General features: G+C 45.5%; 2 protein-coding genes across 2 annotated transcripts; both read right to left on the bottom strand.

Annotated features, from left to right (window-relative positions):
* Nucleotides 1-2,911: 2,911 nt before the first annotated feature.
* On the bottom strand, nucleotides 2,912-33,372 carry DAGLB (diacylglycerol lipase beta). Its single transcript, XM_049904328.1, has 15 exons — nucleotides 33,196-33,372; nucleotides 30,138-30,289; nucleotides 20,987-21,158; nucleotides 19,760-20,018; nucleotides 18,014-18,136; nucleotides 17,063-17,190; nucleotides 14,970-15,096; nucleotides 12,815-12,898; nucleotides 10,998-11,075; nucleotides 8,683-8,763; nucleotides 8,458-8,585; nucleotides 5,650-5,718; nucleotides 5,479-5,551; nucleotides 4,027-4,277; nucleotides 2,912-3,887 (listed from the first exon to the last, which is right to left on the bottom strand). The coding sequence occupies exons 1-15, from the start codon at nucleotides 33,288-33,290 to the stop codon at nucleotides 3,689-3,691; spliced, it is 2,019 nt and encodes a 672-aa protein (XP_049760285.1). The 5' UTR covers nucleotides 33,291-33,372; the 3' UTR covers nucleotides 2,912-3,688.
* Nucleotides 33,373-39,499: 6,127 nt separating this feature from the next.
* On the bottom strand, nucleotides 39,500-57,275 carry KDELR2 (KDEL endoplasmic reticulum protein retention receptor 2). The gene is made up of 5 exons (XM_049904347.1): nucleotides 57,054-57,275; nucleotides 47,143-47,243; nucleotides 43,655-43,813; nucleotides 42,220-42,472; nucleotides 39,500-39,863 (listed from the first exon to the last, which is right to left on the bottom strand). The coding sequence occupies exons 1-5, from the start codon at nucleotides 57,142-57,144 to the stop codon at nucleotides 39,829-39,831; spliced, it is 639 nt and encodes a 212-aa protein (XP_049760304.1). The 5' UTR covers nucleotides 57,145-57,275; the 3' UTR covers nucleotides 39,500-39,828.
* Nucleotides 57,276-62,014: the final 4,739 nt, after the last annotated feature.

The raw sequence follows: 62,014 nt of genomic DNA, 5'->3' as shown, positions 1-62,014 counted from the left end.
CCTGAGGGAGCAGGAGAACAGTGGGATGCAGACCTCAAATTCTCGTAAAAAGACCAGACTTAATGGTCTGAGACTAGAAGGACCCCGGAGGTCATAGTCCCCAGACCTTCTATTAGTCCAAGACAGGAACCATTCCCAAAACCAACTCCTCAGACAGGGATTGGACTGGACAATGGGATAGAAAATGATATTGCTGAGGAGTGAGCTTCTTGGATCAAGTAGACACATGTGACTGTGTGGGTGGCTGCTGTCTGGAGGGGAGATGAAAGGGCAGAGGGAGTCAGAGCTGGCTGAATGGACATGAAAATAGAGGGTGGAGAGAAGGAGTGTGCTGTCCCATTAAGGGGAGAGCAACTAGGAATATATCGTAAGGTGCATATAAATTTTTTTATGAGACTGACTTGATTGTAAACTTTCACTTAAAGCACGATAAAAATTAAAGAATTCAGCTGCTAACCAAAAGGTCAGCAGTTTGAATCCTCCAGGTGCTCTTTGGAAACCCTATGGGGCAGTTCTCCTCTGTCCTGTAGGGTCGTTGATGAGTCGAACCGACTCGATGGCAATGAGTTTGTTTGGTTTTTAATGTCCTCCAGATTTAATACTTGAATTTTTGAGAACTTGGTGAAAACTTCCTGGTGTGTCATTTGCCTCACTTTAAAGCCCTGGGTCCCTGGAGAAATTCCTTTTCACAGGGAGATAGGTGCATCAATGGTTAAACAATGTAAGTGTGGTGGTGGGGGTGTTGGAGGGTGTGGACCTGTGATGGTGAGATGCTCACATGGAGACAGCCAGCAGTTGGGGCGTACGTGTGTGTGCGTGCATGTGAGTGCACATCCCGGGCCAGAGGTCTGGGCTGGTCCTGCAGATGTACAAGGCATCAGGGCATAGCTCGACAGGGTGGTAACTGAACTATGTGACCCTAAGATCCTTTTTAGAGCCTAGAATTGTATTATAAAAAGTTCACAGTGTTAGTCAATTTTCTAAATATTCCTTATTGCTTTGAAGATTTATATTTTTTAGTTTTTTAACATCAAAAATACGTAGTTTAAAGGTCAAATAGTGGTACAAGGTTTGTTACAAAAACAGCAGTCCCCCCTTTACGCCCTTCCCAGAGGCAACTACTTTCAGTTCTTCTAGTTTTTGGTATTTATCTCCACGTGTCTAAATTACAGTTGAATTTTTCAGCGTTAGCCATCACTACTGACCTTCCATTGTGGAAAACACAAGGGCTTTCTCTTCCCACTTACACAGTCCTCTCAGCACACCCCCCCCCCCTTTCCATCCCTCAGTGTAACAATCTTGCTTGGCTCTCATTTGATGTCTACATTAGTACTATGTAAGGTGTTCACTACTGAGTTGTACAGACCTTTTCCTCCACAACTTTTGGCTTCCTCTGAGATCATGCTTTATTTGCTTAGTTTTGTCTGCTATGTAAATCTCAAGATGTTCAGCTACATTACATATTTTATCAGTTTCCATTTTCCTAGTCTCTCAGTCATCTGGCCTTCATCTCTCATGTGTGTCGATCTTTTATTTCTTACACCATTTCCTGTTCATTTACTTTTTCATCTTGATTAGCTTCTCCCAGAGCTTCTTGAGAAACTGTGTGTGGAAAAGTGTACTTTTTAGCCTTTGCATCTTTGAAAATGAATTTATTCTACCCTGATACATTTGCCTGGGTTTAAAAATGTAGGTCATACATAAACTTTTCTTCAGGTTTTTGAAGGAAGTTTTTCCATTGTCTTCCATAGCCATTTCCCTCGCACTGAGGTGTACTTTTCCCTATTTATCAATCTTGAAGAATTTCCCCTTTCTCCCGTATCCTAGAGTTTATCTATATCCACAGCACTCTACTTGGTGGGCTCTTTCCATCTGGAAACTCATGTCTTAGTGTTTTCTGTTTCTTCTAAAACTACTATTCAGTGTTGGATCTCCTGGAATGGTCTCTGACCCTCTCCCATTCCCCAGTTTGTCTCTTCCTTTTTATCTATCGTGCTTTTATTTCCAGTGCTCTTTTTACTCTCTAAAATCTTTTTTAGCCTCCTGGGTCTCCATGTAACTAACTGCATGTTATGCAGCAAACTAGGATAGCTGGAAGCTTCTCCCTGTGTCTGCTTTGTTTCCTCAAGTGTCTACCAACCCTTGGCTCCTGCTTAAGGGTTTAGAACCTGAAAAGCAGACTGGAAGTGGCACATGAGTAGGTTACGTTAGTGCAGCACTACCCAGGGTGCCAGATTAGCTGCCTCTGGAATTCTGTGTAGAAAAGAAACGACTGGACATTGCCATGCTCTTTCGGTTGTGTATTACAAAAGTATCTGAAACTCGCAGCCCTGTGCAGGTTTTCAGCAGCACAGATGTGAGGTGATCTGGCTGGGACAGCTGAGGCGAGAGGCCCTGAGGAAGATGTCTCTAGAGGTCAGATTTTCTGGGACAATCTTCTCCCTGAAAAGTGAGTTTAGGAGTCCAGGAAAGTCATTCTGTTGCCCTCAACTGTGCTGGTTCCCAGTCTCCCCCCTAAGCAAACAAGGGGCCAGAGTTCGTCCCACTTTCAAGTAAGCCACCTCACCCCTATTTCAGAGGGTTAGTTCCTGGCGTTCTTTACCTGCTTATGATTCTGTTTATATCTGGCCATCTGATTTCCAGCCTCCAAAAATTTAATTGTTCTTGTCTCCTTTTCTCCATCCTTGTGGGTTTATGCTTTTAAAAGAAATCCCATTACTGTCATTTTATTGGGGCTCTAGGGGGGATTGAAATGTGGTGCTTGTACAATCTGCAGTCTTTGGCTAGAACTCCAGGACAACTTAAGACTTTGTTTACAGAACACAGAAACATCTCAAACAGGACTGCTGTGAAACAACCCAGTAAACAGACCTGCCTAAAGACAGAGGAGAGCACATCGCTGCACAGTGGGCACAGGTGTCACCAGTAAGTGCTTTATTTCTTTAACTCCCTCTGAACACACTGGCCAGCCACAAAGAACCGGAACGTTACATGAGAATGAAGCCACATCCACTCCTCACTGCAACGAGGTGTGTTTAACAAGGACCAGTGCTGAAGGCCGCAAGGGTGCCAGCATAGGGAGCGTGGCCACTGGTTTCCTGACCTGGTCTTTGTCTTGAGGCTGCGAGATGATCCCCACTCGGAGCTCAGGGCTGACCCTTGGGGCCACCCAGAAGAAAACTCAGCTCTCTGAAGGGCATCTCACTTGCTTCTCTATCCTCACAACTCAGAGTAGTTGTTTGTGTCGCCAGGAAAACGGCAAACCTGTAAGCCAATGTCAGACTCCTCAACGGTCTCAGGATGAGCCCCGTTGGTGAAAGGGGTTACCTTAGGTGTGGAATCCCATAAGCCCAGTCAGGGCCTTAAAAGTGGGTGCTGGCTTCCCACCCTCCTCAGGGCCAGGACTGGCAGGCCAATGGGAACAGCTTCTGAGGCTTTCTGCATGTTCGTTCTCATGCTCCGGGGTCCCATCACCTCGACGCTCTCCCTTAGCTCCAGATTCCACTACGATCGGAATGATTTCCTGGAAGTTACCCAGTCATTTAGGAGACCACTGAATGTAGTAACCCTCCGATTCCCGCTGATGAAAATCCAACTTACTGGCATGATAGGAATCACTCAGATACTAAATCAGTGTAAGAACAAAAGCAAGGGCCTGTGTTCCTGCAGTGGCTTCCAGAAGCTGGGGCTACACCATGTGCACACGGGAGGCTTCCGGTGCTGAGCAGGAAACACCGGCTGCTCTGTCTGAGACCACGTGGTCCAGGGCTCGCATCAGGATGTCAGGCATGTGGTCTGTCAGCATCTTGGGGCCTATGAGGATCCTTCTGAATTCTGATTCCTGTGACCACCTGGCACTATACTGAGCAGTGGAGCAGCAGCAAAGCCTGGAAGGTAACGGTGAAACATCAGTGAACAAAGCCTCACTCCCTCCTGTGTTTTCTTTCAAGGCTTGGGTTTTGGGCTGGTGTGGAGTAGATGGAGCCAAGTCAGCCCCCGAGTCTGTCAGGGGGCATCGGCACTCACCTGCCTGAAGGGCCCTCTTCCTCCAGGTGGATGATCCTGCCGGGGGGGTAGAGAGGAGGATACTTGGATGGGGAGTGCAGTGGGGAGTCATCGGAGCAGCTGTAGGCTGGGGACCAGTGCATCAGCAGACTTTGCTCCCCGAGGAGAGGTTGCGTCAGGTCCTCCTGGTTGCCCCCATCCAGCTCTGTTGGGAAGTTATCAGGGTCCCCTCCAAACAGCTCATACCAGCACCCGTGCAGCAAGATCTTGTACTGTGGGCAAAACCCAAAGAGGCAGAAGGCTTGTTACTCTCTGAATGGCTCTCAGTATCACCACCACCAAGCCCTGAGGGGGGCTGCTCCCTGTCACACCCAGGGAGCCACCAACATCTTGAATGCCTGGGCATACTTTAAACCATGGGCTTGGTGAGGGTAAGGCTGAAGGGGTCCAAACTTTGGTGTCTCCTGGACAATGAAGCCATCACACTTGTAACCAGTAGTCAGTGGCCGCTGAGTCAGTTCCGACTTGTGGCGACCCACGTGTGTCAGGGTAGAACAGCTCCATAGAGTTTTCAGTGGCTGATTTTTTGGAAGTAGATTGGGCACCTCTGGGTGGATTGGAACCTCCAACCTTTTGGTTAATTAGCAGCCAAGCGTGTGAACCACTTGCATCACCCAGGGACTCTATCCCACTTGTAGCAATATTTAAAAACCATATCATGCATTTTTTTGAGGAGGAGGTACCCTTCTTTTCAGGCAATGCTGCAAAGCAGTTTGACTCTTCCCATAAAGACATTAGATATTAAGTTAAAATGTTTTTCTAATTATTAAGGAGAAATTTTACTTGAATTTTTTGTGTGATTAGCAACAAACCCACAAAATTTCAGGAAACAAAGGGGTTAAAGAACTGAAAATCATCTCTAATTCCATTAGCCAATAAGACCACATTTTGTGTACATTTCTCCAAATTTTCATCAAAACCCATATACATCCCGTGTTTCCTTCCCCCGCCTTGGATCGTATCTCTAATAATCATTAAGTTTGTTTTTATTATTTTTTAACTTTTCAGTACATCATGGAATACAAATATATGTCACCATTTTTAGTGACTGCGTAATCCTCAGTATAGAATAGCAGAACCTCTTAAACCTACATTTGGCAGCCCTGTTTGCTTTGCTTTGGGCCAGTATCACCAAGGGCATGAGAATACTGTACGACACAAGACAGGACTAAGAAATCGGACAGGAAGCAAATCTGATTGGGGTATTTCACATGCTTGTTTTAGCCACATCCCTTTCTTAGGCATCACCTATAGAACATTAGACAATGGTGCGGAGGGTGGAAGGAGAAATGAACCAACAGCATCAACTGCCCTGGCTCTGAGGCTATGAATGAAGAAAATTCTCTTCCACTCCACACAGTCTCACGGAGGCCACAGCTCCTGCAGGCCCTCGTCAAAGGACACCCGAGTTACCTTAGGCTTGTTACAGTGAGCAATCACTCGCAAGATTCTCTTCTTTAAATCTTCCAAATTGGTTACACTTAACCTGTTCAGAAAAAGTCAGGTGAGACTGAGGCTCAGTACTTTCAGTGGACCCAGTGTTTTCAAATTCCCACCACACAGACCACCACCCTGCAGACATACCTGGGGATCACGTCCTTCCCAAGGACAAGTGACACAATGAAGCTCTTGGAGTATTCATAAAGGGATTTGCTGAAATTTCAGAAAAAGGAAAGAAAAGTTAGTTTTATCATTATGTTGCCCACAGAGAGCTTCAAAGGAATTAAAGACCTTCTGCCAGGTGATTGAGAGGCTAGTTCTCCTACAAGTCCACTCTCTTCTCTGTCCTCCACAGGTGAAGAGAAATAAAGATGAAAGGCTTCTGTAGAGCAATTCACAGCCATGTTCTACCAGAGCCACGAGATACATTCAGCTGAGATGGGCCAGAGCCAGTCTCAAACCAGTCAAGACGGCAGACCGAACCAGGCACTTGTCCTTGGCCCAGCAATTCAGCTTCCAGGAATCTCCCCCTCAAAGACGCACAAAAAAGCCATGCAGAAGGCTGTTCACTGCAGCACTGTCTGCAGTTACTGCAAAATACCCCAAATGTTCACCCTCAGGGAAATGCAGTGAAGTCATAAGCCGGGGCTCAGCCCGTAGCGAGGGGTCCTTTGCAGATGTAAAAAGAAGGAAGATGATCTCTACCGCCGTGGGCTCGTGTCCAGGAAGTACCGTTAAAGTCACCAGATGCAGAGCAGCATATACCCTAGGCTACCTTTTATCTAAGAAAGGGAGAAAAATACAAATACACATACATACGTGCACATATGTAGTATGGGAAAATAATAAAAAGTAAAAAATACAGAGACATAGAAATGGCTACTCCTGGAGAGAGAAAGGACATTACTGAGGGAAGAGGAATGGAAACTAGATCTCTCTCAGTGTACCTTTCAAACTGTCTTTGGAACTATGTTAAAGGTTTGCAGAATTATAAAACAAAGTTAAACCAAACAACAACAGAAGCATTCCCTAAAATCAAAAGCCATATGAAACTCAGTGAATTGACTAAACAAAGAATTATCTTAAATGACTTTAAAATAACAGTAATTAAGACTGTATTTTTATCCCTAGTAGGAATATACCTAAGAGCAAAACAAACTGCAAAGGAATCTCCAACTGTTACGTGCTCCACTACTAGTTAACACGTCGGCAGTTCAAATCCACCCAAAGGCACCTCAGAAAACAGGTCTGGCGATCTGCTTCTGAGAGGTCACAGCCTTGAAAACTCTATGGAGCAATTCCATTCAGCACACATGGGGTCACCATGAGTCAGAATCGACAGGATGGCAACTAATAACCAATGTTAGATTTAATACTGGTATTGCCCTTCTGAAACTATGGTTGATTGATAGACAAATGCAAATAAGTAATTAGATTAATGTTGACAGGCACCAAGATTTCTAGCATCAGAGAAAAAAAAACAATTTCAGTAAACACAAGAATACAATTAAATACTTTAAGTAAAAATCCTGATCTTTAGTTTAAATTTGAAGTAACAATATGAACTAAAGATATATTTTCCCTTTGGAATTAAAAGTATTTCCTGGTGCTTTCCGTAACTAGCCCTCTGGCAGTGAGCACCCCTACTAGTGCCCAACAGTCTCTACATGCCCTATGGCAGTGAGCACCCCTACTAGTGCCCAACAGTCTCTACATACTCTTTCCCAGTAAAAGTGACCAATGCTTCTTGGAGAAATGGCTGACTCCAGATATGCAACAGGACATAAAACTCGGGCCTAGAACATTGTGTTGTACCAGAAAGCAAGAAAACTCTCAGACAGCTGTGGCTGTGGCTGAAGAATGGAGAGGCCTACTTGGATGGGACTTGCACTGGCCAAAGACGGGGCAATCTGAAATCAAAAGGATAACTGCAATGGACTGGAAGGCAGTACGGGTACAACATCCACTTCTGGAAACTGCTAGAATACCAATTCATTTTTCTGAACATTGTTAAATAAAGGGAGTGAGTCAAACACTCGGCCATTTTATCCTGCTCCTCCTGTATGAGCTATATCTCAGGGTAACCAATAAATGATCAAGAGAAATTCTTTTTAAAAAGTGCTTCAGTTGGTAAGCGCAGAAGCAATGGGAGAAAGAGAATATCACCTTTTTGCAACTCCTAATAAAACAACATATCTAAATAATCATCAGTAGCTGCCAACATCTCAAAGAAGGAGGCAACATGTGCCCCTGAGGAGATGCAGGAGAAATTACACACCCTGACCCACGGCGGGCCAAAAAGCCAACCTGAATCTGATCGAATCGCACACAAAACTGCCATTTTCCAGGAAATACAAACGACCAAGGGCATGGACACAGGAACACATTAAATGATACTATGAGTATATAATAAGCAAAGTCCAGAATGTGACATGTTCTCCAGAACAAATGACCTGGCCTCTTCAAAAAAGATGGAAAAATAAAGGAGGAGAGGGAAAATCTATACATTAAAACAGAGCTAAGAGAAACCCACCAAATTCAACCTGAGGACCTGTTTGGGTCTCTCCACTTGTCTATTATTTCCCAAATTGTCTATGATACGTACAAATTACTTCTGGAATCAGGGCAAAAGTTTATAGAGAACAGTCCAGGATTAAGTATGCTGAATCCGAAAAGAAAAATGTACTTGTGAACTCCAAAAAAAATAAATCTTAAACCATAAATAAAAAAAAATTTTTTTTTTTTTTAAGACCATATCATCTAGGAAATCACAGCTATGGTCAGAGAGATCTAAGAAACGTCAGTCATTCTTTCTTCTACAACTAAACAGTGGGTCAACACACCAGCTGCTCCTGAGGAAGAGGAAATGATAACCAAGTAACAAACAAAACATGAGTCTTGACCATATGGCTTATAAATGGCACCTTGTTCCATGCATGAAAACAGAGTTACCTCAGCAGCCCGCGGGGAGGGGAAAAGGCGTAGCATCTGACGTGTGGGTACGCGCTCTTCAGCATTAGGGCCAGCAGGGCTGCAGCACCAGCCCCCAGGCTGTGCCCCACAAGGACAAGCCGGTACTCCTACAGGACACGGCAGAAGGGAGAGGTTGAAAATAAGAAAGAGCTGGTGACAGAGAAAACGAAACAAACTAAAATGAAAGTAAATATAAAGTCTCACGGGAGCAATGCTGAATGCTTGGCTCAAAATGCCATCGTTGATGAGTCGTCGGTAAACGTATCTGGCAGCTTGTGAAATTCCCTAAACACACGGACAGAGAAGGTGGCTGTTAGATCCCACACAAGGTAGGTTCAGCCCTGACTCAGAAGACAGGGCTATGTGTATATACACTTATTTGTGACTTTCGAATATCAGCGTCATGGGATTGGCTGCCATGTGGAGTCAGGTCAATGCTGTGTCCCTGGCACCTTGGACAGAACGTGGCATGAAGCAGGTGCTCGGTAAATATTTGGAAAGATGATATCAAGAACAGTTATATTATGGGGCCTTTTTCTGCAGCTGCATGTATGTTGCTGTGTGTTTACACTTCACCTCAGCCGAGTCCTCATGGCTGATCAGAGTTGGATAATAAATGCCTGGTCCTTTTAAGCGACTTTAAAACAAAGTTTTAAATCAACGACACTGACAAAGCATCTCCTGCTTCTGCAAAGGCAAAACTACCACCCTGAGACATCAGTTCTGGGGAGGTCAGATTTTGGCTTAACTTCAAAAAATCCAGGGCCCTGCAAGATAGACCTGGTCCTCATCCTTTTGCAGGGTCCATTCTAACAGGAAGGGGCAGAAGAGACTTTGTCAGATGAGGGGCAGTTCTGGATAACCTCTAAAGCCACTGCAAATCCCTAGGATTCAGTAAGTCTATCCTTCTGCAAATGGAATGCTGAACCTGGCATCGTACAAGAGAAGCCAAAAGGAAAGCTTCAGTGTTCTGGGTACACTCTGACGCCATTTCCTGACAAGCCATAACTTCCTTTCTACTTTCCTCCAATTAGGCACCTCCGATGTGGCATGCCTGGGCACTCCGAGCCAAACAGAACACAGGCTACAGCTGCTGCCAGCGAGCCTCCTGGCACAGGTGTTAAACACTAAACGCCAAGACGATTTTCAGCCGCACAGCTTCAGACTCCAATTCTGTGGGCAGCATCAGCGTCAAACCCTGGCCTGAGAGCAGAGCACAGATCATGTGTGGCCTTTACCTCAGGCAGCCGCCTTCCAGGCACAGGTCAGAGCAGTCCCTGCAACTGTGAACATCCAGTGCATAAGGGAGACCCAGCGAATGCTCTGTGACTGACCACAGAGCCAGGCCTGAAGCCCTCAGCTTGTGGCTCCATAAAATGAAGCCTTTACCTACGGCAACACCTGCAAGACCAGAACTGCAGCAGTGGCCACACACATTAGACACTGAGGACCGCTGTGGCCGGCTGGGTGCTGTGCCCCTGTGATAACTTCAGCAAGTGTCCACTGACACCAACATGAGCACAGTTTAATTACCTCCTTTGTTTTTCTTCACATATGTCTACCCAATGTTAGTTAAATCGGAGTCTTTTGTGAATTGAGGCACAAAGAGACAGCTACAGGTTAAAGAAAAAAGGGGCTATCACGCTTCTAGCTGGTGGCAGAAAAAATTCCTAAATTTTAACTAGTTCTTGAAAAGCATCAAAGCAGGACACGGGCTCCATCACTTGGAGCTACCCTCTTTCCAGAACACTTTTTTTTTTTTAATTAAGCATTTTATTTATAAGGTAATTACTACAGAATTATACCTGTTTTAGTTTTAAAAAACACAAGCGTATAAAGAAAAAGTCCTGGCCCCCACCCCTTACTTCCTGAAGCTTCTCCTCAGAAGTGACCCCTGCGAATCTTTGGGAGTGACTCATGCCAGACTCTGCCCCAAATGTTGCACACACCGCCCTGGGCAGGCAGCGGTCTGTTCCTCTGGAAGTGCTTACAGGTCCTGCCCACAGACCCCCGCCCAGCACGGTAAGAGTGAAACCGAGCCTCTGGGTGCTGCTACATCTACTCAGAGAACCTGCGGTGCAAATGCAGGAACCGCTCACGGCGGCTGCCTCTCAGGAGGGCCAGGAGGTGGGGGCGGCACACACAGACTTCTTAATCCCTCTGTACCACTTTCTGTTGTACTAATTTTTTTTTTTCCCATGAGAACGTATTACTTGAATTAAGAGGAAGGAAAAGCGTGTGCTCTGAGCCACAGATCTGAGCTCAAATGTCCAGTCTAACATTTATTTCCCATGTGGACTCAAGGAAGTTAATCTCTCTGAAGCTCAGTTTTTCTCTTGAAAACCCAACAAACAACAAGAGACCCCGTGGGGGTGCTGTGGGAATTAGCACTGGAAGAATAAAAGCCGGCATTCGGCCAGCAGCTGACACTAACGGGAGAGATTCAGAGTTGGAAACTCCTGGCTCCTCTGAGTTTCCCCTTCATGGAACATTCCAGACCACAACCCTGGGGCCTCTACCTTGTGTGCCACGCAGTCCTGCACCTCGCAGCCTAAGTCGATGGTCTCACTCTCGGCAGACAGATCAGTGAGGATGTCCTACAACAGAACACATTGAGGGGAAAGGCTGTCACTCAGGAGTTCCGGGTCAGGGGTGGTTGTCACCATCTGAGCTGAAACTGGGGATGCCTGCCCCCACAACACCCCCTCTTGGGATCAGCAGCAGGTGAGTCTCCCAGGTCAGAGAGCTGAGTGACGGAACCTGTGATGCCTGACTTGGGAGAGAAGCCAGCAGCCAAACACCCTGAGGCACCGCATGCCTGGCCAGCTCTGGGCCAGGCTTAAACTGTGGGGAAGAGTCTGGACGTCCACAATGCACTTGCTGCCTCCCTTGCTGCACACAGTTTCTAAGTGTCTGAGAAGCCCAAAACCCAGGTGCCAGGGCTCTGAGCAAAGTGTGTTCCTGCCCTCAAGGGGCCCTGGGTCAATGGCTAATGGAAATCTACGACAGAGACGAGGTGCTGTTAGATGGGGAGGGTGAGCACCAGTGGCAAAGCGGGAGCCGGGTGGCTGGTGGGGCCAGGCCACACAGCACCAACAGAGCTGTGACATGGAGCCTGAACTTCAGACTAAAGGTGGTGGGAAGTTGCCGGTGGTTTCTGAGGAGTGATGTGATCTGACCCATGTTTTAACAATAGCGCTCTAGACAGTTTAAAGGACAGACTGGGGTAATGAGATTAGAAAAGGAGCTCAGGTAGGTCCAGGAAAGGACAGGGCTGAGCTGAGGCCCTGGCAGCAGGAGTGAGGAGGAGATGGCCAAAAGGCCAGGGCAGAACTGCAGACACGATGGATGGGGCAATGAGAGAGGAGAAACTAAGACAACTTCAATGGGCAACTGAGGGACACTGGTGGAATTATAAATGGGAGGCCGAGGGAGAGCAGTCCTGGCAGAAGGTGAAGCTTGGTTTCTGTGGGGCCTCTGGGAAACCCAGACACGCCAGGAGACTCAGCCCACAGCCAGAAGCAGAGCCACAACCCTGAGTACAGGCAAGGCTGCCTCACAGAACTGGCTGAACAGCAGACAGGGTTGAAGGCACCAGTGATGGAGTCTCCTTGCATTTCTGGGTCAGGAGAGAAATAAGAACCAGAAAATGAGACTGAGGAATGACCAAGAAGAAACCAAAATGCACAACACGGAAATGAAGAGGAGTCTGGTATGAGGAAGGCAGAGGCATCGCTGGGTCTGGGGATCAATAATGGCGGATCTCACTGGATCTTGAGGGGAGCAGTACACAGGGACCTGAAGGGTCAATAAGGGAGGTCCCCCAAAAGGCACACGGGGCTTGCTGGAGACCAGGGCAGGAACCATGTGGAGCAGATAAGACAGTTGTGTGACTAGCCAGCAGCACTGGACTTCTGTCCCATCTGACTGTGGGGCTTTGGGTAGGGTAGGGTCACCCTGTAGGGGCTGGCCAGGCACACCAAAGGAAGTCAGGTGGGAAGGCAGGCAAGCAGGTGTCCCTCTAAGACTCCTCCGCTGGGTGCCAGACCTGATGCTGTCCGCATTTCTGACATTTCCCCATTAAAAGGTCAACTTCGTCCATTTTTTTCTACAAAGGGACTATTTCACAACGTTGGCTTCACTCCCGTTTCATATCCCCAGTATGTCCCTTGTCTTCCTTGTGTCTAATGCTGCTACTTAAGAATGGTTTTTCTCAGTTCTGGCACAGGGCCCCTTGGCATTGGCAGCTTGCCGGTTTTACTACCACGCATGCTCCTGGTCTCCCCTAGCGCCCACCCCCCACCTCCAGGTGTAACACCGCAGGCAAGCCCGTTACCTGGAGAGACATGGTTCCTCTCACAGCAACCACAACAGATTCTTTCCTGTGATCCAGAGCCACCAGAAAGGGAAGCTCATACACCTGAGGGACAGAGAGACAGGCATGAGGCCTAAATACGAGAGCATGCACCTAACGATACGAACGAGCCCAGTCCAGGTCCTCTAATGATACAGCAGCTTATCGCTGCCACGAAACCCCAAGACCCATAACAGAAAGAAGGGGACACGTGAACTTCTCTCCCCTCAGCCTCATTATAGAGTATGACGACTTGAATACTGCATAAATGAAAACACGCCATCATCTAGGAAAGCACCTCTTGTTCTCTCTCTTAGCTTCTCTCCGACCTCTACTGTGCTGTTGTAGAGCGAACAAGATCTGACGTCACCAGGGCGTCAACAGATACATGGAGTTCTGTGGTCATCAACTACAAGTCATCCCTCCAGGCAAGGACTAGCAAGTGCTATTCACCAGAGACCCTCTTCAGGTCACCACCAGCCTGCTACCTCCTGGGGCAGGGACCAGTCTCATCACGCGCATGGTCTCACCAGTCAGAGCCCTTCCATTGTTACTTACTCTATACAAGTCTAGTGGGGAGTATAGACCCTAGGGGCTACAAGCAGTTAATGCACTCAACTACTTATCGAAAGGCTGGAGGTTCAAGTCCACCCAGAGACACCTTGGAAGAGAGGCCTGGCAAACTACTTCCAAAATGTCAGCCACTGAAAACCCTAAGGAGCACAGTTCTACTCTGACACACATGGGGTCACCAGGAATGGAAATCGACTCAATAGCAACTGGCAGTAAGCTGGGGTACAAAGGTTTTGGTCTTGTGTAAGTATCCTCTATCGTTTAGGAGCAGCCAGCTACGGTATGTCACTCCAGGCTCATGGCTTCAGAGTCCTGAGAGCGCACTACAAGGATGCTGGAGTTGGACTGACCCGTCTGGAAACTCAGCTCTGTCTCTCCCTGCTGCGTGACCTCAAGCACATGTGCCCGTATCATCTTTGAAGAGGTTACGAGATGACTAACTCTGAAGGCTGCGTGATGACTGAGAGGGGAAAACGTCTGCCTTGTGGTGGGCAATCATGAGGGTGACGGCCCCTCGTTTATGGAGAAAATTACTTATCTATAGCAAGCAGAAAAGACTGCTAATTTCATTTTCTCTGTTCCCACGAGAAATTCTCACACAGTTAATTTGCATGTAGACTCCCTGAAGGCATTCACAGAACAGACAAAAACCTTCTGTGAAAAATTTCCTTCAAACATATCAGCTCTTTCTTCCATCACCACTCAGTAAAAGGCAACACAGAGCCTGCTGACGGCCCCTAAACTGAGGACACTGAGAGAATCCTGAGCCAGCACTCTTGGCCCAGATAATCTGACTTCACTGGTCTGGCGTGGCCTGGGCACCAGGATTACTGAAAGCTCCCCAGGTGATTCTAAATGCAGCTGTTCAGCAGCCACTGGGCTAGAGAGCAGTGCATCAGGGTTCCCCACTGTCTGCATCCTGGAATCGCCCGGGAGCTTAAAATTCTAGGCCTGGGTCCCATCTCCAGAGATTCTGACTGAGTTGACTGGAGCTGTGGCCCGGGCTTCCAGAGTTCTGGAAGCACCGCCATGTTATTCTATCAGGCAACAAAGGTTGAGAACGGGTGTACATCAATGGTGCGCAAATTCCGGTGCAGATGAGAAACACCTGGGGTGCTAAGACACCCCACTGAGGCTGGAGCCTGGCTCCTGTAGTTTTACCAAGTTCCCCAGGTGACAGTGACACCTACCAAGTGTGCAAACTACTGCACCCCCATGATTGAGCTCAGACCCAGAAACAAGATGACTGAACCCCAGAAATCTGTGTGGAATTTAATATCAAATTCTACTTATTGTTCTGCCGTAAAAGACAGGCTTGTGTGAAAAACACAGATTTGCTCTATCTATGTTAAACCTGGGCCAACGGACATGGGTGGGCTTCAAAGGGATCTGAGAACTCCCAATATGTGCAATACTTGGGGTGTATGTGTGTCTATGCACACTTTTCTGGGGAAACAATTCACGACTTCCACCAGAATCTCCAAGGACTCAAGGATCCAGAAGAAGCAGCACTGTCTGACCCTAAACACAATGGGAAAAGTACTGAGCACTGCCCCTGGGGTACCTGGTCATGGAAGCTTATGTGGATGAAGTCTCTGTACTGCAGGCCCGTCGTATGCAGGATGGAGCCAAAATGGCAGTGGAGCTGATCACCTCCAACCAACTCGTATTCGCTTGTTCTGCTTCTGCAACTACAAAAAGGGGGCAGAAATGTTACCGTACCGACCCGAGCGCTCCATGAAGGAGCATCACCCTCAGCGTCCGTTTCCCCAGCCAACAGGAGGGTTAGAGTTTACAATGCTCAGGACTCAGCCTGGCTAACACATAATGGCCTTTAAAAGATACAAGATTTTTCTATGTGTACCTTGTACCAGAGTTTTGCTTCTAGGGTCACGTTAACGTTTTACACGTTCAAAAAATAAATTCTATCAACAAGGATGGGTGAGACCTTAGAACGGAATGCCAACGGACACAAATGAACCAAACCACTTCAAATTAATATTAAAACCACACTGAAGAAGAAACAAACAAAAAAAAGAACTGCACCCAGTACTCTATGTCTGAAGACAGAAACAATCTCAGACACTATGAAATCCATGTGTCTTTGGTAGCAGTATGGGGTAAAGCAGCTCTGAAACGATTCTCTGAGTTCTGAGGGCCGTTGTGGGGTGCCAGGGTTCTCTCTGCGGGAGGAAGTAGAGACTGACACAGTATGGGAAAAATCAAGGAAGACTCTATGGCACGGGACTGGAATTGAAAGACATCAACATAAACTCATGACTTTTACAATAAATGTATACTGGGCTGAACCACAGAAATTGCTACTTTTCTCCAACCCTGTCCACTATAAAGGCCCAGAAGCATGGGCACACCACCTACCGCTCAGATTTTGGTTTCTAAGGACCGTTCTCCACACTAAAAGAAGAGTGTGCCTTGGAGAAATTATTCCAGGGAAAGTACAAGACAAGCCTGTAGCACCTCATTATGCTGAAAAATAAGTAAGTGCTTAAAAAATGATGGGACATACCAAAAGGACACAGCAGCCACCCTGGGGGGCCTTAAATGAACAGGAATGAATTATAACCCACTGAGTGAAATAAGAAGCTTTGAATCCACACTGAGAATAAACTGTAGGACAGAAAAAGCTCTTCTTTACAGTAGAATGCTAACTAATGTAGAGGAAACGATGGATTTAGAACAATCTCCACTTTGCAACCACCCTGGTAATCATTAATTCAGACTAGAATCATCAACAGATGCTAAAACTACTGGATAGAAGTCTGAAGAGGAACAGAATCCTACAATGGTCTCAAAGTATCTCCCCAGAGATGACTTATTTACAAAGGGAAGAGAGAGAAGTCTTATGTGGAAAAACCTGGCAGACACCCGAGCCCAGTGATCAGTTTTAACATCACCGGCAACAGAACAAACTGCCATCCTGTATCTCCTGCTGTGGCTACTAAGGAGGACACAACATGCCTTACGTAGCATTCCTGCCAAAAATGCCTCACTTGAATCTAATCATGAGAAAACCATCAGACAAGTGCAAATTGTGGGACACTGCACCAAATATCTGGGCTGTATTCTTCAGTATTCTTCGAAATGTCAGTATCATGGAAGAGAAAGACAGCTGAGGAACTGTTCCAAACTGAGGAGGACTAAGACATGACAGTTAAATGCAGGGTGTAATCCTGGATGGAAGGAAAAGCTGCTATAAAGAACACTACTGGGACAATTACAAGAATCTGAATAGAAGCTGTAAATTAGCTAATGATCAATGGTAACTTTCCTGAATTTTATAATTGCACTCTGGTTAGGAAAGAGAATGTCCTGGCCTTTAGGGAATACATGCTAAAGAAGTTACAGATAAAGGGGGATAACGTCTGCAACAAAATCTCAAATGGTTCAGGGGAAACAGTGTATATACACAGGGTGATATGGCACGAGTGACAAAAATAAGTCATAACTGGTGACTCTGGAGAAAGAATATGTGGGAGTCCCTTGTACTATTCTTGCAAGTCTTTGAAATATTTCAAAATAGAAAGTTTTTTTTTTTTTTTTAATAGAGAAATATACATTTTTTAGAAGATACGGCACAGTCACCCTTGCGAGCCACATCTAGAAGGCAGACGGGTACCTCCGACCGTCCCCACCTACCAGTCCCCCCCGATCCGGCAGAGTCCTGTGAACGGGTTCCTGTAGATGTAGAGGGGCCAACCGTAGGCAGCTGCTGCAAACTGCATGTAATGATGGCAGTTTTCTAACTCTGCGTCCAGATCAGCATCCTGGAAGAGAAGGAAAAGAGCTTTGTGTTTAGTGGATCCTATCATGGAGAGGAAGGACACACTAAAACCCTAAACCTGACCTTGAATTTCTGATGCTTCCCTCTCTCTTCTCAGGGACTAGACCTCTCAGAGGACTTCCACAGGGAAAAGTGGGCCTTAAATACACACTGAAACGGCCTCCTCGTTTTATGGGAATGCAGCAACGCAGTGGGGATTAAGAGCAGGAGAGACTAAAGAGACTTTCTGACTCCTGGTGAAACAAGCTCATGACTTCCTGCTTGGATCCATGTACATGCCAGCAGGTTTCCATGCCAAGAACTGGGGGGTCTTAATAAGGGGCAGAAAAATACATGCAGTCTATGTGCAATGCGCCCTTTCAACAGCATTAAAAGTCTGTGGCATGAAAACGACCATCAACAAAGCTGAACTGTTCCGGCTCCCCAGACCCAGGGAAGAAAGCCGACATATGCTGGGAGACTCAGGTGCCCGCAGGAGGGATTCTTCTGACGTGTAGCATCCAATGGCCAATTTCCTAAAACAGAATGCTGTGAAAACACCCTGGGTGGTGAACGGGGCAGGAATGTGTTCCACTATGTGAACCCCAGGTGGAGAATGGGGTAGGAACAGGTTCCACTAACTGAACCGCAAGCAAGGAGGAGATGCCTCACCCGACAGGTGACCAGCTACAACCAAGAGAAGCCACAAATCAGATTCCAACCCACGTGGCTACTGAAATCGCTATTTGTCAGTCATATGTTTCTCTAAATCTATAAACAGGTATAGATACCAAAAACTCTATAATCCAATAGAAACATGGGCTTACCTGTGAGGGCTCTGGGGAATGGCTGATCACCTCATCAGGCTCCTGCTCATTCCTGATATTGTCCTGTTGCTGATGGAGAAGGGTGAGGCCCGCTGCGATGTCGCTGGGTACCAGGTCGGTGTCCTGGATGGGAAACCACAAGGGCTCATCAAAAAACCAAGGAACTGCCAACGAGTTCCTGAAAATTCAGTTTTATAGAGTTCTATAGAGCTCTGACACACATACACGCACAAACGTATATATGAATAAAGACATTCTAAAAAATATTGTTCCTTGCAGGACTTCTTCCAAACATGAGTTCCGCATCTTTTTTTTTTTTTTTACTACCCCTCCCTCACACCAATCCACTGGAGAAGGTAAAATTGTTGCTGATCTAAAATGGAGCCTTGATGGTGCAGTAGTTAAGGGCTCGGCTGCTAACCAAAAGGTCGGCAGTTGGAATCCACCAGTTGCTCCTTGGAAACCTTATGGGGCAGTTCTACTCTGTCCTATAGGATTGCTATGAGTTGGAACTCACTCGATGGCAACAGGTTTGGATTTCGTTTGTCTTAAAATTTTACTCCAAGTGACTTCAGCTATTTTAACCTACTTCATATGTTTTGTAAAGTCAGGGAATAAATGAATGGACAAATTCTCCATCTTTGTAGTAATGGCCAATTTTAGCGCAAATTTATATTCTCATTTCTCAAAACTCTGGAAAATTTTGTTGAAATAGAGTCCGTGGCAGAGATTTATGACACTGAACTTCCACTCACAGGGTACAGCAAGCCTCCCAAAGAACCCAGAACAAGTAAAGCAACAGAGTTAATTGTCCTGAGCCTGCCCTTGCCTTTCTTACTTCAGGGCAGATACGGAGGAGTCAGGAGCTCTCGGCCAACCCCACGCATCTCTAACCCATTAGAAAGGAAAGTGTACCAGCCTTCTCCTCCTCCTGAATATCTTAAGAAGAAGTCGGAGCACTCCCTTAAAGTTATTTATGATCCCTGCACAGGACTGTGGCTATGACCTAGCATTGGGCTACAGGGCCAGCCTTGAACGGTGCGAGGCCAGACCATACCAGAGATAGAGACAAAGACACGGGCAGGTGCGCAGGATGGCAGAGAGCTCCTCCACCCGCCATTACTTGGTCTTCACACTGAACCCAAGAGCAGTTGATCAGAGAACAAGATGAGAAAAGATCAAATCGCACATCGGGTGTAAAAGGAAAAAGTATTCCCAAACCATTGGTGCCATCGCTCTAGAACAATGCTATTCTTCTGCATTGCAATAATCTATCCAAACTTTCCTTCAGAAACAGAATATTCTGTCATTTCAAACAAGAAATAAAGCCGTAAGAGGCCAAGGTCTGCTACAACCCTGGGTGCATAGTGACACTGCCCACTCCAGGATCTGCTGAGCACCAACCAGCTGGACAGAGGACACAGGAAAAGACAACTGGCTCCCAAAATGTACAGGTTCCATTATTTCATTCCTTAAAAACAAATTCAAAATCTTGACAGTGTGATAAACAGGTGTCAATTCAAGATGCAACTGACCAGGAAAGTGAGGTCTAAAAACACTCAGCTGCTCCCAGAGTGCCCATGCCCGGCAGAACACCTCCCGCTGCCCCAACGCTCCAAGACACCAAGTGCTCACCAGATGTTTTATGTGAACAGGGGGACTGGCTCAAAGGGTAGCGTGCTCATCTTAACAGAAGAGGCATTGACTTAAACAAGAAAGGGACCAAACCAGACCCCTTCAGCTTACTGAAAAGTAGGTTGAGAAAAGCTCTGCCGTACTCGAAAAAGCAACTCGAGTATGGTCGTCTTCCCCAATGCAACAGCACAAGAACTTGATTCTGGTTTCCCACAGGCTGGTAGCTGCTGTCTTGAGGCCATTAAATAACTGGCTTGAGTCATGACTATCCAGGCGACTGGGACCAGCAGAGGAATATGGAGCCATTTTCCCCCCCAGTGGGTCAAAGACAATGATAATGGTAACCACAGTGGAGGCGATGATAATCCAACTGCAAAACAGAGAGAGGAAAAGGCTTGGTGACAGTGGGCTTGACGTGCAGGGGCCAGAGCCACAGCCACCCTCCTTTGGCTTCAGTTTTTACATGGACACAACTGAGGCTCCAGTTACTGAGGAGAGTGTGGATGTCCTAGAACTTGGCTGCAGCAAGCAACTCATTTCTTCTAGAAAGTTCCTCATAAGCCCACAACTAACCCAGGCCCCACAAGAGCAGAGCCCTAAAAGTAAAGAACTACAAAAGAAAAAAGGAGCTGTCTGGACACTGGCGCAGCTGCGTCTTGTTCTCCATAGCTCCCTAACACAGTGCATGCATCAGGCCCTTATTTCTTGGTAAAACCAAGAGAATCTTCCCAAATCACAGGGTACTCCGATAGGTCTTTTGTCCATGTGTTTAACTATTTACTGACTGCCCACGATGTGGACACAACAAGGGCTCATGAATGCATGTGCTACTGAGGAGATGAACCTCCAGGAAGTGACTGCAACTGACTGGCCATGGGACCCTGGGAAGGCAGGAACAGCGCCAAGTCTCCTTATTATAACACAGGGGATGTAACTAGATTGTCTCTAAGAGTTCCAACCTGGAAAATGCTAAAACCTTATCATTCTGGAGTACGGTTCCTTCACAATTCCTGACACTGCATTTGTTCCCACCCAACCCTTAGTTTCCGCCCTTGTTTTGGTCTTCAGTTTTCTCGCTTCTAACGAGAGAAGGAAGGACATGCAGAAGAGTGAGAAGCAGAAAGGGGGAAAATCACATCAACACGTGCATAAGGGAAGATGGATCCTTAGGTCTAAAGAAGCATCTCTCTAAAACCCTCCTGATTGACTCAAAATGTCCAATTTCTAAGTGTTTGAAAGCTACACAGGGTTGTGTTGAGCTACTCAGGAAGGTTTGTTTACCGACATCTCAAATCCATTTGTGGCAAGATGAAACTAAGAGAAGATGGAAGGCCTCACCTGACAACGACAGTTGCAATTATGCCATTCACAACAGTCTTGTCACACTTAACTCCATCTGCTATCCAGGCAGCCCCCAGAGATGCCCAGACTACCTCTGGCAGAAAGAGCGCTAGACGGATGTACAGCAGCTTAGACATAGATTTTCGTGGTCCAGGGTTACAGATGGTTCCTGAAATACAGAAAACATTCAGACTGGGCACTTGCCTCCTCAGAGGTGAGACATTTCCTTTCTATGAAAGTTCAGAAATCAGAGCACACGTTTGTATGGTAAGCACACTCACCCTCGACTTTTCCTATCTGTAACTGGCAATGAACAGTGAGAAAGTGAAAGATGGGAAGCATGGCAAAGTGCCTCAGGTTCATTTTTTAGACCTCCTAGGGATTAAGGCACACTTCTGGGTTCTAACAAGGTAACCAAAGAATCTGTCCAAATTGGGATACTTTCGAAAGTCTAAGGAGACATTATTAATAATTATTCTGGGACAACAGGCATAAAACAGTATAGTCCCAGGAAAACAAGATATATGGTCTCCCAAGTTCTAACAGCTAGGAAAATAAGCTCCACCATCTATTCAAGGCCTCTGTTGTTCTAGGCACATCCCAAACGCTTTTTAAACATTATTCCTTAATCTTCACAAGACTGCGATACAATTATTATTTCCACTTTGCAAACAAGGAAACTGGGGCTCAAAGAGCTTGACAGCTACTTGCTAAGACATAACCCAGGTCCACATGGCATGGCCCTGGCCTTGCCAATGCCGGATGGGTCTCATCTTTGAGAGGCAAACAATTCCAATGTACGGGGCCATGTGAAGACGCCTAACACTTAGACATGACAGTTTACTGTATTTGTAAAACAAATCCAAGTATCGGCAGGGGACCGTATGCTTTAGTTCTTGATATAAAAAACACTGACTCTCTTCCCTTGGAAAAAAGTTTGATAAACACTAAAACCAAAACCAAACCCAGTGCCGTCGAGTCGATTCCGACTCATAGCGACCCTATAGGACAGAGTAGAACTGCCCCATAGAGTTTCCAAGGAGCACCTGGCAGATTTGAACTGCCAACCCTTTGGCTAGCTAGCAGCCATAGCACTTAACCACTACGCCACGAGGGTTTTCCAATAAACACTAAGTAACCTTTTTTTTTTTACCATAAAAACATCACATGATTAAAACAAAAGTAGTGACTGGAAAAAAAAATCCAAGGTCTAAAGAACGATTTAGTAAGAAAATGCCTTTTAAATGCCAAAAATGAGCTTCTTTTAGAATTACTTAGAGGCACATGTTAATTGTGCTTGAATTGTGTTCCCAAAAAGATACGCTGACGCCCTAACCCCTGGTACTTGTGAATGTGACCTCATTTGGAAATAACAGAGTCTCTCCAGATGTAATTAGCTAACAGGAGGTCATACCGGAGAAGGGTGGACTCTAATCCAGTAGGACTGGTGGTGTCGTCATAAAAAGAGAAGAGATACAGGCAGATGCAGAGGGCAGACAGCCACATGGAGACAGAGGCAGAGGCTGGAGTGATGCAGCCACAAGTCTAGGAAGGCCTGGGCTACCAGAAGCCAGGAGAGACAGGGAAGGATCTCCCCCTAGAGCCTTCAGAGAGCGCGCGGCTCTGCCAACACACTGAATTCAGACTCCCAGCCTCCAGAACCGGGAGACAATCAATTTCTGTTGCTTTAAGCCACACAGTTTGTGGTACTTTGTTACGGTAGCTGGAGGAAAACTAATACAGTCGTCCCTCAGTATCCGTGGACTGGTATCGCAGGACTGCTCCCAGGACCCCTGCGGTACCAGCATCTGCAGATGCTCGAGTTCCTGATATAAAATGGTGCAGTATTTACATATAACCTACACGCATCCTCCCATATACTTTCAATCATCTCTAGATGACTTACAATATCTAACAGAATGTAAACACTATGCAAATAGCTGTTATACAGTACTGTATTATTTAGGGAATAATGATGACGAAAAAAAGTCTGTATTTTTTCTCCAAATCATTTTTTCCCAAATATATATATATATATGTAAAAATTTTTTTCAAATATTTTTGATCTGTGGTTGGTTGAATCTGTGGCTATGAAACGTGCAGATACGGAGATCCAGCATGGGGTTTGGTTTGGTTTTGGGGATTATGTAACAAAAGCCAGTCAGCCCAGCAGAAACAGGAGGCAACACGGGCATACACACAGCTTCCTGAAGGGCGGGGACTCCTAATACGGAAATGCTGCAATGCTGTCAGTAGCATCTGGGCTCGAAACTCCAACAGTCAGGATAACTATCAATAAGGCACTCTGTTGCCACCGAGTCAATTCCGACTCATAGCGACCCTACAGGACAGAGTGAAACTGCCTCCGAGGGTTTCCAAGGCTGTGCTCTTTTTTTTTTTTTAATTTTTATTGTGCTTTAAGTGAAAGTTTACAAATCAAGTCAGTCTCTCACACAAAAACTTACATACACCTTGCTACACGCTACCAACTGCTCTCCCCCTAATGAGACAACCCGCTCCTTCCCTCCACTCTCTCTTTTCGTGTCCATTTCGCCAACTTCTAACCCCCTCCACCCTCTGATCTCCCCGCCAGGCAAGAGATGCCAACATAGTCTCAAGTGTCCACCTGATCCAAGAAGCTCACTCCTCACCAGCATCCCTCTCCAACCCATTGTCCAGTCCAATCCCTGTCTGAAGAGTAGGCTTTGGGAATGGTTCCTGTCCTGGGCCAACAGAAGATTTGGGGGCCATGACCACCGGGGTCCTTCTAGTTTCAGACCATTAAGTCTGATCTTTTTACGAGAACTTCACTGCTCTCCTGTTCCCTCAGGCGTTGTCTATTGTGTTCCCTCTCAGGGCAGTCATCAGTTGTAGCCGGGTACCATCTAGCTCTTCTGGTCTCAGGCTGATATAGTCTCTGGTTTATGTGGCCCTTTCTGTCTCTTGGGCTCATAATTACCTTGTGTCCTTGGTGTTCTTCATTCTCCTTTGATCCAGGTAGGTTGAGACCAACTAATGCATCTTAGATGGCCACTTGCTAGCATTTAAGACCCCAGACACCTCTCTTCAAGGTGGGATGCAGAGTGTTTTAATAGATTTTATTATGCCAATTGACTTAGATGTCCCCTGAAATCATGGTCCCTAACCCCTGCCCCTGCTACACTGGCCTTCGAAGCATTCAGGTTATTCTTTGCTTTTGGTTTAGTCCAGTTGTGTCGACCTCGCCTGTATTGTGTGTTATCTTTCCCGTCACCTAAAGTAGTTCTTATCTACTATCTAATTAGTGAATACTCCTCTCCCACCCTCCCTCCCTCCCTCTTCTCGTAACCATCAAAGAATATTTTCTTCTGTTTCAAGTATTTCCTGAGTTCTTGTAATAGTGGTCTTATACAGTATTTGTCCTTTTGCAACTGACTGATTTCACTCAGCATAATGCCTTCCAGATTCCTCCATGTTATGAAATGTTTCACAGATTCCTCACTGTTCTTTATTGATGCGTAGTATTCCATTGTGTGAATATACCACAACTTATGTATCCATTTATCCACTGATGGGCACCTTGGTTGCTTCCATCTTTTTGCTATTGTAAACAGTGCTGCAATAAACCTGGGTGTGCATATATCTGTTCGTGTAAAGGCTCTTATTTCTCTAGGATATATTCCAAGGATCGTATGGTGGTCCTATTTCTAGCTTTTTAAGGACCAAGGCTGTAATCTTTATGGAAGCAGACTGCCACATCTTTCTCCTGTGGAGAGGCTGGTGAGTTCGAACCACTGACCTATGCGTTAGCAGCTGAGCACTCGACCACTGCACCACCAGGCTCCCTTATAATGGGCTAGTGAAGTAAATACATAAAGAAGGGAGCAAGGGAAGTATTCTGATTATGGTTCCAGAAAAGAAACAAGATGATAAAGAAAATCAGTGTGTGTGTGTCTGTGTTTGTGTTGCAGTGTGGACTAGCTGTGGCAGTAGATGTGTGTGTGTGTCTGTGTGTGTCTGTGTGTGTGCCGCAGTATGGACTAGCTGTGGCAGTAGGTGTCATCATGCCAATGGCCCTGTAATTAAGGAGCACACACAGCTACATTCCTGAGTGGAATGTCCTCAACACAGCCTCCCTTAAGTAACCCGATCATCCTCCAGTTAAGGCCAGGCAACGAAAAAGATCTTTCTGTTCAACCCCTGGAGTTGCTGCAGGAACCCTCAGTAGCAGCAGAGGAGCAATGAGCTCTTGAGACACAAACGCAGGTGAGATGCAAAGTGATGGCCTACCATCGGGCCCAAACACAACAGAGGCAGAACAGCAGCCCCTGGATGACAAGGGTGCTCTTAACGTAAATCAAAGACTGACATCACCAGGGCAGACCTCCCCCAATTAAACCTCCCACAAGGCAGGAACAACGGGACGTCCTCTGGGAAGTTCTCAAATAAAAAACAGAAGCTACTGCAGCAGCATCGATAGATTTTTCTGTATTTCTGACCAAGCAAAGGAGGGCAGGTAACTACACAAACATCAGACTTTGGGATAAAGGGTCTGACAGCCATGCTGTTTCTTCTGGAGACGTATGCCAGCGAAAAGCTACATAAACGCTGCCTTGTAGCGAAGACAGCAGATGAATTATCCAGATGACTTATGAAACAGAAGGGGCAAGGTAAACTATCCATGAATCGTGGAAGATCTGCAAATTGTGCCAAGAGTTACTTAAAAATACACTTAAACTTAACAATTGATAAACCAAGAAACAAACAAAATCACTGATTTTGGGGAGATAACGTGTAAATGGTACAATGTTCAAACAGTTGAAGTAGGTACAAAGGAAATATTAAGCCTCCCCCGACCCCAACTCGTTCCTGTTACGGAACAGGAAGAAAACTGGTAAACTAGAAGTAACCTAGTCATCTGTGTCTCCTCCCAGGGATAGTCTGTGCATAACAAAACACCTACAGCCTTAAGAAAAATGTAGCAAACTATATACAATGTCCCCCACCTCAGCACACTGGAAATCATTCCTTACGGGTTCACTGAGCATCTGCTCCTTTGTAACACACCCACAGTAGACCATCACACCTAGCCTGCAGCCTACTGACACGCACTTGAAACCAAACCTGTTGCCATCGAGTCACCTGCGACTCTTAGCGACCCTACAGGACAGAGTTGAACTGCGCCATAGGGTTTACAAGGAGCGGCTGGTGGATCCAAACTGCCTACCTTTTGGTTAGCAGCCGAATGATAAATAACTGAGCCACCAGGGCTCCAACAGCCACTTAAGTGTCTCCAATCTTTTGTTCTCACAAACAACACTACAATGAATATCTACTATAAGTACTTCTTTGTACATGTGCAAATATATAGAAAAAGCTAGTATGCATGTGTGCACACGCACGTCTGTCATTTGTAGTCATTTGCAGTTTCTCTGAATTGTCTGTTCATGTTCTTTGCCCATTTTTCTATTGACTATTGGTTTTTTTCTTGTTTGTTGTTGTTAGTAGCCATTGAGTCAATTCTGGTTCATGGTGACCCCGTGTGTACAGAGAACTGCTTCATAGTATTTTCAAGGCTGTGACCGTTCAGAAGCAAATTGCCAGGCCTGTCTTCCAAGGTGCCTCTGGGTGGGTAAAAACAGCCAACCTTTTGGCTATTTCTTGTTGTTAGGTGCTCTCGAGTTGATTTTCTATTTACGGCGACCCAAGGTGACAGAGCAGAACTGCCCCGTAGGTTTTCTTGGCTGTAATCTTTATGGGGGCAGATCGCCAGGTCTTTCTCTAATGCTTTACCTTTGCACCACCCAAGGACTCCTGTTTATGTGTAGAAGCCCTTATGTAGTAAGGGCTCCTATATATATTTGTAGAAGCCTTTACATATTAGGGTGATTGGGTTTTTGTCTCATTTTTCCCATTTGCCTTTTTTTTTTTAACTTTCTTTATAGTATTCACAAAATGTTTTTAAAAAGGCGTTTGCTATTAATTATTTGGAACAAATGGGCAATTAAGCCAATTTTGTTATATTACTTTCAGTTTAGTTGGGATATCTCTAGCCATGACTAATAGAAAATCCAACTCAAACTGATTTAGAAACAGTAAGTACATGTACTGGCTGGAAGAACAGGAAGTCCAGAGGCAGCCTAGGCATGAGGCTGCCCTGCCCAGTGGCCCCGGCTCCACCTCCCTGACATTCTTGCAGCTCTGCCCGCCCTACACTGAGCTTGGGCTCTGAGTGGAGATACAGCAGCACTCCTGCAACTCATCCATGCACAGCATCATCCAGAGGGTCAACAACATGCTGCTTCTGGATCCTTCTTAGAGGAGCAAGGACTTTCCCAGAACCCCCCAAAAAACTGTCTCCGAATTTCACTGGCCCCAGTCGGCCCACGTCCACTTCTAAACATTGGAATCACTCCAGGAGCTGGCACAGGACTTCTCTGACACATACTTGGTATATGAGGGGTGGAGAGGACTCCTGAACAAAACCAAGTTCTATTTGGAGGTGGTGGCTGGGGAGGCAACCCACAACACCCCTGTGATCTGCAAATGTTTTCTGAGCTCTGTGCAATGAGTGTATGGCAGTGCAGGTGCTATGCAACTATCTAGGAGGAGCTAAGTGAACATGGGCACCCACCACGGGCTCTGACTATACCTGAAACCACCAAAAATATCTGAAAAAAAACAAATATTTAAGGGAAAAAGAAGTTTACACTTACTTCTTCCAGTCTGAATCTGTCATTACAGTGGTCTAACCAGGAGGTAAGGTAAACAAAAAGTACAAATAAACTAGGTAATGCTTGATCTGAAATGACACCATACTAAGTTCTTTACCTTTTAGAAATCCTGCTTTCTCTGAAAAGCTCCAGCGTGCCAGGGCTCCACGTGCACATCAGCTTTCTCCCTCTTGAGCATCCGGCACCAACTATAATCCAGGCTTAGGGGACTGACTGGGTCTTCTTTAACCCAGACCCGTATTTTTATGCAAATAACGCATCTTCTATGTTTGTTTGCCCCCCCGCCGTGAGGTATTTTCATAAATGCCGCTGTGCCATTTTTTTTTACATGTTGCTGTTTAAAAAAAAAAAATTAGCATAGTACACTTGTGAAAATACCTTGCTGGGGGAGGAACCGGTTGGCAAACATAGAAAATGTGCGTTATTTGTGTAAAAATATGGCATTCATGTTTAGAATCGATACTAAACCACAGAAGAGCCCTATTTCCTATATATTACTAGAGTAAGCGGGCACATTCACGCCTCTTGGTCACCCCAAAACCTGAAGCTCTTTTTCTCATGAAAACACTTTGTCACAGACATCTCACCCCTCGACATTTCTCCTTACGAACCATCACCTTATAAATTTCAGCCCATCATTCCAGAGGGTCAAATCTTGATTCCATTACCCTATCTATCTGCCACCTCCTCCCAGTTTTATCACCATCATCATCTATAATCTGATAGGCATGCCTCCTACACTCCCATTCAGGCAGTGATAAAACACTAAAATTAAAATGCAACACTTGAGTGGTGCTGAGAGGCCTGAGGGCAGGGCCCTGTGGCATGCCATCTGGCCCTGCCTTCGATGAAGACCTATTTACTAACGCATTTCTTCATCAGTCACCAGAGTGCACAGTTCCTCCTATGAACCACAGCGATCAAGCAGGGAAGATTTCCAGTATCTTCAGAGACTTTCTCAGATAAGTGATTATATGCAGAAAATCGTAACACACACAAAAAAATTATCATTAGCAATAGCTGTAACCAGGGCTTCGAACAGGTTTGAACCACTTCAGTCATGGCCAAGCAAAACCAGAACAGATCCAAATTTTTAAACTTTAGGTGATCCAGAACCTAACTAGAACAGGAAAAATTACTGGTCAAAGCCCTGGAATAAGAGACTCAGAAGAGGCAGAGTGAGACCTTTCAGGGGCCTGATGCATGAGATTGGATTATTGGCAGGACTGAGGAGAGCGACACACATTCAAAATGGCACTGTAAGCAGCCACCTTTGAGTGAGCCACCGCTGTTTCCGACTCTGAGCAAAATCCAATGGGCAAAAGATTTGGTTGCTATGCAACACATGTGCTGCCCTTGTTTTCTAAGAGGGAGATTATGTTTCTAGCAGTGCTTCAACCTGTAATTTCTCTTGTTCTGATTTACCCAAATTTTAAAAATTTGAATCTGTTCCTGTGTCGCTTCCTCAGCCATGAATGAACTGGGAAGAAATGATTCAAAGCCCTGGTTGTAACCCTTACAACTCAGTAACAATAAAGCAAATAACCCAATTTAAAATTGGTTAAGGATCTGAATAGACATTCCTCCAAAGAAGATACACAAATGGCCAATAAACACATGAAAAGGTGCTCCCTATGATTAACCATCAGGGAACTGGAAACCAAAACCACAATGAAATAACCAACTCACACCCAAGAGAATGGTTATAATCAAAAAGCCAGAAAACAAGTGTTTGCAAGGAAATGGAGAAACTACAACCCTTATACACTACTGGTGGGAATATAAAATGGTGTAACTGCTCTGAAAGCAGTCTGGCAGTTTCTCAAAATATTAAACATAAAAGTACCCTATGACCCAGAAATTCTACTCCTAGGTATATAGCCAAGAGAAATGAAAACCTGTCCACCTAAAAGCTTGTATGTAAATGCTTGTAGCAGTAATATTCATAATAACAAAAACTGGAAACAAGCCAAATGTCCATCAACTGATGAATGCATAAACAAATTGTGGTCTATCCATAGAAAGGAATTACTATTCAGCCAAAACAAGGAATGAAGAACTAATACATGCTACGACCTGGATGAACCTTGAAAACATTATGCCAAGTTTAAGAAGCCAGACTAAAAGCCCCCATAGCATATGATTTCATTTATATGATGTCCAGAATAGGCAGAGAGAAATTAGATTAGTAGTTGCCTAGAGCTGGGAAAATTAGGGGGAAATGGAGAGTGACTGCTAATGGGTATGGAATTTCTCTTTGGGGTGCTGAAAATGTTCTAAAATTGACTGTTGCAATGGTTCCACAACTCTGTGACTACACTAAAAACCACTGGATTATACACTTTAAGTGGGTCGATTGTATAGTATGCAAATTATATCTAAATTAAGCTGTTAAAATGAAGAATAGGTGTAAAATAGAAAAAGCTTCTTTTTACCTTTCATGCTGACATACACAATGGCGGACACAGCACATATAATAACCGCCAGGAGAACAATGAGAACAATCAAGTAACTGCTGAGCAGGGCTCCACCAGCACAGTCGAGCTTCTCTCTGTGCATGAGATACAAAGCCAGAATGCCAACCCACCTGTCGAGAAAAAAGAGAGTCAGAAAAGGAATCCAGAGATTCACGTCTGCGTTCTAAGACATAATACAAAGAAATAAAAAGAGCCAATATGAAGGACCCCGGACGTCATGGTCCCCAGACCTTCTGTTAGCCCAAGACAGGAACCATCCCAAAGCCAACTCTTCAGACAGGGATTGGACTGGACAATGGGATAGAAAATGATACTGGTGAAGAATGAGCTTCTTGGATCAAGTAGACACATGAGACTATGCCGGCATCTCCTGTCTGGAGGGGAGATGAGAGGGCAGAGGGGGTCAGACGCCGGCCAAATGGACAGGGAAGGAGTGTGGGGTCTCATAAGGGGGAGAGCAATTAGGAGTATATACCAATGTGTATATAAATTTTTGTATGAGAGACTGACTTGATTTGTAAACTTTTACTTAAAGCACAATAAAAACTAAAAAAAAAAAAAAGGAGCCAGTATTTTCCAAAACAAGGTAAAGTTTGCTTTGGAATATAGTTTTCATTAAGAACAGATCAACCACGCTGACAGAATGGGAAAAAAATGTGGACAGAATTCATATTCTTAGAAAGTCCTAACTTACTGGACCAGTTGAGATGCCCCAAGACTACGCCCTGAGATACTCTTTAAACCTTGAACCAAAACTATCCCGAGGTCACTTTTTAGAGAAATAACAGGTTGGCACACAAAATAAAGGATATTACCCATGAGTATAGAGCTGCATTAAAAAACCATCTCTATGAGACCAAAAGATCAACAATTACTCTAAAGTAAAGATGAGAAGATAAGGGGGCAGGGATGGAAACAGACCAACCAGAACAGAAATAAATAAAATGTTGACACACTACAAAAAATGTAATTAATATCACTAAACAATTTGTGTAGAAATTGTCAAATGGGAACCTAATTTGCTATATAAACTTTCACCAAACACAAAAAAAAAAAATTAAAAAAAAAAAAGATTTGCTAAGCCAACTAAAGAGTGTGCCTTTTTTTTGTAATGAGTTACAATTCCATGCTTATATAATACAGCTCTCATGCCTGCTCTAATACACGAGAGGCATTTAAAACCAAAAGCAAGCAAATATGACATGAGCTGCTGGAAAAGAGCCCCATCACGACTCAGAAATACACAACTAGTAAACCACCAAACAATATGCTTGCTGAATTATTAATGAGAAAATTTTTACGCCTGTGGACCAACAAAAAACACTCATGATCTTGTGAGTGTCACATAAACCTGAGAGGACAGCAAGCAAGTCATACAAAGATGTTCCATGGGGAACACGGATCAACTTGAAAGGACGAAAATACTGTGGACTCAAATATTAGCACCAAGCAATGGAACTAACAAGTGACCCATCCATCACTAGAGGTGTTTAAGCAGAGGACAGAGCTCCACTTGGCAAGAACTCAAGAAAGAATTCAAGCTCAGAAGTGAAACTGGACTAAATAACCTCATGTTTTTGTCAGTCTTGTGATAATATTATGACTCTGTGTCTAAAAATAATAATGAGGAAATAATCTCAGGTGGGCCTGGCCCTGAGAATTATAAAGCTACTGAGAAGCAGCTCATAACATTTCATGTTTTTATATTTCTGTCCCCTCATGAATCTACTTTTATTGTTGAGAACTTACACAGCAGAACATACACCAATTAACAATTTCTGCATATACAATTCAGTGACACTGATTACATTCTCCAAGTTGTGCGATCATTCTTGCCCTCCTTTTCCAAATTTTCCCTCCCCGATTAACAAAAACTCACTACCCGTAAACTTCCTATCTAGCTTTTCCAGTTGCTGTAGTTAATTTGTTCCCATAAAGACAGTTCTTTAAATCAGCAAAGCAGACATTCTCTACTAATTAAGCTAAACTACTGTTTAAAGAAGACATCAGAGGGTATTTTTGGTTTAAAGTGCCCAGGTTCATCCAGCCTCCATGGCTCCAGGAAGTCTGGAGTCCATGAACGTTTGAAATTCTGTTCTGCATTTTCCCCCTTCTGATCAGGATTCTTCTATAGAACCATCGATCAAAATGTTCAGTAATGATATAGTCTCAACCACCACCACAAAACAAGTAAAAAAAAAAAAAAATGTTCAGTAATGGTAGCCAGGCACCGTCCAGAAGAATCTACCTTTTAAAAAAATAACAATTACATCATTCTTTAGCCAGACCCTGTGAGAACAGACTTTATGCTCCAAATGCCACTTCCCACTGATTCCAAAAGGAGCTAGTTTGAAAGGAAATTCACAATTTCAAAAGCAAAGTATACTTCAAGTCTGTCTGCTTCTCCTGGAATTCAGCCCCACTCAATGGGTAGTGGCACCCTGGCAGAGCAATGATGTAGGGCTTGGCTGCTAACCAACAGATGGCAGATTTCCACCAGGGCTCCTTGGAAACCCTATGGTGCAGAGTTCAACTCGGTCCTATAGGGTCGCTAATAAGTCGGAATCGACTTCACCGCAACGGGGTTTTTTGTTTTGTTTTGTTTTCAATAGGTAGTATTTCCCAGTTTCCACTTCATTGATTCAAGACGCTGTGCTTTCCCAAGCAGAGTGATCACACGAGTGGCTGCCCCTGGTTCTAAACAGACACTCTCGGCTCGGACTCGGAAAGAGCTCCCGAGGCCACCCCACTGCCTGGCGATGATGTCCTCGCGGCTCCCGGGGCCACGTCTCGGCGCCGCACACAGAGGAGGGACCGTGCCCTGCAGCGCGGAAGCCCGGACAAGGCCTACCCTCTCGGGGCTCCGGTCTCCTATCTGTGCCACGGGGGCCACGCACGGCCAGCGCCGGGCACCGCGCTGGGCACACGGTCGGCGCTCGGCAGGCTGGCGCCCCTGTCACTCGCGGCCGCTCGCGCCCCGCGCTCTCCTCGGCCCGGACCAGCCGCCCGCCCTTACCACAGCACTCGCAGGCACAGCTCGAAGAACCCTGGGAAGACCAGGTCGTCACTGGCAATGGCCCAGCGCCGGCCAAAGAGCACCAAGCCGGGCATGGCGATGGCTCCGCCGCCCGACCTCGGGCCGACCCGCCGCGCACCTCAAGCCCCGGAGCCCCGCGCCCTTCCGACTCCGCCTCCAACCTGGCGCGCGCATACCCGAAGGCGGGCCCGGCGCATGCTCACTTTGAGGCAGGGGCCAGGGCCCGCTCACGCCTAAGCGGAGGCGGGCGCACGCGCACTGCGCCCCGCTGCCCCTGGCGCACTCTGAGCCTGCGCGTAGTCGCTTACCCGGAGCGACCGACCGGCTTTATGGCAGTTCTGCGTGTTCCAGCAGCCCGTTCTGTTAATACTTTCATTTTATAGAAGAGGACCCTCCGGGCCCGGATGTGGTATTCAGGTCTGTGAGACTCCGGAGCCTGTGACGAAGTTGCCGCCCTCTCCGCCCCCCCCCACTGTACCAGGAACACCCCCTGAGCACCCTTGCTCTAGCTCAGAACCTGAAACTCCAGCGGGCAGCTTGGAAGGGGGAAAGGACTGGGGAATGGCCCGATCGACCCTCGGTCCTCCCTAGCAGGTCGTCTTCAGTGCCGGTGAAGCTGCCTCCTAAATACTGCTCAGGTCTGAGCCTCCTTCCTCTCGTGCCTGGAGGGTCTGCCTCCTTTTGCCCTTCTCCTCCGCCCCCCCCCCCCCCCCCCACTGCATGCCCCACACAGCAGCCGGGGTGACCTGGTTGAACTGTCGACCAACCCATTCTGTTTAGGATCGTGCAGGCTGCTGTTTGTATATAAAATAGGATCCGACCCCTCCCAGGGGCCTCCCTGGAAACCACACACCAAAGGTTTGGGAATGTCACTCCCCGGCCGCCTGGGCTACTTACTCTTTCCCTCCATCACCCACTGCGTGATGCCTCTTTCACCCTGAAACACATCAAGCTTGTTCTCCTCCGAAGGCTTTTACATTCCTGTTCTCTCTGCCGGGAATCCACCTCCGACAGGTATTGCCTTGTCATTCTGCCTTCGTGCCGCCCTCAGCTCAAGTGCCATTGACTCAGGGACCTTCCCTGACCACCTTACCAGTGGGGTCCCTAGGGAGGTGTGAGGTAACACCAAAATGACTGTCTATAAATTTTTTTGTGTAGTGTTTCACCAAAATTTATTTTTTACAAAAATATTCTGTAGTTATTAACAAATATTTTTTGTAAACCTAGCTTACATGTATCAATATACATGTAAACTCTATGCTAATGTACTTTTTGAACTTTCTAATGTGCTCCAGTCAGAACTGGCATTATAACCCAATTCAAGTGAATTCCTCTTCACCGGCTACAAGCACACGCTGTTGTTTTCTTGCTGCTGGTGTTTTTATAGTCGCTGATTTTGTCAAATTTTCTAGTGTTTTAGCTTCAATATTGAGGTAATTAGTATTTGTGAACCTGTATCAGTAACTTTTTTGAGAATAAGGTAGTAATTAAAGGAAAAGGAGTGATATACAGAATTACGATTTACGAGTAGCATTAGTACAAAAAACATTACTAAGGATTCTGTATGGGCTGGTACCGGAGGAGGTCCATGGAAGTGGTGTCACCAACTCTGGTGGTGCCACAGCACCTTCCCTAAAATAGTCTGATTTTAACACTCTGACATCTTACCCTCTTGAAGACCCCTGAAGGAACTTCAGACTTGGATAATCTTGACACTTGTTTAATGAGTTTATTCAATAAATACTCAATATTCAGCAACTATTCAGGATGCTCTGTTATGTGCATACCAGTACCAGTTGCTGTCCAGTCGATTCTGACTCATGGTGACCCCACGTGTGCAGAGAGCTACTCCATAGGGTTTTCAAAACTGTGACTTTTCGGAAGCAGATCACCAGACCTATCTTCCAAAGCACCTCTGGATGTGTTTGAACTGCCAACCTTTCAGTTAGTAGCCCGACACTTAAGTCCTTGCGCCACCCAGGGACTTCTGGTATGCGCATGTTGTTGCTGGGTGCCATCTGGTAGATTCCAACTCATGGTGACTCCATGTGACAGCACAGAACTGCCCTATAGTTTTTAAGGCTGTGATCTTTATGGGAGCACACTGTCAGGTCTTTCTCCCATGGAGCAGCTGGGTGGGTTTGAACCGCCAACCTTTCACTTAGTAGCTGAGCACTTAGCCATTGCCCTACCAGGGCTCCTTACTATGTGCATAGCAGGGAACAAGATGGACAAGGATCCCACGCTCATGAAACTTACACTGTAAGGGGGGGAGGGGGAGAACAGGTAATCACCAAACGTAGATGATGCCAGGGAGTGACTAAGTACTATGAAGAAAGCTAAAGCAGGGTAAGAGAATAAAGACGGATGGGTGTGTCATTCATTGTTTTGGTGACAGTGAAGTGAGGTGTTTGCCAAAAGACGCTCAGGTTTAAAGCACCCAAGTGGAAACTAAAACAAAGATGAGTATTACATTTTAGTATTATAAAAAGTATCCTGTCTCCGTTCAAAAGGGTTAGTGCTGTATTATGCTGAGACTTGCTTTTAAATTGCAGGGATAAAAGAGTGAATTGTTTCAAAGCTGAAGAAACAAGATTCCACTCTGCCAAGGCCATACTAGGCAAAGCGCCACATTCAGCCACTAGAGGGCGAAGGCACACAGAAAATACCGGCATGGAGCCTAACCCAATCAGGGGCTCCTAAGACCTTAGGTGAGTGGTTTTGGAAGGTTTCTAGGACCGTTTCTATACCTCTGTGGCACAGTGGTTAGGACCTCAGGCTGCTAACAAAAAGGTCAACAGTTCAAATCCACCAGCCACTCCTTGGAAACCCTATGGGACAGTTCTACCCTGTCCTAGAGGGTCACTGAGTTGGAATCAACACGATGGTAATGGGTTTGATTTTGGTTGGGATTCCTCTCATCAGGAGCCCTGGTGTTTCGGTGGTTAAGCACTTGGCTGCTAAGCGAAGGGTCGGTCAGCTGTTAGAACTCACCAGCAGCTCCATGGGAGAAAGATGCAGCAGTCAGCCTCCATAAAGATCATAGCCTTGAAAACCTATGGGGCAGTTCTGCCCTGTCCTGTAGGATCAGAGTCGGAATTGACTCAATGGCACACAATTCCTCTCATAAAAGCCCCGGTGGCGCGAAGGTTAAGCGCTCAGCTGCGAACCAAAGATTAGCTGTTCCAACCTTACCCAGCTGTTCCATGGGAGAAAGATCTGCTCCGTAAAGATTACAGCGTAGAAAACACCATGGGGCAGTCCTACCCTGTCACACGGAGTAACTGAGTCAGAATTGACTCCAGGGCACCTAACAACATTCCTCTCGTAGGAGTCCCTGTGTGGTGCAAACTGTTACCACGCTTGAGTGCTAACCAGAAGGTTGGAGATTCAAGTCCACACAAAGGCGCTTAAAGAAGGGCCTGGCAATCTCCTTCCAAAAAATCAGCCATTGAAAACTCTCTGGAGCAGTTAGTTCTACTCTGACATACACGGGGTCACTGAGTTGGAGTCAACTGGATGGTAACTGGTTTATTTTGAATTCCTCTCATAAGAAGGGTTCAGAACCTTCGGCAAAACTGACCAGTTATCAAACAGGCTAGAAGAGTTCTTGCCAGAATCACTTCTTGGCTAGCTTTTGAAGCTGCTGTCTCAAGCTAATCAGAGATGAAAAGGGGCTCCAGAGGTGCTGATTACTTAATGGGTAGGAATCTCTCCGCTGAGCTCTACCAACATTTGCTCATTTAATTCTCCCGGAATCCCTGAAAAGCAGCAGTTGCTCCATGTAACTGAGTGGGGACAAGGCTCATGCTAAGCTACGAGTGTAGAGAGCCAAGACTCCAACATAAACCTGACCGCACAGTCTGTGCTGCATGACTTATGGTTCCCATAAGTCACCTATGATTTCTATTTAAAGATTAGTTTGATTTTTCCACGAAATGGCCCAAGTGACAGTGGTTAAAGCACTCAGCTGCTAACCGAAAGGTTGGTGGTTTGAGAGAAAGATGTGGCAGTCTGCTCCCGTAAAGATTACAGCCCTGGAAACTTATGGGGTGGTTCAACTCTGTGCTACAGGGTTGCTAGGAGTTGGAATCAACTCTAAGGCAGTGGGTAGTGCATCTTTGAAAAGGCTGGGCTGGTTCTTCTCTAGCAAGGTCTTTCCACCTGCAAACTTTTTTTTTGCTACCTGTTTCTCTTTCCACCACAGACTGTAAGGAAACAGCATTGTGACTGAACTGGGCAGGGAACAGACTGGTGTCTGTATCACTGGGCAAGTTTGTTAAGTTTATTTCTCTTCACCCTTTCACTAAAATTTACACAAACAAAAAACAGCTCGATAAAAAGTATTAGTTACCTGATAACCTTTATTCAGGATGTAAAAGTAACTATGAAACAGTGCTTCATAAGCCATGTCACACAAGGCCATTGTTTCCATCGTGGGCAAGGGCATGCTCCAGCCTCCACACCCCAACTGAGGCACCCCCCCTTACTAAGGTGCCATCCTGGTTGACCACAAAAATGGTGGTGATGTCTTAGCCAGTGTCACTTTTACCTGGGCAGAATGACTGAAAGGGCATTGGTACTTCATACATCAGCAGCGGCCGAGGGTTCAGATCCTTGCTCTGTACAGTGTGCTCTGCAGCTGAATGGCCCAGCTCGGGCATGGTTTACATGCACAGAAACAGGCTGAGACCCCCATCCCACCCCACCTCCAGGCTGGGCAGCAAGTAGGGGGCTCCACTTACTGAGACTCAGAATCTTCCCAGGAGGATGAAAGCAGATGACAGAGGCTAAACCAAGACTAGGATGCTGGAAAGGGAGCTACTCTGACATAACGGGGGGAAAAAAATCCACGTGGCAAAGGGGGAAAAGGAAACAAAGATAGGAGGTTAAACTGCAGTTACACTGCCAATCTAGAAAGTCACTGAGACACACTAGATAAAAACAAAAGCCATCCACAGCTCCCTTTCTCCTCAAGATATTTTAATGCGGAAAGCAAAAATACATCCTTCTTGTAGTAAGCACTGTTAGTACAGGCAGTCTCGGGGTTACGAACAAGTCCTGTTCCCAAGTGTGTCTTTAAGTTGAATTTGTATGTAAGTCATTAACAGTTAGGTACAGTTAGTATCTAACGTCAGTCAAATGTTTGTCTTAGTATACAGGCAGTCTCTGGCTTACGAACGTAATAGGTTTACAGATCGGTTCATAACTACAGGTTTTACATAAGTCGGACGTTCATAACCCAGGGACTGCCTGTATTCAACACTTGGGAACATTATGGTGCGTCACATAAAAACAAAGTCATACACTTCTGCATGAATCAAAAAAAAAAGTAGCAAATCAATATAATGGCAAAATCAGGAGAAAAAAATCTAATATTTCTATGAAACACAAAAGGTTTTATAATTAAGTGGACTTTCAACGTCTGCACCTCCATGGAGCTTTTGTTGCCAATTGAAAAACAAAACAAAAAAATCAAATCATCCCAGCATAGGCTATTCCAAAAGCCTAATTCATAAACAAAGACAATTTATTCTATTTTAATAAAATGTTTATTTAGGACGGTAACACAAGAAAAATCATGCAAGAGCTTGGTAAAAAAATGAAAACAAAAACCAAACCAAAAAAAAAAGTAAGAATAAGGAATGGTAATTTGTGCTGCCAGTTGGAAAAAAAAAAGTGTCTATCATTTTACTCCCCAAAAGTGATAGGAAAAACTGTTTGAATCTGAGCATGGACATGGTTGTAGTATTCTCTTGGAAAATTATGTGACAGATAAGTACTTGTGTTCCTTTCCTAAGGAGAGCCCTATGTCCAAAATAACCATTGATGGCCCTCTGTCCCACACTCAGATGGTAAGCAGCCCAGAACTCCTGCCCCCTGAGTTCCTTCAGCACCCCGGGACAGTCTCGAAGGGACACTTCTCAGCAGGGGCAGGGGGCAGTCACTTTTGGTGACCCTTAAATGATACTCCATACATTCAGAACCTTAAAATTTTGGTAATGAAAAACGTTAAGACTTGCAAGTCATCCTTACCAGCCTTAATTGTAGTGTTGTGATGTCTAAGGAAGGCCGTCCATGTTAGGTGATCAGTGTGAACACACGCACCAAATTGAACATAGTGTCTCAGATTTCAAACAAACAACTCATCTTTTGGCAAAAAATAAATATAGTGGAATGCAAGTTTGATAGATGGAAGAATATATAATCTACCAACTGTCAAGGAGTACAATTTTCATTACAGACACAAAGAATCAACAATTTCAAAGAGTTTTTTAAAATTAAAAAAAAAAAAAAGGTTTGCACTTATTCCTCACAAAATCTTCACTTTTGGAACTACCTGAATTGAAGCTACATACTGAATGTATTAATACAGCATTAAGTTTCTTTGTGTAAAAAAATCTTTGTACATAGTAATAAAAAAGGATAAGGCAAGATGCATTAAACAGAAACCCTCTGGTTCTTTTCCTCTGTGTTCTTACAGAGCTGCTGATGACTATCTGTAGTAAAGAGCGAAGTTTCTGATTTTCCGTATCAAGCATCTTACACCTTTGCTGTAAGAATTCTGTCCAAGCACCCTGAAGGACAGATGCTGGCGATGGTCTTTGGCACTTACGCTGGCAAACTTAGCTTCTTTCCCTTGAGCACTGGAATGTTAAAGAGAAGGAAAGGAAACAGAAGGTTACTGATGTTGACAATCTTACAGTTATAAAATTACTTCCTTCTTCCCATTCTTACACAAGACTCCATCGTCAAGTACAACAAGGGAAATAAGCTTCTGGCAAGCAACGGTCACTTGACTTTGATGTCAATAAACAAAGCCCTCTGAAATATAAAAATATGAAACAGGATTTGTGAAGTTGTATCTTGATGGGAGTCAGCAGCAGCCGAGGCTGGTCCGGGGCTCTGCGTCCCACTAGCGACAGCCATACTTTCACAGGCTAAGAGCAGTGGTGGCCCACCAGAGGGGCTCTGGGTGAGGACAAGGTCCAAAATTCAGAAAGCCCACAGACTGCAAATGTTGTGTACACGCATACTGGTATTTTCTTAAGGTACCTAGATGCCACAGCCATTGTGTTAAAAAAAAAAAAAATACAAATTCGTCTAAAGGCATCACTAAATTCATTTATAGTAGCTTTCTGTTAGGATACCATGACTCCCACAATCAACATATATTAAAATATAACTTTTTATGTAGGAAAGTCTATAAAATTTTTGAACATTAAAAAAGAAATAAAATGTGTACACACTTCTACCCTGCAATTCCATAACAGAAATTTTACGATACACCAGGAATTTTTTTTTTAATTGTGCGTTAAGTGAAAGTTTACAACTCAACTCAGTTTCTCATAAAAACTTACACACACATTCTTATGTGACCCTAGTTGCTCTCCCTACAACGTGACAGCACACTCCTCCTCTCCACCCTGTATTTACTGTGTCCATTCAACCAGCTCCTGTCGCCCTCTATCTTTTCATCTCACCCCCGGATGGGAGCTACCCACATAGTCTCATGTGTCTACTTGAGCTAAGAAGCTCATTCCTCATCAGTATCATTTTATGTCTTATAGTCCAGTCTAATCTTTGAAGAGCTGGCTTCGAGAATGGCTTTAGTTTTGGGCTAACAGAGAGTCTGGGGGCCATGACCTCTGGGGTCCCTACAGCAGGGATTCTTAACCTGAAATCTATGGTTAGGTTTCAGGGGCTCCCGAATCCTCTAAAAGCTCTATCTAAAAATGTGTCTGCACGTGCATGAATATGCATTTCTTCTGAGTAAGGGCAATAGCTTTCATTAAAAAAAAAAAAAGCCCATTGCCATTGAGTCGATTCTGACTCATAGCGACCGTATAGGACAGAGTAGAACTGCCCCATAGAGTTTCCAAGGAGCACCTGGTGGATATGAACTGTTGACCTTTTGGTTAACAGTCGTAGCACTTAACCACTATGCCACTAGGGTTTCCACAGCTTTCATTAGATGTTATAAAATTCATGTCTTAACAAAAAAAAAAAAAACCCACTGCCATTGAGTCAATTCCAACTTATAGCAACCCTATAGGACAGAGTAGAACTGCCCCATAGAGTTTCCAAGGAGCCCCTGGTGGATTCGAACTGTCGACCTTTTGGTTAGCAGCTGTAACACTTAACCACTACGCCACTAGGGTTTCCTCATATGTCCTATATTCATATAAATGCAAAAATACGCATATACAAGGATGTTGATTTAAGCACTGGATTGTAGTAGTAGTAAATCAGTAACAGCCTGCATACCTATGAACCAATGAAAAATGAAGCTATAGCAAAAGAAAAAAGAGGCACTTATATTCCAAAAGACTGGAAACCTTGATCCAGAACTTTATTTGGCTACCATTAAAATATTTTTCTGAAGCCAGTTCTGCTTTATAAAGAGACAGTGCCAGATTGAGAACGTGCTGGACTGGGAGCTGGCCATGCAAGCCCCTGAAAGTACATGTGACTCTGGGAAGAAAGCAAGCAGGCACAGTCCAACTGTCATGGATTGAATTATGTCCCCCCAAAAATGTATACATTGGGCTGGACCCGGATTCCTGGTATTGTGTGATTTTCCTACCTGTTGTAAATCCTGCCTCTGTGATGTTAATGAGGGAGGATGGGTGGCAGTTGTGTTAGTGAAGCAGGACTCAACCTACAAGACTGAATTGTGTTTTGAGGCAATCTCTTGAGACATAAAACAGAGAAGTGAGCAGAGACAGGGGGACCTCATACCACCAAGAAAGCAGCACCAGGAGCAAAGTGCATCCTTTGGACCTGGGGTCCGCGCCTGAGGAGCTCCTCGATCAAAGGAAGATTGATGACAAGGAATTTTCCCCCAGAGCTGAGAGAGAGAGAAAGCCACCCCCTGGAGCTGACACCCTGAATTTGGACTCTGAGCCTACTTCACTGTGAGGAAATAAGCTTCTCTTTGTTAAAGCCATCCACTTGTGGTATTTGTTACAGCAGCACTCTAGGACTAAAACACCAACGTACCTTTTGTAATGTACAAATAGAAGAAGTCGCAGTATAGAATGGTCTGGACTACACCGGCCACCACAGCAATGAGGTCAAAGAAGCCCTCAAAGTAGAAGCGCCAGATCCAGTTGACAAGATACAAAGCGCGGTAGAGGCCCAGGAAGAATAGGTAGTGGGTAGTGATGGTCTCTGCCTCCCCAGTCTTGCTGATCATAAAAAGCTGTGGGAGGATCGCCACAGATTCCAGGTAGATGGAGAAGGTCCACAAAATCTGTAAGGCAGACGGCAAACTCTGGTCAGACGCCAGTGCCCACTGCAGGTTCACAGCAAAGACTCTTGCTTTACTGGCCCTGTGGAGCAGCACACAAGCAGCGAGGCACGGGGGGTGGGGGAGGGGGAGGTCTGAGCAGCTTAGCAATTTAATAAATCACAGAAACGTAAGCAACGTTTACGAGAAATGGGCACTGCCATGGACAGGCTGGGTGACCTAGACACTGCCACCTCTGAGTTTTCCTAACTTTTTCTCTCCAATGTCTCATTCTTCTCTGTACAATTTTCTACAAATCTACACATAGGTTGTTTCTCTTGGATAAGTTTACCCCACTCTGAATCTAGGGTCCAGAGTCAACCCTGCTTCCTGCCAGGTTCACCAACGTTGATAACTAAGTTCCTTCCGCTCCTTCAGTGCTGTTTTCCCTCACAAACAGGCTACGGTCTTTCCTTCCCAGACTACCTAAGTATTTTCATTAGTTTCTTACTCTTTTTAAGATTTTTGGTGTGGCTAAATCAACGGGTTAAGAAGTTGCAGTTGTAACCATGCTAACTCTCTGTCCAACATGGTATTGTATTTTATTCATGCTGACAACAGAAGGACTTGCTAAGTAGTCCTTGGAGAATTTGTTCAAAACAAAGGCACTCCCAGCACTTAGACAACTAGGAGTAACATGGTAACAAAATAAACCCCAGGTTGGAAAAGAGCTTACCACGGGACAGGGGGAGGGAAGGTGCGCAGGAACAGCCGCTGCACGGCACAGTGCCGGTGCACTACACAAACCACCTTCCCAAAGTTGAGGAGTCAGAAAGGGCTGCTTAGGAGAGTCTCAGAGACACTATGCGCGTGAGATATCCACACACAAAAAGGAAACAGAAGAAGGGTCAGGGCAGCAAAAAGACCAAGTTCTTCAAACACTCGGACAGGCAGGGCACTGTGTTTGGTACCACAGAAGTCAAGACAATGAAAGATAGTTTCAAGTTCATATTCTGAAGGAGTCAGGCAATAAGCTGTCAGCACACACCCAAGAACCTGACTGGGTGTTTAGCTCCTGTCCATGGTTTTTAATACCAAATAGGGTATGCTGCATCAGAAGTTTGCCAAACAAAAACCACATTATCTGCAAACAGGTCTACTTCCCTAGGACACCAGATATGGCCACTAAATAACCTCTTCACTAACCTCGAGAGGAGAGAAATCATGATTGACTAGAAATGAGAGGCCTCCCACAGGGACCACCAGAAACTCTACTCGGAAGGTATCATGATTTCCATCGTAGGTTGCCTTAAATTTCATGTAGATCAGGTACACGGTGGCATAGGAGCAAGCAATGTAGATAAGCTAGAAACAAAGAAAAAAACAAGGTCATCAATACCTTGCAGTTGCTCCAACTCCCCCAGCTTTCCTAAATCACCCATGTATTCAGAAAGGAGAAATACCTTCCTTTTCCTGCCTTAAAAAAAAAAAAAACCCAAACCCATTGCCGTTGATTCCGACTCATAGCGACCCTATAGACACAGCAGAACCGTCCCATAGGGTTTCTAAGGACCGCCTGGTGGATTCGAACTGCTGACCTTTTGGTTAGCACCTGTAGCTCTTACCCACTACGCCACCAGGGTTTCCTTTCCTGCCTTAACTTTATTTATTTGTAGTTTAAAATTTGAATATAATAAAATTCACTTTTGGGGTGTACGGTTCTGAGTCATATAACCACCACCACAATCAAGACACAGAACAGTTCCATCACCCCAAAAGAGTCCCTCGTGCTGCCTGTCTGTAGTCAAACCTTCCCCCAGTCCTAGCCCCTGGCAGTCACTGATGTGTTCTCCATCCCTGCAGTTTTGCCTTCTCCAAAATGCCAAAGAAATGGGATCGTGCAGTATGTACCCTTTTGAGTCTGGCATCTTTCACTCAGCAGAGTGCATCTGATGTCCAGCCATGTTTTTGCATGTATTAAAAATATTCCTTTTTATTGCTGAGTAGCAATCCACCGTGTAGCTCTATCAGTTTGTTTATTCAACAGTTAAAGTACATTTGGGTTGCTTTTTGTTGGGGGGGTGATGGATAAAGCTGCTAGGAACATTTGTGTACAGGTTTTTGAGTGAGAATAAGTTTTCATTTCTCTTGAGTCAATACCTAGGAGTGAGACTGGGTCAGATGTTATGTGTAAGTTTAACTTTATAAGAAACTGCCAAAGAAATGTAATTTTCACCTCATTTTAAACTGTTACACAGCAGCATAAGAAAAAAAATGAATGCAAAATTCAACGCAATTCAAAACCAATGCACTTCCTTCCCACATGAAAATATTTCTTATTATCTAGTGCTTTTCTAAATAAAGACTGTAATTCATGTTAAACTTTGCAACGATGGTTTTTACTTAAATTGTGTTACTTTAACACGGAACATTCAGGTTGCTACCTCCAAGAAGAGTGATTTTGTGCACAGATGAGTACACAGGCTTACAATTAATTATGTGTTCTGTCACACCATTTACTCATCTGACCTAAGGAGATTATCATATTATGAAATTACGCCACTTTGAAGACTGCAGAATTTTAGACCTGAGTGCGAAATCACAGGCTGAGCCCCTGAGAAGGAAGAATTAGGGGTGTGCTGCCTACTGCGATCCTCACACAACAGCTGCACTGCCTGGTGCTACTTCTCCTTAGGAAAGACGATTTGCTAAACTGTATTAGGAAAACATTGGGGCAAATGACTTAACGGGAAAATGAGAGCAATCAACAAGCCCTCATAAGCTCAAAAAAAAAAAAAAAAGACATTAAACTGTCCATGAGGCTTCATCTTACAGCTACCTAGTAGGCAGTATTCATAAATGAATAGTCAACACAGTATTAAAATTGTTGGATCGTACTGGAAAACTGCAAACTAACAAGTCAAACGAAAACCCAAGGAACATTCATATTTTATTCTGTTGGAGAAATTTTGTCCACTGATTTATAAATGGTTACCCCCACACCCTCAAGTACATACACAGGAATAAAATAACATATAACCTACATGTATAAACAAAACGCACATACACTGATATACACACTGAGCCCTCTTCCAGTAGCACACCCAGCCAAGGCACACTGCAGCCGGAGGTCACCCGTGAGCACCAGCTCTGCTCAGCTGGGATTATGTCCATTAAGGCTTCAGTAGCCACTGAGGAAAGGCAACTGCTCTTCTCCGCTCACCACTGCTCAGTATTTAAAGTCAAAGGCATGAGGACGGAAAACTCCGCTCCCACGGCTCTGATTTTTTTGCGACATTATCCTGGGAAACTGTAAGCAAGCAAGCAAAAAGGATTCCTCTGAAGACTAAGTATCCTGGGGGTGGGAGGAGGAGTGCCCACGACCTGCAGTGTAACCTGAGGAGTGCAGTATAACCTGACTGAGCAACAAGCAGGGGCCTGACCATTTCTTGGTTACTAGGCTTCCATCACTCACTTGGTAACAAAGAATGGAACAATAACAGGTAACTCAAATTTGCATTTTAGGAATGACCATGGCCTCCAATATGGCTTTTGTCTACTCTGACCTGTGCTTATAAAATGCTTTTCAACAGAAAGTGTTGGAGGAGTTGTTTTAAGTATCCCACTAACAGCCTTTAGCTTAAATATTTCTTTCTCAGATGTGCCAAAAGGCTAAGTACCTAGAATTGCGCCAGGCACACAGCTGCCCCATAAACGTTTGTAGAATGAATGAATGAAAGAAATCAGATTCCGATGACACATCCTGAGAGCCCCTTATATGTCTATCAGAGCACCCATCACAATTTCAGTCATCCCTCTAGCACTGTGAGACTCTATCTACTCTCCTCCTCCAGACTTGGAGCTCTCCTGGTTGCTTTCTGCCAGGCCCTCCATGCTAAGGAACTGCCTGGTTCTGTGGTGCTCAATGACTGTGTGAGGGAGTGGAGGCTCCCAGTCCAGTGCTGCCCTAAACATGGAGTGCGCATCACCATGGTGTACAAGATATCAGGTGGTACACACAGATTTTGCATTTAAACTGTTAACGTTTATTTTAATGCGAATTAGAAGGGACGCCAAAGCTGTCTTGGATACTAATGCTTAGGACACGTTAAAAGGCTTTTAAAGAAAAATTGTATTATTAGGTAACTTACAGTATCAGCGTGATCTGAGTGTGGCTAAAGTAATAAGGATGGCATATAGAGCAGAGGTAGGAAAACTAACTTAGTGGAAAAAAAAGAAAAATAGGAGAAGCCAACGCACAGTCCCTCACACAGAGTAAGACATTGCAAGCAGGGTCCAAGCTTCAATGTCTTGTTATATACTGACCTGCTGGGTTTCCCTGGGGATGGACTTGTAAATTCCCACCGCCTGAAAATGTAAGTTACCTCTCTTTCTTGTAGGGTTATGAAAGACCGTTAATAGATTTATCATACTCAAGGAATTTAGGACTAAAAAAATCTCTAAGTTCAAAGTATTTTAATAGATGCTATTATGAAACAAAAAAATATGCTTAGTTATAACTATTTATTCTCAATTACATGTGCAAGGTGGTCTAAAGGTTTTTAAGTAAAGGACAGCATATTTAGACATTATTCTTGAGGAATTTTAATTATATGCATAGCTGACACCAAGTAAAGTTTCCTTAAGGCTGTGAACTACAGATAAAGTACACCCTATTGGATGTCATACTATACCTTCATAGATGTATTATATAATGAAATAAATGAAGTAAAAAGATCCAGGTAACGAGTTGTGAAGACCAGTGCAAACAGAAGCTGGCTTTTCCCAGAAATACCTAGAGAAACAAAGAGAAAGTATTACAAAAGCCTTGAAAAGCGTTCTGATTTCTATGGATAACCCTGGCAGAAGTGCAGACGTGGACAGTGGTGACAGCAGCGTCACAGGTGGATGTCTGGAGGTGACTCTCAATAAAGAAAAGCAGTTGTAGGTTTTCTTTCCCTTAACATTCCTGAACATTCTCTCTTTCGGAGCCTCAACAACTTGGCTGTCTTCCTATGACAGATGACTGCGGGAAACTGACTTAATCACACAGCCTCCAACAGATCAAGATTTATAACGTTCGAATGAACGTATTTCTCAAACATGTCACCTGAGGTAGAAATAAGTTTTAGTTCAACAATTTCTGCTGTTAATTAGACAGCATTGTAACTCGTCTATTACCTTCAGCATCTTCCTTTCAGTTTTAAATCAGTACCACCATGGTGACGAGGCTTTTGAGGATAGAGCTGGAGTTTATCTGATTTAGGAGAGAAGGGGCCAAGTGAGGAATGATGGCTCAGGGAAGGCTGACCAGGAACAACCCCTGAAGAGTCGTATGACCTCCCACAGTGACTTCTTTGCTGAGGGCAGCATTTACCTGGATATGTTAAGATAAAAAAAAAAAAAGCTCTGTATCTTAATTACTCATATTAATTAAAGACATTCCTGGATGGTATGGCAACAAGAAAGGAACCCTGGTGGCGCAGCAGTTTGAATCCACCAGCGGCTCCACCGTAGAAAAGACCTGACGATCTGTTCCCATACAGATTACAGCCTAGGAAACCCTACTGGGTGGTTCCACTCTGTCACACGGGGTCACCATGAGTCAGAATCGACTTGACAGCACACAACAACAACATGGCAGCAAGAGTGTGGGAACCTGCAACTGCAGTCAGTTTTTGAAAGCCTTGATTTGAAATTGTCTTTTTTAACACCTTGGAACTGTGCTTCTATCTCCAGCCGCCACCCCACCTCCAGAGCCTTGGTGTGGGGTACCCAGACTCAGCCAGGTAACTTTAAGTTCAGTGTGCACACAGCTTCTCAGGCATTCATATTTGGACAAATATTTATGTGACAAAGGACATGAACTATGGGTTTCAGATGCTGGCGGCTGAGTGAATCCATTCAGGAAGCTGAGGGATGACTAAATGCAGAACGGTAAAAGAGCCGAGTCTCAGCCACCCTCCTCTACAATGCACGCTTCACACCACCAGGCATCGCTGTGTGTAAAGCACGTAAGCACAGATTTAAAAGAAATGGCACTGCACTTAAGTTATTAGTAATACTCCTGGGACTGGGAAAAGCACACAGTTTCTCAACGATATTTTATAAACAATTGTTTTTGCAGCTTGCTGAACCTAGAAGCCTGGATAGAAAAATGTTACTTGCTAAGTGTGAACAGGAAACCTGGTGGTGTAGTGGTTAAGTGCTATGGCTGCTAACCAAAGGGTTGGCAGTTTGAATCCGCCAGGCGCTCCTTGGAAACTCTATGGGGCAGTTCTACTCTGTCCTATAGGGTCACTATGAGTCGGAACCGACTCGACGGCACTGGGTTTGTTTTTTTTGGTAAGTATGAATACCTGCAGTTGCAGCCTAGTCCCAAAAACCCCTGAACAGAAAGAGAAGAAGTTGATGCTATCCTTCCAAATCCATCAACGGTACCCGACTTCAAGGGCCAGAGGAGGAGATACAGACAGTAACCCTGCTCCTTTTGGTCTGTTCCCCAGTAACAGGAACCTTCATTCTTCCATCAAAGATCAGTGTTCCAAAGGAGAAAGTGACATTAACACAGTGACAGAGGAAACAAGAGGGAGCATCCGACATCTGTTAACACCTTCAGACAAAGTTTCCAGCTCATTTCAGATATGGTCCTTTCCAATAGTTTAAAAAGAAAAAAAGGATACATATGGTCAAATTTTGTTGTAAAGAGATTATTCTAATGAAATGTCTCATTTTCGCCATTCCTATATCAAAAATCAGGGACTATCATACCGCTTTTACAACTCCCTTTTGAGACCCTACTCACATCCCTCCTCTGGAAGGAGGTCATCTGTGAAGACACCGTTCCTCCGTGCTGTTTATTCATTCGACTTCATGCCAGCTGCGGCCCTGGGCCATTACAGGGCCATTACAGTCTGTCTAAAAATACACTGTGCTGAGCTCGTAGCCTGCCCCCCCTCCCCCTAAGGCCAGGGTCGCGCCTTATTCCACTTTGTATTCCCTGTGCTGACCACTGGGACTGTCGCAGAGCAAAATATTTGCTGAATGAATGCACAAACAGCCAAAAGAAAATGGAATTCATTTTATTTTTAGATCATGGGGTAAATTCTCATTTTATGGTATTTTGGGCTAATATTTCTAAAGAATTGCCAAGTGATTGTGTCTCTATGATCTGGGCTCTGCTCTAGAGGGTGAGAGAGCATGGGGCGGAGGAAGGAGAGACTGTGGCCTGGAGCGTGGCCCCAGTTGTGGCGTCCACGTAGGAACTACCATGCTGGAAATCAGAGGAGCTTCCACTGTTTCACACCACTCTTCCGGCCTGGGACCCTGTTGCAGCTTGTCTCTTTAAAGCAGAAAAATGTGTGTCCTGTTTTCACAGGAAGGCAGAATCCCTAGCTGAAGACCAAAGGAAGAGATGAGAATCTCCTTCCAGAAAAACCAAAAACCAAACCCACTGCAGACAAGTCAACTCTGACTCAGCGACCGTACAGGACCGAGCGGAACTGCCTCATAGGGCTCCCAAGGCCGTCAATCTTTACGGAAGCAGACAGCCATATCTTTCTACCGTGGAGTGACCGGTGGGTTAGAACTGCCGATCTTTTGGTTAGCAGCCAAGTGCTTAACTACGGTGCCACCAGGGCTCCTCTCCTTCGGGGGGTGGGGTAGGGAGAAAAATACCTGCTACCAAGCCAGATGGGTTCCCTGGTTAGTTTGAGACTAAAGCATATCAAGGCTGTCAGGTAACAAGGACTCACAGAATACTCACCATGTTTCTGAAACTATTGTCCCAATACCAAATGCACCAGACATTCATATTAAGGAGTATAACTTGCTAAATGGAAACTGATCATTGAACTATCTGCTCCCACTGGGCAAGTTAAGTTTACTGAAAGCCCACAAGTATACACGTCAGTGCACCTCACTTCAAATGTTTAAAAACTGCATTTTTTATATTCCTAGTGGTTTATACCACAGATTCCTCAACCAAACAGCAAAGCCTTCTGTGGGTTATTTTTGTCCTGGTAACAGCAGGGACACAACCATGCCCTGAGGTCAGACCCCGGGATAACCTGCACAGCAGCATTCTCCAAGGGTCCCACCTGAAGACTGTCCTCCCCCCATTGTCTCAAAGAATCTGGATACTCTCCTCAAGGGCTTTCCCTAGAATCTGCAATCCCATAGTTAGGAAATGCCTCACAGCAAGGCTTTTCACACATCATAAAGCAGGCTTAGGGAAAAAGGTTCTGGAATCAAAAGGGTCTTGGTTCAAGCTCAGCACCATAACTCACAACTTAAGCCTGGGGCCATTACATCCTTGGCCTCCTTAAACCTCACTTTCTGCATCTGTAAAATGGGCACAAATTACACCAACTGTGTGTGGTTGTCAGAAACAGAAAAAGGAAAATGCTATAGACTGTACTTACCACCCTGTGAATGCTTGATAAATGACAGCTTACTGGGCACTGTTTTGTCATGCTTTCCTTGTTTTCAAAGAAGTTCACACTAATTATTAAAAATTCCAATTGTGCTAAGATATATGGAATAAAAAGTGAAAGACCTTTTTTACATCCCTCCTACCTCCATTTTAAGTGTCACTGGTCTAGGCTTTCTCTACACTCCTTTTCTATGTGTTTGTGTGTGTGCCCACATACGTGTCTCCCCTTTAAATGGAGCTATACAATCTTTTTACAGTTTGCTTTTTTTACCTTAGAATCTCAGATTCGTCCTCCCGTTAATACTTACAGCTCTAGCGCGTTTTTGTAATGGCTGCACAGGATTCCCCGGTGGGGGTGTACCAAAGTTTGTGCAACCACATCATTCACGGACATTTGGGTCATTTACAATTTTTGTTGTTATATATACCGCACAGACATTTTTGTACCCCCAGACAGCATTCTGTACTTATTTAATTACAACAAGCACCTTTATACCTACATAGTTTATTCACATATATGACCATTTTTACAGTTCAGATTCCTTAAAATTGCTGGGATAAAAAGCACTTAAAATTTTGACAAATATTGTCAAATCTCCCTAGAATCCTGTGCTAGTTTACTGACCCACTAAGACTGGATGAGAATGCCCTTTTCCTTACACCCTTGCCTACGTGAGGAGCCCTGGTAGCACAGTGGTTAAGTGCTCGGCTGCTAACTGAAAGGTCGGTGGTTCAAACCCACCAGCTGTTCAGAGGGAGAAAGATGTGGCGGTCTCCTTTCGTAAAGAGTACAGCCTTGGAAACCCTACAAGGCAGTTCCACTCTGTCCTATGGGGTCACTATGAGTCGGAATCGACTTGATGGCATTGAGTTTGGTTTTTTATCTTGCCTATGTGGGACAGGGAAACCCTGGTGGTGTAGTGTTTAAGAGTTCAGCTGCTAACCAAAAAGTCAGCAGTTCAAATCCATCAGGCGCTCCTTGGAAACTCTATGGGCAGTCCTACTCTGTCCTATACGGTCGCTATGAGTTGGAATCAACTCGAAGCCAATGGGTTTGGTTTTTATTCTTTTTATGTGAGATGGTGCAAACTTTTAACTTTTTGTGTTTGGACTTTGACTAGGATATTCTGAGTTAATAAATTAATTTGGGGAGAAGCATCGTCTTGCAAATAATAGCATCACACTTCTGTTTTAATATCCCCATTCTAACTACTAGGGAAGCCAGGCATTCTTTCATGCTCAGTTGGTATTTTGTTATTGTTCTGTGACCAGCCAACTTTGCCCGTTTTTCCACTGGGCTGTCTTTTTATATGTCGGAGTGCTTGGTTATGGACATTAACCTTCCGTCACTTACACAGTCATGCATCACTCAACATCCACAATACATTCTGTAAAATAGGACATTATGAGACTTGGACCTTGTGCCAACACCGTATTACATACAGGTAGTCCCCGGGTTGTGTCTAGCCTCACCTGCTGTACCGCTCACCTGAGAAGCAGGAGCAGCCCAGGCCAGGTAGACCACACCTCCCCGCCCACCAAAGCCTGAGAGCTGTATCCACTGAATACAGGAGGTTGGCCTTGCTGGTTTGTGGCATGGGCTGGGCAGGAGCTGCAAGGGCAGCTGGATAGGGACTTTGTACACGTCTGGGCACAGGGCAGAGGCACAGAGTGCACAGAGAGGTGGCTGCAGGGATGGGGTGTGCGGGTGCCAGGAGCTGTGGCTGCCCCTGGCAGTCCTGGCTGCCGCTGCCATTGACATCCGCAGCTGCAACAGCTGCCGCCGCCGTGGCCACCCCAAGCCAGAAGCCTGCGAGTGCCCAAGGCCTGGCTGGTGCTCCACCAGCACCCACAGCAGGAGTGGAGGAGCTATGCAGCAGATGCTGCTCTGTGCCAGGAGTGAATGGCTGCCTGGCTGCTGGGCAGGTAAATGACAGGAGGGGTTGGAGGAGGAGGTAAAGAGGAAGGCGCTGTGGGGACTAGGACGCACCCCAGAGTCTTTAAAACAATTAGAAGGAAATAATATACAAAAGGAGGGTTGTTTTCCCTTAAAAAAAAAAAAAAAGTTCATGGGACCACAGGGGTACATGCAGTCAGACATTGCCCAAATGGAAGTTATGCGGCACAGGACTGTACTGCAGCAATTCTCTCTGAGTTTACTGTCTTTTAACTCTAATGATTTAAAAATAGGAAGCTCCTTGAAAGCAAAGCTTTTGTCCTGCTTGTTCTCTGGTGTATCCTCAGATCCTAGACACACAGTACATGTACCCAGCACATAGCTGGTTTTCAATACTTATTGAATGAGTGACTTTATGTTGTCTAGGTTAAACACTCAGCTGCTAACCAAAAGGTCCGCAGTTCGAAAACACCAGCCGCTCTGTGGGAAAAGATGTGGCTGTCTGCTTCCGTAAAGATTTATAGCCTTGGAAACCCAATGGGGCAGTTCTACTCTGTCCGCAGGGTCGCTATGAGTCAGAACTGACTCAATGGCAGTGGGTTTGGTTTTCTGGTTTTACTGTCACAGGCTAATTTCTATACTCCTAGGTGTCCATCTTTCCCTTTTCACCACTTTGGTGTTCTGTCTTCAGGAGGTCTTCCCCACCCCAATATTATAAAATCTATTCTTATTTTGCTTTTTACATCTTTAATCTACCTGGAATTTTGTTTATGGTGAAGTAGGGCTCTAAGCCAGTCACTTACCTAACACCATTTCATGATTCCTTCCTCACTGATCTGAAATGCCACTTTACCATATTCTAAATTCCCATGTAAACATACAGATGTTTCATTTATCTATTGTCCGTTATTGTGCCAATACCACTTTTCATGGCTGTAGCTCCGTTTGTTTTGATACGTGGATAGTGTATCCTCCCTCATTACTCTGCTTTAAAAAAAACTTATCATTTTGCATTTACGCTAGCGGATGGAATTATCAGTTCAGCAGTTCCATAAAAAAATTCTGGTTAGACTTGGATGAGGGTATTCTGAGTTAAAAATGAATGTGGAGAAAGGCATCATCTTGCCTCCTCACCGGCCTGTCCAGCATTCCTATCCAGACCCTTGGTCTGAACGTGCAGGTCACTGGCTAGGTTCACAAGTAAAGGGTTACAGTTTTCCTCACAGAGGTCCTGTACCCTCCTGGTTAAGCTGGGAAGTCAGAGGAGCCTTCCCTGGGACCCTTGTTGCCACTTCACACCCATAAGATTTACTGACTATACAGTTTGACAGCCTACAGGTTTCTCTTTTCATATGTCTTATCATTTCAGCTAAACTGCAGCATTCTTTGATAGCAGAAAATTGGATAGCTGCGAGCTTCATGCTCTGAACTGTGTCCCCAGGGTACATCAGTAAATGTTTGACAGCAATGATTACTCAAGGGACTAGCGCTCCAAAGGACAGAGGGGACACCTTCTATACTGCGAGCAGGAAATGTGACACAAAAACTTCCTGAAGTACTCAATGCTGACAGTGAAAGACGAGGTGTTTTCCATGTACTTCAAAGATATAAACGGTACAGTTATGTGAAATGGAGACACCCTGTCAGCTCACGTCATCTTGTAGGATGATAAACCTGCCACCTATGTAACAGTAGCTAATGACGACATACACAAAGGTAAAGGACGGAAAAGGAGAGGCTAGGGAGGACGGCTGGGGCCACAAATCCCAGGACTCTACTAGCCATTTAATACAGATACAACACCGCTACCAACTGTCAGTCTACAAGGAAATTTAGATAAGCCCTTTACCTAAAAACCAGGCTAGTTCACCCAGAGCTATCCAGGGCAGTGTTTAGGGCAAGAATAAACTGAACCACTTGAGCACACTGTGGACACAGCTGCAATGACAGGTCAGGGATATGACAAACTCACACCACCTATACATTGTGGTACCTCTCTATAATGACAATAGCAGATAAAGTCACGAGAGAGTGCAAATTCCAGAAGAGCTAATCCAAGATCAACTTCCTCCGTTCCCACTTTAAGGCAGCCTGGCTCTTCCTCGTCAGGAAAACAGAATCTTCAGCTTCCTCACCAGCCTCCCTGACCCCTGACCCTTAAGGGGAAAATGCATAGGGGTTCTGAAGCTGAAGGCACATTCAAAACTGCTGTCAAAATCCTAAAATGAACCTCAATACCAGTATTTTCAAAGTGAGAAACAAAACCTGGATATACATGTCTCCTGCTGCAGTCATCTGATACACTCCTATCAAATTCTTACTCTTTCAAACATCTCTAAACAACTCTTATAATTTAATCTGGAAAAATAAAGCAGCTAGTCAAATTCAGCATTTAATTCTGAGTCAATGATCTTGGTGAGTTTGATTTTTAGGAGGCCAGGAAGAACAAGAATAGTGTAATAATGCTCTGTAACTATAGAATAACTGTAGAAATACTTGGCAAACACACCCAAGGCTTCCTATCTAAATAGCTCACCTACTTATCTCCCTTTGTTATCATTTTAGCTTAAGTATTAGGTATTTTCCTAAACTCTCCTAAATGACAATGATGAATATTAAAAACAAGCAAACTAACAAAATACTAAACTCTCTCATTTTCTCTTATTACTTAAGGTTTCCTTAGGAATTCTGTTTCTGGAATTGCACTAAGTTCTCTAGACACCTTAGTTCTAATACACATTTAGGAGGCAGCACACTTCAACACTTAACACAAGAGGAGATGCTAAAAAAATGTATGAAAGATGATCAATATATTCGTAGGAAGATTTTGGAACAAAACTAAAGACTGAAAATAACATTTTCTCAGTGTAACAAAAAATGACCTAAACTACTGGTCTGGCGTGGAACATTTAAACCAAAATAACTTAGGCCACTTTTGCTACCAAAGTGGACAGATATTTATTCAAAATCCTCAACTGTGAGTTATTGATTGCCTGTGTTTTAAACCTGCCTCCTCTGCTTAATTTACTCACCTCCGTGGGACTCAATTCCCTGCTCCACAGCATGGGGACAATAGCACCCACCTCACAATGTCATTGTACAGAGTTAAGTGCTTACACATCAGTTACTATAACTGCTGCAATTAATTTGCTCTCATTGGAAACCATACAGCTGTGCCTCTCAGAACTAGGCATCAATTGAAAGACCATCTTCAACTCAGATACTGGTTTTAGTACGTGGACTTTGTACTGTCCACTTTGATTGCTCAAAGGTCTTTTTTGGTTTTTTTGCTTACTTCCTGGATATCAGCTACGTTCCAGAAAGACAGGTGAGGCCTGCAGACAGCAGTTAAAGATGCGGTGTTACTTTAGATGTGGACGCTTTTACATACCTGCACTCCTGGGGAGGGAGCTGGCCAGCTCCCTGGTGAATAGGGTGAGGAATTTACAAGAGGCCTCGGTGGTAGCCGACGCCGCAGTTTTAAGAGAACCAGTTATTAGATGGAAGCACTCAAGAGTTTGACAAACCAGTTTAGTCATCAAAGCAGCATGAATTGTCTTAAGTTCATAAATTAACTTAAAACATCTCCCCACGCCCCCTCCCGTAGCGGGTGTGATCCTGAATCCGCGAGTTTAGGTGAAGCCCATAGAACCCCAAGAACTGGCCTGCCCTGACGCCCTACCCCAAGGCTCCGTCCCGAAAGGGGCAGGGGAGGAGCGGGTGACCTCTGACGGCGGCTCCAGCCCGCCCCACCTCCCAGGTGGCCCGGCTGCCACGTCAGGCTGGCCCGGCCGCGGTCCTGCCCATTCTCCCTCCTCCCGCCCGTCCCATTGATTCGCGAGCTCCCGGCACCCCTGGGCCCCCCGACCCAGGACTCCACCCAGGCACCCGGAGAAGCCCCTCATTAAAGGCGACGGCGACAAGCGTGCCTGCTGCACCCCTAAACTCAAACTTTGCAGACAGAACAGGGGCCCGCGTGGTCCAGTCGGCGCCTTCTCGGCCCCGACAGCCCCACTTCGGCGCCGGCCCAAGTGCGGAGCGGGTCCTGGGGCCCTGACACCCCCGCCCCGGCCTAAGGGCCCACCCTGCGGGCCCTCAGGCTCCCCCGGGCCCGGGCCCCTGCGAAGCCCGCCGAGGGGGTGTGTCGGGTCGGGCTGGCGCAGGCCCGTGGCCCGGGGGACGGCCGACGGCCAGAGGGTGACCGAGGGCGGCGGCTTCTCCAGACGACCCGCTCCTGCGCCCAAGCCTCCCCGGGGCCTCTCCCGGCCGCTCACCCGCGCAGGAGCGCGTCTTCCAGATCTTCAGCAGCAGGATGACGATGGCCGCCAGGTGGGACAGGTCCCCGGTCAGCCGGAAGATGTTCATGGCGGCGGCGGTCGGCGCGGCGGCCCCGGGGCTGGCGGCTCAGGCGGCGGCAGCGGCGGCGGCAGCCACTGAGAGGAAGCGGCGAAGATGGCGAGAGCGAGCGCGACGTGGCCGGGGACGTGGCCGAACTGCCGCCGCGCGCGCGCGCGGTGCAACCTGGGAGCGTAGGCCGCCGGGCCCCGCCCACGGCCCGCCCCTTAAAGGGGAAGCGTCAAGTGCAGGCCGGCCCGGGGGTGCCTCCGCAGCTCCCGGGTTTCCGGTTTCCGGCTTTCCTTCCGGGTGCCAGCGATTTCCTTTCTTTTTTGAAATGAGGCTGATTTGTGAGGTTTGTTTTTCCCCCCAGCCCCTCCCCTCCTGTGGGTGAAGCTCTGTAGACTTATCATATGAAAACGGTTTAAGAGGCAAATTAAAAAATCGACATTAGAGGTGTCTGGGAGGATGCGGCTTATGGGGAACGGATCTGAAGATTTTACCACTTGGAGGACTCTTTAAGAACGAATGCAAAATTTGCTAGAAAAATGGCTATTTTCGTAGGATGACAAAATAAATCACGAGAAATTACAAACTGAACAAAGCTGACTGGCTGTCTAATGGGGGTGGGGACGCAGTGCAAAAAGAAAACTCGGGGTACCTGGTTTAAAATGCAAGAAAGAAAACTGCGACTAAAGGCATTGAAAGTATTCATCTTCTTTTTTCTTTCATGGATTTATAGATAAATCTCTCATGGATTTATCTAGTCTAGATATTTCAGAAAGAGTGTAATCATACAATATTTGACCTTGTGTTGTCTGACTTCTTTTCCTCAGCGTAGTAGTAGGAATACATCGAATGGCACAAATGTTTTATCTCAAGGGCTGCAAACTTGTAGCCAGGCTCTGTCTGGCCCGCATGCATGTTTTCTTTGGCTCATAATTAATAGTCTATCTTAAGGTTTTGAATTGGTTGCCAACATTTCAAAATTAGGAATTTTCAATAAAAATCTGAATCTCTGGGTTCCTTTGAGAAAGCCAGACAACGAGGCAATGCAAGTTTTGCCTCCCCACATGGAACTTCATCAACTAGAGCCAAGGCGGGGCTGGAGCATCTGACCTTCTTGTCTAACTTCACAAGGGGAAAGGAGAATCAAGATCAAGACCAACGTCCAAGGCTGATTTCTATGAGGTGGAGGTCAGAATAGGGCAGTTCTACTCTGTCCTGTAGGATCGCTATGAGTCGGAATCAACTCCACGGCACTGGGTTTACTGGGAGATCAGATATACTTCCTCTCTCTAACCTTTTTACCTGTTCGGACACCAACGGTCCCTCCCACAGCACTCTCTCCTTCTCTGCTGGGTTTGATAATTTGTTGCAATGGCCACACAGAACTTGCAGACCATACTAACAGTTAAGGGATTTATTAGGGAAATCCCAGGTTACAATTCAAATCGAGGAACCCTCAGGATACAGTTCTTTGATCAGGACAGCCCCTTCTCAGCCATGCTCCCAAGCAGGTCTCTCCTGGGCTGTTGGCCCCTTGGCCTGGCCTCTCCCTTGCTTGGACAAGTGTTACAAAGCTCTTTTAGCTCTGCTGGTAAGCACCCAGAAGCACCTCACTCCACCAGTAAGCCATGGCCCGAAGGCACTCAGCTCTAACTCTGTGGGTCGGCAAATCTAGCTCCACCAAGTACCTGGAGGCACCCTGTTCCACCAGCAAGCCTCCTCCCCGAAGGCACTAAGCTTTCTCACTCCCACTGCGCTGTCTCTACCATTTCTCTACCACCACTTCTTGCCATGTTATGTGTTACAGCTCTCTCTCTTGGTCTCCTGGTTCAAGGAGGTTCTCAGCACAGAGATCTTGGGTCCAAAGGACAAGTGTCACTCCTGGCTCATTTCTTGGTGGTGGCGAAATCCTTCCTTCCCACCTCTGGGATGGCTCATGTTAAGCCTAGTGGGATGGCAAAACTGACCAATCCCCACATTAGGGTTCCAAACACTTTATTTGTATGGTGCAACCCCCACAAGGATGCCATGCACTTTATTTACATTATTAGCAAGCAATCCAATCCCTTTGGTGGGCCACAAGCACCTCATTTGCATAGCCCTACACAGTCATTTGGTGGGAGTTACAAAAACTATGGCTACCCAAAAGGGTCATATTAAGGAATTCACTGCATCGAGAGGACATACCCTCTAGACACAGGGCATCAGCTCGCCAGCTCCCTGGGTCCTCAGCCCTCCCTATCCTTTCTCTCATCATTGGCCTTGCCCAGTTCTTATCTTATGCCCCACCCACTTCATACTTTGCATTACTTGTCTGGCCTGTGTACACTCTTTGTTTACCATTCTTCATTGAGGGCTTTGGATGCACACTGCCAAACTGTTTTTACAGAAAGAGAAGTTGGTCATTTTCATGAGTAGCTTGGTAGCCCCCTACCTTGATGTTATTTTAGTTTGATTGGTTATTGTTAGCTGCCATCCAGTAGGCCTCTGACTCCTAGAGACCCCATGTACAATGGAACTAAACGCTCAGTTGGGGATCAGACTATTGTGAGCCATAGGGTTTTCATTGCGTGATTTTCAGAAGTAGATCCCTAGATCTTTCTTTCTTGTTTGTCTTAGCTTGGAAGCTCGGCTGAAACCTGCTCAGCATCATAGCAACATGCTAGCCTCCACTGGTAGATGGTGGATTGGCCAGGAATCAAACCTAGTTCTCGCACGTGAAAGGCAAGAATTCTCCCACTGAACCACCACTGCCCTCCAGTTCAGTTTGATGTAGTGGGCATTTATTGAGCATTTGCTGTGTACAAAGGCTAGACGCACGTGGGCCAATGGGAGAGAAAGCTGATGGCAGGTTATCTGTGAGTAGACATCTGGCAGCTGAGCCCTGGGTGTGTGCGAATTTGCCAAGGGAGGGTAAACAGTGCCCAAAGCTACCTAAAGGTCAAGTCCGATAAGGACGAAAAGCTCTCCCTGTGGCTTCCCGTCTGGGTGATAGCATGTTCAGGGGATGAGGGGAGAGAAAGCCAGACTGCAGTGTGCTGAGGGGAGTGCACTGTGAGGACTCAGAGGCAGCGAGTGTAGGCAATACCTCTCAGAGATGTGGCTCCAAAGTGGGGAGTGAGAGGCCACAGCCCGGAGTAGGGGTGGAGGGGTGGGGCGGGGTCTAGAACTGTTCTTAGAGGCATGGGGGAGGGGCATTTACAGGTAAAGGGGAAGGAGCCAGTGGAGAGGGATCTTTGGTCACTGGTGTGCACAAACCAGATGGAGAATTAGCTCAGAACTGGAGAAGTTGAGAGCAAGGTCTGAGTTAGAGGGGATGAGATGGGGGCAGGTACACAGAATTTTGCACATAGGGTGAAGTGGGGTGGAGGGTGGCAGGGGGAATAGAATCCTTTTTCTATGCTTGTTGTTGTTAGCTGCTGTCAAGTCAGCCCCAACTCATGGCGACCCCACGCACAATGGAATGGACTGTCCAGTCCTACGGCATCCCCATGAACAGTTGCACATTGGACCGTTGTGATCCACTGGGTTTTCACTGGCTGATTTTTGGAAGTAGATCACCAGACCTTTCTTCCTAGTCTGTCTTACTGACAGATGGGTGGTGGCTGCACATGAGGCACATTCACCGGAAATCAAACCTGGGTCTCCAGTGTGGAAGGTGAGAATTCCACCACTGAACCAACCACCAGTGCCCCATTTTTTCTCTGTGAAACATCAGCTTAATTCAGAGATCTCTGAGGGTTCCTAGGAACTAGAGGTGTTACATACTTGGTACCTGGTAAGGGAGGAACAGGGGGAGGCAGCAAAAGAGGTAAGGGCTTTGTACTGAAATCAGCAGCATCTTGGGCCTTGCCATATCAATACACGGAAAGAAATTGTGTGAAGCAACACAAAGCAGAGATTGCCACTCAGAGGCTGGGCATTGGATTTAGACGGACTCAAGTTTTAGACCCAACAAGTCACATAACCTCCCTGAATTTCAGACTCATTTATTTGTAAAAAGGAGCTACCAAAACCCACCTTGGAGGCTTGTTATGAGAATGAAATGAAATATGTGAAAACCAAGCACACTACCTACCAAACATGAATTGATATTATTTGGAAAGGTGGTGTATAATTAAGGTATGTTTTTCGTTATTGAGAGAGAAATAAGTTCCCGAGGTATAAATGCCTGCTTCACACCTTTCATTTGGTGCGAGTGGGGGAATATGGTGCACATATAGGGCTTTACACTGATGGAGCGGCAGGGGTAGAACCACCATAACCCTAGGAAACCACACTCAGAGAGACTGACCCATGTGTTTGCACCCAGCCCTGTGCCTGGCACAGAGCAGGCAGTCAAAAAGTGGTGGTGATCTGAGGTCTTAAATGCTAACAAGCGGCCATCTAAGATGCATCAATTGGTCTCAACCCACCTGGAGCAAAGGAGAATGAAGAACACCAAGGTCACAAGACAACGAAGAGCCCAAGAGACAGAAGGGGCCACATGAACCAGAGACCTACATTATCCTGAGACCAGAAGAACTAGTTGGTGCCCGGCCACAATCAATGACTGCCCTCACACGGAGCACAATAGAGAACCCCTGAGGGAGCAGGAGATCAGTGGGATGCAGACCCCAAATTCTCATAAAAAGAGCAGACTTAATGGTCTGGCTGTGACTAGAGGAATCCTGGCAGTCATGGTCCCCAAACCTTCTGTTGGCACAGGACAGGAACCATCCCCGAAGACAATTCATCAGACATGAAAGGGACTGGACAGTGGGTGGGAGAGAGATGCTGATGAAGAGTGAGCTAATTATATCAGGTGGACACTTGAGACTGTGTGGGCATCTCCTGTCTGAAGGGGGGATGGGAGGATAGAGAGAGTTGGAGGCTGGCAAAGTTTTCATGA

The sequence above is a fragment of the Elephas maximus genome, chromosome 12 (assembly GCF_024166365.1).
Source record: "Elephas maximus indicus isolate mEleMax1 chromosome 12, mEleMax1 primary haplotype, whole genome shotgun sequence".
Lineage (NCBI taxonomy): Eukaryota > Metazoa > Chordata > Mammalia > Proboscidea > Elephantidae > Elephas > Elephas maximus.
The sequence above is the reverse complement of the archived record's forward strand: the minus strand, read 5'-3'. Positions and strand labels throughout refer to the sequence as shown.

Excerpts from the sequence above, each read along its gene's own strand:
- KDELR2 (XM_049904347.1), bottom strand. The coding sequence starts at position 57,144 with ATGAACATCTTCCGGCTGACCGGGGACCTGTCCCACCTGGCGGCCATC. Across the intron at positions 42,473-43,654 it reads ATGATTTCTCTCCTCTCGAG|ATTTTGTGGACCTTCTCCAT; the intron begins GTTAGTGAAGAG and ends TCTGCCTTACAG. Across the intron at positions 39,864-42,219 it reads CTATTTGTACATTACAAAAG|TGCTCAAGGGAAAGAAGCTA; the intron begins GTACGTTGGTGT and ends TTAACATTCCAG.
- DAGLB (XM_049904328.1), bottom strand. The coding sequence starts at position 33,290 with ATGCCCGGCTTGGTGCTCTTTGGCCGGCGCTGGGCCATTGCCAGTGAC. Across the intron at positions 20,019-20,986 it reads ATTGCAACTGTCGTTGTCAG|TTGGATTATCATCGCCTCCA; the intron begins GTGAGGCCTTCC and ends TCTGTTTTGCAG. Across the intron at positions 18,137-19,759 it reads TTTTCTCAACCTACTTTTCA|GACACCGACCTGGTACCCAG; the intron begins GTAAGCTGAAGG and ends TTTCCCATCCAG.